The sequence below is a fragment of the Parasteatoda tepidariorum genome, chromosome 8, assembly GCF_043381705.1.
Source record: "Parasteatoda tepidariorum isolate YZ-2023 chromosome 8, CAS_Ptep_4.0, whole genome shotgun sequence".
Classification (NCBI taxonomy): Eukaryota; Metazoa; Arthropoda; class Arachnida; order Araneae; family Theridiidae; genus Parasteatoda; species Parasteatoda tepidariorum.
In genome coordinates, this window is record NC_092211.1 from 17,024,924 (window position 1) to 17,097,012 (window position 72,089).

General features: G+C 30.6%; 2 protein-coding genes and 2 long non-coding RNA genes across 4 annotated transcripts; all 4 read right to left on the bottom strand.

Annotated features, from left to right (window-relative positions):
• Window positions 1-8,790: 8,790 nt before the first annotated feature.
• On the bottom strand, window positions 8,791-11,198 carry LOC122270543 (uncharacterized). Its single transcript, XM_043048230.2, has 2 exons — window positions 10,820-11,198; window positions 8,791-9,394 (listed from the first exon to the last, which is right to left on the bottom strand). Exons 1-2 carry the CDS (start codon window positions 11,036-11,038, stop codon window positions 9,305-9,307), a joined length of 309 nt encoding a protein of 102 aa, XP_042904164.1. The 5' UTR covers window positions 11,039-11,198; the 3' UTR covers window positions 8,791-9,304.
• Window positions 11,199-19,049: 7,851 nt separating this feature from the next.
• Window positions 19,050-21,471, bottom strand: LOC139426223 (uncharacterized). Its single transcript, XM_071184232.1, has one exon. It carries the CDS (start codon window positions 21,072-21,074, stop codon window positions 19,293-19,295), a length of 1,782 nt encoding a protein of 593 aa, XP_071040333.1. The 5' UTR covers window positions 21,075-21,471; the 3' UTR covers window positions 19,050-19,292.
• Window positions 21,472-43,162: 21,691 nt separating this feature from the next.
• Window positions 43,163-49,381, bottom strand: LOC107453884 (uncharacterized). The gene is made up of 3 exons (XR_011637470.1): window positions 49,226-49,381; window positions 46,188-46,347; window positions 43,163-43,494 (listed from the first exon to the last, which is right to left on the bottom strand). It is a non-coding gene; the product is annotated as an uncharacterized lncRNA (long non-coding RNA).
• A 6,415-nt stretch (window positions 49,382-55,796) lies between these two features.
• Window positions 55,797-66,093, bottom strand: LOC139426312 (uncharacterized). Its single transcript, XR_011637550.1, has 3 exons — window positions 65,966-66,093; window positions 57,903-58,092; window positions 55,797-56,441 (listed from the first exon to the last, which is right to left on the bottom strand). It is a non-coding gene; the product is annotated as an uncharacterized lncRNA (long non-coding RNA).
• Window positions 66,094-72,089: the final 5,996 nt, after the last annotated feature.

Sequence of the window (72,089 nt, forward strand, 5' to 3'; positions counted from 1 at the left end):
TCATTTTTTAACTTTTATTTTTTCATAACAATTTAACTGTTTCCATTAAAATTTAGGATCTTTTTTTTCCAAAGTACCTAATTAATAGCCGTGTAGTGAACAAAAGATAAACGTACCAACCTAAAAAGCTTTCGATCTAATGATCAGATCTTCACATTCACTCAATCTTAAAGGTTTTTTTTTATATATCCGTCGTTGGACAGCTGACCCAATTTCGGGTTTACGACCACTAATGTTCAACTCCGTAACCTTGCAATTTTGAGCCAATCCAGAAGACGGGAAAACTCCTGGATCAGTAGCCCCAGAGGTATTGATTTGTTACGGGAACATAGAGGACTTTGCGACTCGATAGATTTAACGCGCATCAGTCACCATTTACTACACGGGGAGTCTTTGGCCGTCCTGGGATCGAATCCACGAACTCTTGGACATGGGCCCAGTGCCCTACCAACCAGACTATTCCAGCTCTATCTTAAAGGCTTTCAGAAAGGGTACCAAATATTCTTTTAAATATGGATTATTAAAACCCTTAAATATTAGGCAGATACTTTATTTATGTCCCACTAGAGCTGCACACAGGGCTATTGGTAACTGTCCGGGAAACATCCCTGAGGATGTTCCGAAGACCTGCCATCGCAATTTTGATCCTCTGCAAAAGGGATTACTTCCCTGCCTTGGTTGCCCGACGACCTGAGCTCGAAGTCGAGCACTTTACGGTAGAACAGTTTTACGAGGATCGATACCTCTCACCCTCTATCCCTAAGCAGGCTGATCAGGCTGCCCCTCTCCTGGCCAAAATATTGGACTATATTTCCCAGATTGAGAGTACTTCCTATATTTTGGGAGGTCAAAAATCTGAATTCGTCGGAGAAAAGTATTTTTATTCAGAGGAAGTACGTTTTTTTGTCTGATTTCCTAACTTAAAATGAAGTCTACACTGATTAATTAGCATATTTGAAATTCCTGTTAAAACCGTTAAGATAGACTCATAAATGATCCAATCATTAGATCGAAAGTTATTCAAGGGGGACCTTTTTCTTATTTTGCCCACTGTACAAACTAAGTTAGGAAAAAAACAGTATTAATAAAAAAAAACTGTTAATTCTTTTAAAGCTAAATTGTAAGTTGTAATTATTTTGTTGTTTCTTTCATCTCTAATGAAACCCCATGAGTGTCTTTAAAATAACTGCTTGCTAAATAGTTATATTTTAAAACAGATTCATCATCATCAATGGCTCGAAAGTCCAGGGTGGGCCTTGGCCTTTTTAAGAAGCTTTTTCCAGGCTAACCTCTTTCCTGGTAGCGTTTTCCTTTTTCTAGTTTTTAAGACCAAAAGGTATTTTTCTAGGCCATCTATCCATCTAAAATTTGACCTGAAACTTTTTCGTGTGCGAACTAGTCTGGCATTAAAATCTCTCTTTGTGGTACGGTCTCCAACCATTCTGATAACATGGCCTGCCCATTTTATTCTTTGTCGTTTATTAAAGTTAATAATCTTAAATAAAATAAATTATTTCATCTAAATTTATTTATACTTTTAGATCTGATGCATAGGAAAAAGGACGTAATTTTTTTTTCTGAGATGCGTTTGAGGAATTTCTGTATCACTGTGATACATTTGAAAAACTGTTACATAATTTATTGTTTATTTTGAAATCGGTTTTGTTCTTTTCATCTCTGTCTAAAATATTTAATTGGTGCAATTGCCATGAGCGAAATATACTATGATAGAGTAAATATCAGCTGTGTTCTTGTGGGAATAGTACAAAATCTTAAATTATTAGCGAAATATGTATTTGATAGTTAAGAGTTAATGCTTAGAAATATATCACTTTATTTAAAGGCAAATATTTGCTAATCACTTGGTGCGTCAGAAATGTTGGAGCAACATTCAAATAATGGATTTCAAAGTTTGAGTTTGTTTTATTTACTTTGAGAAATTGAAATCGACGAGTAAATAGTTTATACCAGTCGTATTGATATTACAAAAATGACGTTTAAGCTTGTTTATTTCTGTTTGTGTACGTTAAAAACTAGAAGCTTGTTCTGCGAATTTCAGGCCGTTACGATACGGAAACGAGATTAAAACTATTTAAAATGGGAAATGGTAGATATTTGATTCTCTCCACTTTAGTCGACGCGAACCAGCTAACTCCCAGCGCCAATCGAAATGTCAAATCTTCGTAACCATTGTAAACACTATCCGGCGAGTCTGGTGTCCTTAGAAGTAATGGCAGGATAGCATATAATCCACTTTATTTTTAATATGGTACATTGATTTTATTTTTATTACCTTAATTTCTTTGTAACATATTTCGTTTTGTATGTTTTGTTTACTTTCTAATAATATCAATACCAAACCAAATTGAACATTAAAAAATTTCAACATGATATACAGTACAGTTTACTTTGCTGTGCTGTCAAGCTAAATTAACTTCATTTCTTATTGTAAAGGCAATACGTTTTCAAGTATAAATAATTTTGCAGCAATTCGATTAATTTTTTTGAAGAATTATTTTTGGTATAGTTTTATTTATTGCATTGGAATATAATGAGTAACGCTCGAATAAATTACATTGGAACATAGAGTAAAATAGTTTTCTCTTGGAAGTCGAGAAAATCAATTGATTCTACTTCGGGAGGTAAAAGGAAAATAAAAGAAAGGTTATTAGTTTCCATTTAAATAACTTTTTTTTTCATATAATATCATATTTTTCCATTTAATTAATTTTTTCATATCTTTTTCCGAGAATACCAATTTCAAAGACGATAAAGGTTTATGATGGAAAGTTAGGTACATAAAAGTTACTATTCGCAAAAAGAGAAACACCTTTTGTAAAATGTTGCTTGTTTTTGCTTGGAACTTAATTACAATGGGGATTTTATAAAAGGACTTGCAAATATATGGCGCATTAAGTGTAGCATAAAAATTTTAAACACCAAGCAAAAAATAAGTAAATAAATAAATGAACAAATTACGAAAAATAAATAAACACAATACGTAGATTTAAACAGAGCGATTAAGAAATTTTTTTATCGATTTTGACTTCAATAGTTCCTATCTTTCTCTTCTTCCTTCCTTCTCGCTCCCGTGAAAATGACGGGGTGAGGTTTCGCCCTCTATTTCTCGCTCCCGTGATATTTACGGGCTGGAGTGTTCAGTAGTAACGCGCCAATAAGAATAAAACTAATTCATTTCTTTTGCCCCAAAAACATTTTATTTATCATTTTACACACCAGACGGCAGTACTAGGATATTTTAAAGGTAATTGTAGATAGTTTGTTTATTTCAAACTAGATGTCAGCACTAATCAAATACGCAATACGAATACAAAAACCAAGAAAATAGGCACTTTTATGACCATTTTCTTGAAAATTAACCGATCGTTAAGGGGTTAAACAAAACATGATCTTGATAGAGAAAGAAACACTGATGCCCAGTAGCTCACGGACGAAGAGTGGGACTTCTGTCCGTTAAGCTAAACTGATCCCAAACAAGAAGTTCTTTGGTGTGTCTAAAATGTTTTTCACCTATTTTCTTTTAAAGTGTCTTTGTTTTTGTACCTTTTATTATGTTTTTAACTATTAGATGACTCTTATTCCCTCGTATTATTCCTTTTCATGAAGTCAAAGCAATTATAACAAATCATAGCGAGCAACGCAGACAAATCAAATCAAACGTAAAGCATCATAAACTGTCTCACAATGCATTAATGAGGACAGATAAAATTAAATGTCAGCTTAACGTAAGTTTCATACCATTGACCTCATTATAATAATAAGAATCTTCTTCTGTACTTATAGAACTTGAATTTTTCTTTCGATGACGTATTTAATCTGTTCAACACTGCTTCTCTTTCGATAGAGTTTTTTTGTAATCAAAAGATGGAGATTCGACAAAATCAGGAAAGTTTGGTCCAAATGAATTAAGCAAGAAATCTGTTTATGTTTTGGGTCTAAATTTCCAAATTTTGACCGAATTTCGCCATACTTCTGGAAATAATGAAGTGACTCAAAAAAATTTTGCACGCAATAATAGAAAATTTTTATCAAAGGATAATTCCGTGTATAAAAAAGCTTATTATTTCCCTTTATTCAATAAAAACTAATGCAAAAAAACCTTCAAAACTCAATTTAATTTTTGGACCTCATTAGAATACAGAAAATATAATAACAATTTATTAAATGGTAACCTTAACAAGAATTGGAACTTCGAGAGAGCCGAAGTTTTAGAACAAGAATATTAACACCGATGAAATCTTATGGAATGTTAAATCATAAAAAACAAATTTTGAAGAGAATCCTGGGAAGAGTTCTTGAAAAGAACAAAATACTTCTTTAAAACTTCTTTAAAACAGTGAGATGCGCAAAAAGTAAAATAAACTGTATGGCTCAAACCTTTAACTTCAATCAAATTGATCCTAAACTATTAACACCATATTTTTAGATTGCGGCTACTCCTATATTTTGAAGGTCAAGAACCGACAAAAAAATGCTTTTCTCTTTCTGAGAAAATAGGTTTTTATGTTTGATTTGAATTTTTAAAATAACATCTGAACAGATGAATTATCATATTTAAGGTCAATCCTTCGAACCTTTAAAATAGTTAGTGTTATTGACGTATGCCTGTTTAGGCAGATGGGGTGTGATTGTTCTTGTTTTCCAGTGGCGCCATCTATGGCCAAGAATTTGACTTCTGCCACACCATACGTCACACCCGTTTATAGGGCGGACCCATTCATTCATCCATAGATCGTAATTTTGACCTGAATCAGAGAACGACCGACCTCCAATCCAGTACCCCCAGAGTTGATTTGTTATGGGAATATGGAGGACTTTTGCGACTCGACAGATTTAACGAGCATCAGTTACTTTACTACACGGGGAGTCTTCGGCTGACAGGGTTCGAACCCACGAACTCTCGGAGATGCTCATTTTTTTGTACTGTACTGAGGGAAATGAAAGAATTCAACAAACCAGATAATTATTGTCATTACAATCATATTATAAGATGAATTTTTTATAAATAGCGAAGACTTTAAGTGATTTCTTGAAATAACGCTGGGAGGCAGAAAAACTTACAATTTTTCGGGGAGAAAAACACTTTGTTGGACAGATTCAGATGTCTCTAAAAATATAGGGTCAGTTACGATATGCACTATCAATGGTTTAGTCAAGCGAGAGGTCTATTGCTTGACCCCGTACACGGTAAAAAAATTCTGGGTCAAATAACGGTAAAAAAATTCGAAACTCAGGGTGCAGATACTTTTGAACTTAAAATTCATTTTTACCGTGGTTTGTTACGGAACAAAAAATCTAATATACTGTAATTTTTGCTGTAATACACTGAAGAGCCAAAAAAAAACTAGTATACCTGCCTAATATCGTGTAGGCCCCTCGCAAGCACGCAGAAGTGCCACAACACGACGTGGCATGGATTCGATCAATGTGTGAAGTAGTGCTGGAGATAATGGACACCATGAATCCTGCAGGGCTGTCCATAAACCAGCGGGGGTGAGAGGGGGTGGGGATATCTTCTGAACATCAAGGTTGCAGGGCATCCCAATTATGTTCAATAATGTTCATGTCTGGGAGTGGATCCAAGAGCACTCTTCTGAATTTAGACACTTCCGCTGGCCACCAAAATCCCCAGACAAGAACATTATTGAACATATTTGGGATGCTTTGCAACCTTGATGTTCAGAAGATATCCCCACCCCCTCTCAACCCCGCTGGTTTATGGACAGTCCTGGAGGATTAATTGTGTCAATTATCTCCAGCACTACTTTACACATTGATCGAATCCATGCCACGTCGTGTTGCGGCACTTCTGCGTGCTCACGGGGGACCTACACGATATTAGGCAGGTATACCAGTTTTTTTGGCTCTTCAGTGTATTTACCATAAAAATACTGAATCACTCACGCTAAATAACTATCATTGTAAATATTACGTTCTAAAAATTTAGTTTGAGAATTAAATTTACAGATGATGCATCCAAATTTGTCAGTACTTTATATTGTAATTTGATGGGGAATTTTTACATCATAACGTTACTTTTGGGCACTTCTCAAAAGTTTTGAACAATAACGCTAACAGAACTTTCGTTTTCAAATGAGCTGACCCAGGTTTGAATTCCAGTGTTGGCCAGTCAATTCGAAATCTGCATCCGGTTTGCACAGGCATGAAATAGCTTCAGTATTAAACGGATCATGAATTAAATCACCTTGCCGTCAGGCTAACCGTAAGAAGTTTTCGTGGTTTGCCTCTAAACGTAACACAAATATGAGATAGTCCCATAAAAAAGTCCTATATGAAAGCTAATTTGTCCAATACAGGATTTCCTTTGTCTTCTGGTTTAGGTTCAAAATTACCAGTTGAACATTGATAGTCGTAAACTCAGAATCGGGTCGGCCGTTTAACACAAGTTATAAAATAAACTAAAAATTTTTGTTCCATAAATATTTCACAAAGATTTAAGATAAATATCAAATATTTCCCCTCTCGAATACACCGATGACTTGGCGCGTTTTATCTTTATCGCCAGAAGTTGGAGTTAGCAATCGAGAATTAGTCAGCAAAACTCTGTTGTTAATGAATTGTCGCGATTTAATAGAATAGGTTTGTTGCTCGTTGTTAAAATAGGTATGTAATGTGTTTAAATGTGTAATAAGGATAATTAAATTTCATTTTTTAAATTTCTATGAACTTTATTTAGTGATTTCAACATGTAAAATTTCTATTACCATACGTTCTGTTAAAACTCAATTCATTTCGTTTTTATGTAACCTTTATTACTAATCGTATGTTTAATTTACAAGCTGATTTTCTGAAGATTAATACACATAGCATTCTAAATAAATGATTCTTATTTTATATTGTATCGAATAATTATGCATTTATTCTCTCCTATGAGTGTCTTAATTTACTGTAATTATTAATTTAATTCTTCTAAATGCAAAAAGTATTGGCTGCTACTTTTCTCCAAGTAGTGTATTGCAACATTCTTGAGGTCGTGGAAAACTCAGTTTAACACCATTTTTTTGTGAAGTAGTTGCCACCATTTTTTGGCGTTAATATGCACGAAAATATTTTACAGAGTATAAAATTAGTTAAACTAAAATAAAATTCATTAAAAAAATTCTTTTTTTATTCATAATTTTTTTAAAATTAAATTTTCAAAAAAAATTTGATTCGTAATAATTAAATCTTACTGCATTTTTAGCATAATTTTAAATGACAAAAGACAAATTATAGACTAAATTGGTCAAATGGGTGTAATAAATAAAGAATAAAAAAAAAGATTTTCTTTTAAATTTTATGCTTGTAATTTAAAAATGTAAAAATATGTTCATAAAAGATAAAAATTTTAAACATTATAGCAAAACTTGTGGAAGCACAAAAAATTTTGAATTTGAAATCTATCGCTCTTTTCCTTAAACAAAAAATGCCTCTGCATACATTACTGGATAATGAGTGCCTTCATTATTAAATTGAATGAATCTCATTCAATTTAGAAGCAGAAAATGCATCGAAGAATATAGTTTACATGTTCAGATAGTACAATGTTATATTTATAAGTAAGCATGTGACAAAAGAAGTACTTTTTATGCATTAATGCTCTTGACACTTTGAGCTATTTGCTTTTTTAACTGGTGTATACTCGTGCCCCTTTAACTCGTGGCTTTACTCTGAATTATTCGATTAAGTTTTGAAAAAAAAAACATTTCTTCACTTACCTGTCTGGAAGAAATTTAATTATCTCCTCAAACCACCCCCATGTCCCTCCAAAAGAAGAGGGAAGTGTTCAGGGGAGAGGAGAGAATTTCTTTAGATATTATCTATCATAACACAACAAAACTTTCTGAGAAAGAGTTTAGGGAATTAAATTTTCCCGAATGAAAAGTCTAATTTTACCGGACTATTAAACAGTTTGGTTGAATTCATGAAATTTCATATAAAGAAAATAATCCGTTTTCGCTGTGAGCGTTTGACTTATTTAAACGAATTGAATCATGTGCAATGATATTATATTCCTCTTTTTTTAATTTTGAGCGAGATTATCCTTAAATATTTTTGTACTGGAATAAAACTTATGTAAGGGTCATTATCAAAATTTGGTGCCAGTTTGAAAATTTATTTGCGCTTAATAGTATACAAATTTAAATTATTAAAAAATAATCCTATTAATAATGTCATGTCTGCTGTCCTAGTTGCAATGTCATTACCAGATAATGTAACAGTCATGTCATTTTAACCAAAATTCAGGAAACTAAATTCTATTTAATTCCTTCTAAAAAATTAATGTGGTAAATTATCCTGCTGAATATGTTAACACTTATTTCACGTAGTAACAGTAAAAGAACACTTATCACTAAAAAACAGATATAATAAAAGTGTAATACATAATACATATGTATCATATGTATAATGTATACAACGATTTCAATTATGCTGATTAAAAAAATCTGGTGAAAGACATGGCATCAGATTGAGGACTGCGTTTAAATGAGTTCATCCTCAAAATGCTAATATCCTTAAAAGGTTACAGCCGTCGTTAAAAGTACAGCCGTCTTGTAACATTTTAAGGATATAACTTTCAGAATTTAACACAAGTATAAAATATTAAGGTGAATGTTTTGAACCTTAAAAGTGTTTTTAAACAAAGTGTTATGATTTTAGATTACATAAAGCACTACCTAAAGCAGATCAATAATAAAACATTGTTTTTTTTTTTGTTTTTTTTTATTTAATTTTTTTTAATTTTTTTTTATCATTATTATACACATATCACATTAATAAATAGTTGTTCAAAATCTGAGAGTTTTTTACGCAAATGTTGGGAGAGTTTTCATGTTCAAATAAAGAGTCCACCCTTTTAGGGGCTCATATCACACAATAGTCAGTAATCCTTCAATATCTCTCAGTTTTTATGTCACAATCGCGAAAGTTTTCAGTATTGAAGAAAAAGAGTCCACCTTTTTAGGGTCTCATATCACACAAATAGAGTCCACCCTTTTAGGGGCTCATATCACACAGTAGTCACCAGTCCTTCAATATCTTTACATTTTTATGACATAGCCGGGAAAGTTTTCAGTTTCAAAAATAGAGTCCACCCTTTTAGGGGCTCATATCACACAATAGTCCTTAAATATCTCTCAGTTCTTATGTCATAATCGGGAAAGTTTTCAGTTTCAAAAAAAAAAGAGTCCACCCTTATCGGGGCTCATATCACACACAAATTTTACTTCACATTTTTCATGCTTTTGTTTAAAATCTCCAAAAAGTTCAAATTACGGACAATTTAGTCCTGACAATTATTTGGATCCTTTTTGATCTTAGAATTGCCAGTATCACTAGGATCGCAGGAAAATGCTGCATCCAGATTTTCTGGCTGTAAGAAAGTAAAAAATAAAATAAATTAGCTGTTCAATGTATTAACAGATCATATATTAAGAATATTGAAGAGGAATTTTTATAAAATACAAGGTTAAGAATAAGATTATGAAAATTGTAAAGAAAAGTAATATAATAGTATATCGCATATTCATATACTCTGCCAGTAGTTAGTTGTCCCAAAAAGTTTAACTCAGTTAGTCATTCTGCGTAAGTTTAAAAAAAAAATAGAAAATTCAAATAGAAGTCTATCTACATTACTTGAAAAAATTAAAATTAACTTAATTATAAATTTTCAAATTGCAGAAAAATATAAAAACAAAAGAAAATATTAAAATATCCATTTTTTTATTTTAAGTTTTCCTGTAGATTTTTTTTACCTATGGGGTATACAGAATGGAAATAGTCTCTTAATCATTGCTTTAAAAACTTTATTCTTAATAATATGGAAATAATACATAGTTGTTAAATTTCAATTAATTTTTCTGAAAATAATTCTGCCACTGAGCAATTTTAAAAGGATTTTGTGGTAATCCCCCAAAGATCAGGCTAACAATATTTATGCTATTTCCACAACTCGATTTCATACTTCTAGGTTTACTATTGCAAGGAGTGTAACAAAACCTCCAATTTTGCAAGGCTAAATCATTAAACTTTTTTTAACGAAATAAACTCGTGCGTAACCAAAACTCGTAAAATTTTTACATTTCAAGCTTTAAAACTCAAATCAACGTTGAATTGTTATAAGAATTACTTTGATGTTGATGGCGTATAAAGGAAATCTGGCATTTTCTCCTTTTTACGATGTAGATTTGTTTTAAAAATTGATGAACCTTATTGATTATGTTGAATTATAGTATATTATAAAGGAAATTCCTTCATTTATAAATAGTGATAATTTATAATAAAAAATACATATTTGTTTATTAAATTATTGAAAATTTCGAAGACTATAAGTTCTATTATTTGTACATACATTATATGTACTCACATTTTATGTATTTTTTAAAAAAAAAACTTACTTTTGTTTAGATTTATTTCCGAAAAAAACAGATATAGTTTGATAAATAAAAAAAATCAATTTTGCAGAAATATTTAGTTTTTTTAAATGCTATAAAGATATTTTTGGACTCTATGCACTACGCTTTTTGCATAGGGTCGCTAGCTATTTCTTCATCACTTGTTAGAATTTACATTTCATAAAAAAATACACTGTAAGATTTTAATCTACTTTAGTGCCACCACTGAAAATTAAGATTACGATTCCAGCTGGTTTAAAGACTATTTGTCACATGCATTCATATAAGTAGATTTAAAAAATGTAGATACTATTTATTTGCATTGATAAGAACAGAATCGAGAAATAAAATGAAAGTTCCACTGAATTATGCATAAATAATGCGTGTAAGTATCACTAAATTACCTGAGCCAAATTGAGATCCAGGTATTCTGAGCCGATTCGTCCTACGAATGGCTTGATCACATCATAGTTATCCAACACAACATCTTTAAAGAAAGATTTGTGGTTGAAGGGTTTTCCCTTCTTTTTTTCAATCACTCCATCTTCCTTCAAATAGCCATACTTTTTAACGCCAGATCTTTTGACGTTGACTCTAAAAAGAAAATTAATATGATATGGCATGAACTTTTGCTCTTCATTTCATCCCATGAAATATGTTTCAAGATATTGCTATGTGAAATTAAAATGATGCAGAAAGAGTGAAAATAATCTTAAGAAAACATTTAACTAGTGAGCCGAATTTTAAGTTTTCAACTAAAGTCACTAGTTAAAAGTTTTCACTCAGTAGTTTCAGAAATTCATTTTTTAAATGTTACTTCAAAGCATTTCGATTAGAGTTGNTATGGCATGAACTTTTGCTCTTCATTTCATCAGATGAAATATGTTTCAAGATATTGCTATGCGAAATTAAAATTATGCATAAAGAGTGAAAATAATCTTAAGAAAACATTTAACTAGTGAGCCGAATTTTAAGTTTTCAACTAAAGTCAGTAGTTAAAAGTTTTCACTCAGTAGTTTCAGAAATTCATTTTTTAAATGTTACTTCAAAGCATTTCGATTAGAGTTGCCTAGCGTCTTTTCTGTAATCTACTGCACTTTTGCTGATGTGTATCCTTTTAGTTCTGCTTTTCTCGCAAATATTTTTTTAGATTTCGATGGCATTTTTCTTTAAATTTTGATTCTTAAAGTGTTCATTACTGATATAGGATCTAAAAATACTAGGTGATCCTTCATTACACTCTCTTTAGCATGTATTTTTAGAATTGTTGTCGATAACTGAGTAAAAATACACAGACATAAGAAGACGAAAATTGAAGAAAAAGAAGAAAAAAACTTTACTGAAATTAAAGTCGGTATCAAGGAATGGGAGGTTAAAAACATCAAGTCAAGTCTAAGTGCCATCAAAAAGACTGATGAGGTGAATATGAATTATTAGAAACATCTTCAAGTTACCCTCGGTGATGAAACATGCTTTGATGTTTTTAGTCCCACTTTTTTCTCAATTTATTTCTGTTCTACTCTCCTTTTATTTCTTTTGAAATTAATTCATCTAACTCTTCCTAGTTCTTCTCTTTAATTCTCCCCCTATTCTTAATTTATTTTTAATACATATATTTTAATACATTTTATTCATTTTCCCTGCATATTTTTTGACTTTTAGAAAATATACAATAAGGGAAGTAATTATTAAACACTTTTTGTATTTTAAGGTTGTTGGATACTGAGCTTCTGAATTTTTACTTTGAGTATCTTAAATCAATAAAGGAATTTTAACTCTGATTTTTTTTTAAATCTTCGATTTTTGAGAATTTATTTAAAAGTCCAAATAAATCTTATTATAAAATTCTTACTTCATCATCATTATTGTAATTTAAACCCCAATTATTTCTCGGTGTATGTGGAACCATATTATGATTGGTTTCATATTTTAGTTGAATAATACAGTTTAACCTAGTAAGCACGAACTTAAGGTCGTCATCCCTTTACCCCCGGCATTCTGACCTGGTGATCTATCAAGAAGATTGCGTCTGGAATGTAACCAACCTATTATCTTCCTTAAATTTCATTCAAAGTGCCTTACTGAGGCACGAAAACAAATGGCACTACGATACTGGTACTGAATATAATGTTACAGAAGAATATTAGTACCGAATTTTATGTTCTTTCGCATATCAAGTAACATATCGCCGAATTGATGAAAGTTCAGTAATATATTATGAAACATTTTACTTAATCTCTAACTTTGATGCTAATAGTTCACAATCTGGGGCTTCTCTTATATTTGGCGATTTGAAAATAAACCAAGATATGAAAATAAAAGAAGAGTTACAATAACCTTAAAGTGACGTCCGTGAAATTAAAGACGGCAACAAATACAATGGTAACCAGAAAAGGATTTTCTGCGAAATTGGACGAAAATTGTCGCCAAATCAAGGAGCTCGTGATTTGACACTTAACCATCGTTATTTTATCACTATATTCAGGAAATATTAAAAATGTGATTAAAAATAAATTTATTTAATATGATTGTAAACTTAATTATTTCCGGGCTGTTAATCAGGCAATCGTCAAGCATAGTTTTTCAAATTTAAATTAAACCATGTTTTATTGCGTATAGTTGTAAAATAAATGTAACTCTATACCCTAATCACAGAATTTTAATTGTACCTATTATAAATTACATTTTAGTACCGATTATAGAGTAAGCATTGCTAACTATTATAGGTACTAAGGTAACTATAATAGGTACTACTCATAGAACTTGTAGAATTGCAAAAGTAACAATATTTATAAGATTGTAATTCATATTAAGATTGTAAAAAAGGATAATGTATGAAATAAGTTGACTTACATTTGCTTTCTTATCCACTTTTTCACACCAAAAGGCATTTTTAAATATCTCAAAGCGCTTAATCAAACCTCTTTTAATAGCAGTTCAATCAAGAATGATACTTTTTTTTGGAACATAACTATTGTAACAATTGATATTATTTATAAACATTGTTGAAACGGGCATCACCATTGTTAACAATTTCGTTTAGTTTTTTGAAAAGAAAATTTTTCATTGTTGACTTATTTTTATATTCAATTGTAGAGAGTGGGAACTAAAAAACCATTTAACTAAAGATATTTCTAAATGTTTTAAAAGGAAATTAAGCACTTTTTCAGGAATAGCAGTAATAATGATTTTGTAATATCCTTATAAATAGTATAAATAAATAATTTTGCAATATCCATATAAATTGAGTAATTTTTTAGAATTGAGAATTTTGAATTTAGAATAATTAAATTCGAATTGGGGATTTGAATTTAGAATTAGGAATTTGAATTGTGAATTTGAATTCAGAACTGTAAAATTTATTACTATTTTTAAAAAAATTAGGCATGCAAGTAAAGCTGCGTTGATTAATGCAGAAAAGAATATTTTTGAAATATTCCATTCACATTTACTGACATAGTTTGGAGCGTCAAACAGGTTTAGAAACAATTCGAGGGAAATGCAAATAAGGGAAGTTTTTCCACAAACTTTTTTTTTTCTAAAAATAAATAAAGTTGAACTGATTAAGGTCTTGGGAACTACAGAGATTTCCGAATAGCTAGAATGCAAGAATTCGGGCAGGAGTACTGTGCTTGAAACCAGTAACAGTCAAAAATTTAATTGCTCTCTTGATGGCGCATGCAAAATGAATCGCTTTTCTCACATCCATCAAAGATTCGATCAATTTCAGATTTAAAGAAACCAATATTTGGTTTCTTAGATGGCAAGCTTCAAAAACTGATGAAAACGTCAAAAACATCAAAAAATTATATGTGAATATCAAACATGCTTCTGAAGTTTTTGACAGTAAATTTAATAAATAGGTAATACAAGCTACTCAATAGGTAATAACATAATAATTAATAGGTAATATATACTATTCCATGGATATATGCTTTTGAAAAAAGCATATATTTAACAATCATTATTTTCAGTCAAAGTTTATAGTTATTGGAAGCAGAATTTTTTTTCTTTGACTATCTAGGCTCCACTATATCAAGTGATAATATTCCTTTTGAATAATTTAGATTTGAAAATGCGCACGTAAAGCAGAATAAAAGTTTTTGCACTAAAAGATTTTTAGTTTTATAATTAAAAAATGATTTAATTTTTTATAGTATTCTTATCAAACTATTTTGACCATGTTTCCCTAATTACGGCTACCCCTTATATCATGAGGATCAAATCCGTCGCAAAAAAGGATGTTTATTTAGAGAAAGTACGTTTTTGTGTCCGTTTTGTGCCGTTTTTGTGTCTGTGTGTGAACTTAAAAAGGTCTGCATTAGCAAAATAGCATTATACAGGTTACCTCCTCAAACCATTAAGATTGAGTCCTAGTACGTGAAAATCTATTCATTAGATCAAAAGTTTTTTTTTTTGCGCACTATACATCTGAAGGAAAACACAATATTTTCACTAAAAATAGTTTAGTAATATAATAGTTTAAGTTTTCCAGCTTAAGTTTTATAGCATTTATTAAAACGGGAGTTTTGGCTTTAAATGTAAATAAACATAGTCATATTTTTATCCCAATCCTTTCGATTTTTAATATGTGATTGAAAAATCCCGCTCTATTTTGTAACATTAGACAGTGAAATATTTTTATCCTAAATAAAGTATGAAATTAACAAATTTAATCAAAAAGAAATAAAAATGATAAAAACCCACTATTTTTAAATCAATTTGTTTCCTTCCATGTTTATATTTCGTATGATAGAAATGTAAAAACTCCATATGGAAACTAACTTTGCATGTAATACACACCAATCAGGCGTTTTTTTTTTTTAATATTTTTTATTTTTATATATTTTGAATCTAGATTGTTTAGATCCACTTTCTACAGACAGTTTTATTTCTCACATCATTATTTGGTCTAGACAGATGGTTGGTTTTGGTTTTTCCTGTTTGAGGGGAAGAATTCGACGAGAAAACAATTATTTGAAGGCAAAACAATTTCAGAATATTCAGGAAGTTCATTATTATTATTTAAAGATTCTGTATAATCAAGGGCTCTTTGAAGAATAAGGCAATTTTGACTCATCGGGCACGTACTTAAGGGACAAAATAAAATTCAGAACTTAGAGAATATATTTCATGACAGGTTATATTTTACAAACAAAGAAGAAAAAGGGACAATAGTTAGATTTTCTAAGAAGACTACCCAATGGTAGAAATTATTCCAGTTTTGTGATAACATTGGGTGCAGTTTTAATGGAAGAAGAATTATGGTGTAATGGTAGGGACTTTAGATTGTTATACATTGCTATTGTGAAGGAGGGAATGAGGCCAGAGATATGTCGAAACCACAAATAATAAACAACGTCTCCTTTCATAGACGTAGGGATGATTTATTCAAAATGGAGACATTTTGTAACTAACCTTTTGCTTACAGGCCTAGCATGATGAAGCCATCCTGGTCCACTTATTGTACCAGACGTAAACAAAGGGTTAATAATGGTCTGACTGAGGTTCTATTGGGCATCCAAATCTCCTCAATCTTAACGCTAAAAATTTCAAATATGTAGGGAAGAAATAATTCCTAACGGACACTTAGGAGTATGGAAAGAGATGTATATCGATATCAACTTATCGATATATACCGAAGAGCCATTACATTATGACCACCTTGCTAATAGCATGTAGGACCACCTTTAGCCCTCAAAACTGCTAGCACCCGCCGTGGCATTGATTCCACAAGGTGCTGATAGGTAGTCTGAGGTATGTGGTACCAAGCGCTCACCAACTGATCCTGCAATTCCCTCACATTGCGAGGGGGTAGCGTGGCAGCACGAATTTGGTTTTCCAAGTAGGACCACAAATGCTCTATTGGATTAAGGTCAGGTGAATTTGGGAGCCAAGACATGACTTGAAAGTCACTGGAATGTTCCTCGAACCAATCCATGACGATTCGACCCTTATGACATGGTGCATTATCCNATATATATATATATATATATATATATATATATATATATATATATATATATATATATATATATATATATATATATATATATATATATATATATATATATATATATATATATATATATATATATATATATATATATATATATATATATATATATATATATATATATATATATATATATATATATATATATATATATATATATATATATATATATATATATATATATATATATATATATATATATATATATATATATATATATATATATATATATATATATATATATATATATATATATATATATATATATATATATATATATATATATATATATATATATATATATATATATATATATATATATATATATATATATATATATATATATATATATATATATATATATATATATATATATATATATATATATATATATATATATATATATATATATATATATATATATATATATATATATATATATATATATATATATATATATATATATATATATATATATATATATATATATATATATATATATATATATATATATATATATATATATATATATATATATATATATATATATATATATATATATATATATATATATATATATATATATATATATATATATATATATATATATATATATATATATATATATATATATATATATATATATATATATATATATATATATATATATATATATATATATATATATATATATATATATATATATATATATATATATATATATATATATATATATATATATATATATATATATATATATATATATATATATATATATATATATATATATATATATATATATATATATATATATATATATATATATATATATATATATATATATATATATATATATATATATATATATATATATATATATATATATATATATATATATATATATATATATATATATATATATATATATATATATATATATATATATATATATATATATATATATATATATATATATATATATATATATATATATATATATATATATATATATATATATATATATATATATATATATATATATATATATATATATATATATATATATATATATATATATATATATATATATATATATATATATATATATATATATATATATATATATATATATATATATATATATATATATATATATATATATATATATATATATATATATATATATATATATATATATATATATATATATATATATATATATATATATATATATATATATATATATATATATATATATATATATATATATATATATATATATATATATATATATATATATATATATATATATATATATATATATATATATATATATATATATATATATATATATATATATATATATATATATATATATATATATATATATATATATATATATATATATATATATATATATATATATATATATATATATATATATATATATATATATATATATATATATATATATATATATATATATATATATATATATATATATATATATATATATATATATATATATATATATATATATATATATATATATATATATATATATATATATATATATATATATATATATATATATATATATATATATATATATATATATATATATATATATATATATATATATATATATATATATATATATATATATATATATATATATATATATATATATATATATATATATATATATATATATATATATATATATATATATATATATATATATATATATATATATATATATATATATATATATATATATATATATATATCAATTTATATATATATATATATATATATATATATATATATAAATTCTGTAATAACCTAAATTTCTTATAAATTCTGACAGTCAATGTTACATATCTTGGAATTAAATAGTGGATCAATTATGAAAGAAACAGTTTCAGTTAATTTTTTTTAATAAAATTCACTTAAACAGTATTGCATAACCTCAGAGAAGGTTAAAGTCGTCTTCAGACTATTGCATAACTCTTTCTCGTTTGAAAGTAATCGGATTAAGACATGCGAGAGGGATATAAAGACCGTGGGCAGATTACTTGACGCACCATAAGATTCTATGTAAAATCTTAATTATCAGGTGAAACAATACAACTTTACGTTCACATTCCTGTATCAAAATTGGTTAGGATTGTAATGCAATACGTTAAAAAAATACAAATAGAAAGTATTTAAAAAAGATACTGAATAAAAACCCATTACATGAATGTTTAAATATAAAAGTATTGCATGTAAACACGTGCAAAACATGTAATTATTTAAAAACTACAATGAGTCTAATAATGTGGTCTAATTATTAAAATATACTAATAAAATACCTGATGCAATAACTATTCCATATTTATATAATATATCATCTAATTAATTCAATCGTCGAATTTATGTAATATATCGTCTAGTTTATACACGATACGCGAACGTAAACGAGTGCAAACCGGTTTAAGTCAAGTAACGACAATGAAACTGTATAGTATCACCAGATAATTAAGATTTTACATAGAATCTTTTAGTGCGTCTAAATTGGCCTGGGACTGTATATTATATCTTCCTGGTGACTTTTTGAGGAAAAATAAATCACGTTAAATTGTTGATTTTTATTCAGGTACAACGATAATAAAAAAAATAAAGTTGTGACAATTAAATTAATTATTAAAGTTGTGACAAATAATATGAAGTGGATAATGTTTCATTGATATTAAACTACTAACACTGAAAAATGGAGTTACATATTTATCACAAAACAATTCATCTTTTGACAGTGATTGAGCAGTGAACATGATTTTATTTAAATTCGTTTTTGATCGCAAAAAAATGTTCAACTATCATGTAGTATCCTTCTCAACAACATTCTCCAGTAAATCAAGGAGAGCTGAAATCTGTGAATTCAATTCATCTTGGAAAGTGTGACTAGTCTTCTGATCCAGAATTAGTGACTTTAATTCTGTGACTGTATTTAGGGATAGAGGCGAGGACCACTTCACGATTTCTTTCACATGATTCCAGTCAGCATCTGTTAGTGATTGCTTTAAGATTAGATTCTTCTTAATTCCTTTCTCAGATAGTATAAGTTCATTTTTGTATCGTTTCACTTCATTGATATTATCAAAAGATGTATTCAAAAGTAGGGTGGCACTTTCAAGAAAACCTTTACTCAGTGCATACTCTATACAACTACGACAAATAAGTCGAAACTCTGCAGCATTTTCAAGAGAAGACAAGTTGTAGTTTATGAATTTTTCTAACATATCGCCTTCTCTTTTTGATACAATGAACGGCATGTCTATGAAACGCTTGAAAAAATAATTATCACACTCTCGCAAAAAGTCTGCTTTAAATTGCTGAATTTCCTCATCTGTCTGGAAATACCAATTCATAAACTGGTCCACAAACTCATAGTTGGACAAAAATATTAACGTCAAATAGATAACATGTGGAGATGATCTTGCTTTCTTAAATGTTTCAATTCCCACAGATTGATAAACCCATCTAAAGAAGGACTCAACTGCTTGGATGTTACCATCGCATATCCACTCAATACAAATATGCCAATCGCCAAATCTAATAAGCCACGATATAAGTCTATCTTTCTCTCTTTGCTCTATAAGATTGATTTTATATGGATAACATTCTGGTGGCAAGGTAGATTTTGATAATAAGGCGTGATGCGAATTCAGATTGCTTGAATGAATAGCACGCTTAAATTCAGGCCGACCAAACATAAAGCAGATAAATAGTTTGATCTCTTCTTTGGAAGCATCATTTAATATCCTAACAGTCATGCTTAGATTTTCTAATTCCAGCAAACGCAACAACACTACGAGGCTAAGTTTATTTTCCAGAAATGATCGTCTTAGTCTTAATGGACTGGCACTCCATATTTCTTTAAAAATCATCATTTCATTTCCCCTTTTACTCATATTAGAACTAATTTTCTCCATTATACGTAAATAGATGTTTTCTTGCAGATTATCTAATTGTTCAAAAATCGTAGACAAGAATATTCTTTGATATGGCCAACTTTCAAACAAAAACACTAATACGCGAGAATAATTCCGAAAAAATTCGGTCATTTGAGTTAAGCGATTGACGTGAGATAATAAAAAACATAAAACATCTATAGTTTCTGAAGAATCCTGATAATATATATGACTTAGACCTCTCATATGTTGAGTGGCTTGCAAAAGCCACTTACTCAAATGATCGTTTTTCTCCTGCTCCGACAATTTTTTCCAAAAATACTTCAGGGCAACTATGTTACCAATTCGAATCGAGCAAGCAATCATATTTACATCAATACTAAAGTTATCATCGTATGTGTTTTCATGATCTATGAGTCTAGTTAGAAAACTCCCTAAATTATTGTCGAGGACACATGTCCAATATGTTATCAAATTATCCCTGTGCGTTCTAAAGTTGTTCCTAAATTGATCTGGAATTTTCTCCCACAAAATTGAAGCATATTCCCCTAAACAGTGAGAGCAGGCTATCTCATACAAATCGCAAATATCTAAGCTTCCTAAGCATCCATTATCGAATAGTTCCTTAAGGGATTTCACTATGTCAACTGTACCCTCAACTGTCCAATAAATTGTACCACGCTTCATGTAATACTCGCAGAGGTTTCTTTGATATCCTGTCCATCTATAGTAACTACGAAGCGCTTTCGCCAACTGCCACCTAATGGGTCGAATAACGTATGAGATTTCGGTCTTCAACGATGAGGGCAAAGAGCTATTGTACAATTTGTTTAATATTCTTCTCTCCAACTCAGCCGTATATCTGTAGTAATATAAGGGATAAATTGTTATTTCATTCCTTATGTCAGGCGCCGTCAATAGCCCAATTGCAATCGACACTACTGCAATATGCTGCAGGGAAGGAGGGTCAGAAAAATGGTTTATGAAGTCAGCTCTTTCAGTCGATTCTGTTTTTGAAGTTTTGAGTGTCCAGACTCCATCTGTAAAACACAATTTTTAACTGTAGTTTTGAATTAAAGATTCGAATGAAAACAGTTTAAAGAACATAATGCATACGTAATTTATCATGAACCTAAGTCATACATTTAATCTATATCCAGGGCTGTCCAACTGGTGGCCCGCGGGCGGCACGTGGCTCGGCAGCACATATTGTGCTGCCCGCCAACTTCTTATTCAGGCTGATCAGCCTCAGTTTTCCCATTAAAATGTAAGCAAATTGTTTTATAATCCTTCTGTTCCATTGTTTTATAATTAATAATTCAACTATTAATTGCTATTGTATAAGAGGTAAGAGGTTATTGTTCAACTTTTTCAAACTGCGGCCCGCCAGGTGATCAGTGACCGGAATTCTGGCCCGTGGGTTCTTTGCAGTTGGACAGCCCAGATCTATATGTTACTGGTTAAGAAGAAATCAAGTGTTGTTTACAATACTTGGGCTTTGTCTAATGCAATTTAGTTACTATTTTATGATTTTTTTTCTTCTTTTTTTTTTGCTTTTAAACGCAAATATGTGTCTTTTTTTTAACTTGAGATATTTTTAACAAATCGGTTATTGAATACATTTTTGAATACCAATTAATAACTACTTCTTTGTGGTATCGCGCAGTGACAATTTCGTGTAGTTCAATCAACTGGTAGTTGCAGGTGGCTAGCATAAAATATTAGTAGTCGTATATTGATATAAGCAAGATATATGGTATCAATGACTCTATATTTTGTTTGAACTTGTAGTATGATGAAAGATTTTAGCTTTAATCTTTGTAGATCGCATAGAAAGTGATATGCATTAAGAAATCTTATTAATCGTATTTATTTATACTAAATGCTATTAATACATTTTAATAATTTAAAAAAAAAAGAATGTGAAGTCAATGAACTATGCACATTTGTGTTCAGAGGTAGGGGAGAGTCGGGTAGCCCCGCTCACTTAAGGAGTATTGCTTATATTTCTGTATAATAATGAGTAATAATCAATATTTTTGTATGTTTCGATTGTTTTACCATCTAATTAAATAATGCAAAAAGAATAAACCAAAAAAGAATAGTTTAGCTTAAAAAATAGATTTTTAAAAAAACATGTTTTTCAGCTCTTTTCAAAATGTGTCGGGTAGCTCCACCCAGTTACAAAAATTGCGTTTTTTTACTGTTTTTTCAGGTGTAAATGAAAGTGACCAATGTATTGACAATAGATAAACCTCATTTATCATTCTTATCACAAAATTATTTTATTTATTACATATTTATATACTTTTAGTGAATTCTATCATTTAATAACAATCATTTAATAACAACAATATTTATTGTTAAAAATGCATATAACATTCAAATTTGAAGAAATAAAATAATAATCTTTGCAACCGTACTTTTATCGAAGAAATAAAATTGAGTGGTGGTACCCGACATTCATGTGAGCGCGGCTACCCGAAATCCAATTTTTTTGTAAATTTGTAATTACTCGAACAATTTTTCAAAAACAAACTTCTTTCTTCGTGCAAGTTAAACTTAAAACTACATACTTTAATGCTGTATGTATAGAAAAAATTATTTTTTTAGTATTAAAATGAAGTTTAATGGAAACATTCAACCAATTTTTCTTAATTTCATGACTACTGTATTCAACATATTTTCAAAACTATTGTTTACCATGTTACAATCTGCATAAATACTTGAAACTTTGAAAATAATCTTTTTTTAATATGACAATTAATGTCCGATGGCCCATTGACTTGAAAAAATATTCTATACATATGAAATTGACTGTGAGTGGGGGTACCCGCTGGGCGGGACTACCCGACTCTCCCCTACATAATTTTTGTAAGAAATTCAAAGAAAATGTGTTTTAGTGTCTGATTTCGTCACTATAAATATAGACTGCACTAATTGATTAGCATTGTTATTTATATAATCTCGAAAGTAAAGTCTAGTTTCTAAATGCATGATACATTTATAAATTTCTGTTTCTTTTCTTTTTTTATTTTACTCTTCTTACTAGTGATTTTTCTAGTTCTTTTTTTATTAAAAAACTTATTATAGATGATTATTTCTTCTAATATTATTATTTTTAAGAACTCTAATTATGTAAAAAAAATGACGTAGCTAAATTGAAGTGATAAATTTTAAAAATTAAGTTTAAGTATTCAAATTTTTAAAGAAATTGAGCTTTAAGTTTTATATACAGTGTGCAATCTAAAAAAACTGCACACTGGACACCTCTTAATCTAAGGGTTATGAACAGATAATAAACCCGCTGTAAATAATAAACCCGCAAAACCCGGGATGCGGGAGGAGGAGTATGACCCAGAAATGATACACTATGATTGGAATGCCCAATTTGCGGCCCACGGCAGCACCAGAATATAATACGTAAGTTTTTTCTTTAAAGTAAAAAAAGTATTGGAAATTTTGAGTTGCCAAATTTAAGTCAATACAGTTTTTCGATCGCTTTTTTCGGTGGTTGTCACAACAAATTTCCGAAGAACGAAATTTTAAAAATCCCAATATTTTTATTTCGTCAAAATTATGATACGTGAATTTCAAATTTTAGTTATCGCTTTTAAAGATCTTTATTTATGTCCAGTTTATGGTTAATCTAAGTGACTTTTCGATTTTTTTTACGAGATTATTATCGGATTTTCAGGTGTTTTTTAAGAACCAGGTAAGTGACATGCTTAGTATTTGCTGTGACAACCACCGCTTTTTTCGGTGGTTGTCACAACAAATTTCCGAAGAACGAAATTTTAAAAATCCCAATATTTTTATTTCGTCAAAATTTTATGATACGTGAATTTCAAATTTTAGTAATCACTTTTAAAGATCTTTATTTATGTCCAGTTTATGGTTAACCTAAGTGACTTTTCGATCGTTTTTTACGAGATTATTATCGGATTTCCAAGTGTATTTTAAGAACCAGGTAAGTGACATGCTTAGTATTTGCTGTGACAACCACCGCTTTTTTCGGTGTTTGTAACAACAAATTACCGACGAACGAAATTTTGAAAATCCCAATATTTTTATTTCTTCAAAATTAGGATACGTGAATTTCAAATTTTAATTATCGCTTTTAAAGATCTTTATTTATGTCCAGTTTATGGTTAATCTAAGTGACTTTTCGATCGTTTTTTACGAGATTATTATCGGATTTCCATGTGTTTTTCAAGAACCAGGTAAGTGACATTATTAGGGATGCTTACGAATCAGAGAAAATAACAGGGTGGTTGTCTCAATATGGGTAAGTTAGATGCAGCAGATTTTTTTTTTGCTTACACTTAATCTACACATAATTTATTTTATTTTATAACCATCGTTGAACAACCGTCGCACATTTGGGACTAATATTCAACTCCGTAACTTAGTAATTTAGAGCCCAACACAAAACAAAAGAGCTCCAAACTAGTTATCTTAGAAACCCCTTTTATGCAACATACCCTCATTTGCGCTATATGGAGTAGAAAACCACAAAAACCTCTCATGGTTAGTCTGATGGCAAGAGAACTCTAACCCATGACTATCACTGAGGATATTTTACGTCAGCACTGTCGTAAGTGCGAGCTTGGTGTGGAATTCGTATAGATAAACTACATTTAACATCACTTGAAGTGAAATTTACTATTATCTAGTAAATTCCTCTGATATATATATATATATTAAATATATAGTACCCTTCCAAATTATTAGGGACACTTAAAATTTCTAAAAAATTGTAATTTTTCAAAGTGTCATAACTTTTTCAAAAATGAATCAATTTTCATAAAAATTACTGGATATCATGTTCAGGTCTTCTACTTTCACCTAAAAGTTACTAATTTAATTTATCTCAGTTTTTTGCAAAAATTTACACTTTCAAACAAAGCAATTTTTTTTTAAAAAAATGTCAAGTCTGACAAGTTGCTACTTCGTAACAAAATTTTTTACATAAAAATTATTACTTACACAAAGTACAAGTTATTAACTTTAAAACGCGCTAACGTAAATGACCTTACGATTTTTTTTGACCGAGATATGAGATTTTGAAAATGTTTCGCCATTTATAGTGAAAAGTGAGTTGTGGCAGTATTTTTGGTGAAAGAAACCTGGAATAGCCCAGATATTATTGCAAAAGCAAGAGCTTGTATTAAAAGTATGCCGCGAAGAATAAACGCAGTTATACAAGCAAAAGGACATGTTACAAAATATTAAGATTTTTTTATTATATTTGTTTTTATAAAAATGTTTTTGAATTTTATAATAAAGTTAAATTTCTTGAGTCGTTTTTTAAAATTTTATTGCAAATTTATAAATAATGTTCTTGGTTGTAATAATGTTTTAAATAAAAAAACTTAANTATTTACTAAAAAGATGTAATTTTTTTTTTAAAAAAAGTTGTTATATGGATCATGATGTTATATGACCATATGGAATTGAATGATTGCTTTGAATTCTTAGATTTTTGTGCATTTGCAATGTACCTAAGTTAGTAGCGAGCGAAGCTAGCTTGGTTTGCGAAGCGAACCATATAAGATTGCGTAGCAATTTTCGGGAGTTGGCGAGCATTAACGAGCAGGGGGCGCAGCCCACTAGTATATCACTTTTCACTATCATATATCACTTTTAATACTCATATTTTTTTACACAGTGTCGATATTAAAACTGCGTAGTTTTATTAATATCTATTAATATTTGGTGATTATTTAAACTGCACTGACATAATGAATAAAAAATAATAAAAATATTAAAGTATGTGCAATAAACTCTTTTCTTGATCGAATAGGACTGTAAGCAAGCCAAATATCTCACTCATATTGGATGCAAACTTTAAATGTCGATGTCTCGGTTAGATATTAAATTAGGTTGATTTTAATTATCTTTTTGCAAGGGACTATTATATTATATTATATTATTAACCCTTTTTGTCTTCGGGAACCTTACAAAAATTTAAAATTTTAATCTAAAATTCAAATTTATACCTTTTAACTATAATGTATGTGTTAAACAATATAATTTCTTTTAATCTTGTGGAAATATGAAAAAAATTAAGAAAAAAAATATTAAAAAAAGTGTCTTTTTTAGCGACTAATATGCTGACAAAAAAAATAGCAAATGCTTGGTTTTAAAGTGCATAAGATTTTATTCAAATACATTAAGTCTAATTTAGTAAAAAATATTCCAAAATGATGCTTTTAATAAATATTCAGCATCATTGTTAGACATAGAACTACACATTTGTGATTGAAAATTTATTCTTTAGTTATAAAAAAGAACTTGGTTAAAATCTGATGTATCATTATAGGCTACACCGTTTAAATGTAAATATATATTTAAAAAAAAGATTCCTCAAAAGTTTAGTAAAAACAATAAATAAAATAAATGAAGAAAGATGTACAAAAAATTTACATTCCAAATGAGTTATTTTCATTATTATGTGTCTTTTATTGGTTGCTTTAAAAAAAAATTCATCTTCAAAGCTTAAGGAGCTTTAAATGGTTTTTCTAAATAACATATGTTATATGTTTCTTCATAACATATGCCTTGAATATATGTTCAAGTACAAAAATATAAAATCATAAAATATTATTTCAGAAAAAACAGTATTTTAGAAAAATTAAAAGGGAATGATTTCCAGGTCCAGCTGACTGAAAAATACCACGTAACCATCAAGGAATGACTTTCTAGAAGCAAAAAATTCCTCTTCGACCATATTTCATATTTGTGTAAAATACTCTAAATACTACACAGTAAAATAAATAAATAAATAAATGAAAATCAGAAAGCTGTAAAATATGCAACAATCGTAGTTCTTAAGTAATAAATTCTAATATTTTCAAACTAAACATGTTTTGCAAAAAGATAAAATTTTTCTTAAAAGTAACAATGAATAAAAATAAATGATAAGCGAGAGCAGTTTGTGCAGAAATAATTACTTTTTTAAAAAAAGTGCCTAAAACTACATTTTCCTTTTTAAAAAAACTATTTTTATTTTCCTAAACTCGTCGCAATCGCTGATATGTTCAAACGCAGATTACAGAAATGTGAAATAATAAACTAGTATTTGCATTATAATTCTAATGAAATTGTACTTGTATATATATTATTTATTTCAAATTTTAAAATATCACTTATGACTCTGAAGTTCATATTTAATAATTAAATGCAATTATGTTTACTTTTTACTAAAAAATTAAAATATTATCGTAAAATCTATATGTATATTTCTCTTACACGGCGACAAAAAAAGCCTCATTACAACTCCCCGAATGGCAACGCTAGAAAATCGACTAATGATTGCCGCTAAAAATGTCACATGCCAAATCTAGCTGAGGTGGCTCAACATATAGCGCTTTTAAAAACGGAAACGGAAATAACCAGAGTGCATCAGCTGCGGCAATCTCATGCTATTAAGCTAGGCAGAAATGAGTAGCCTTTGTCGATAGATCTCTAATTTAGTATTTTGTTGAAAGCGCTTTTTTTCACGAATTTATTTGACGATTTTTGATTTATACCACGAATTTATTTGTTCCATTACTGTTATTCATTGAAAAATGAGTCTCAGTCGTGCTGTTACGCTTTAAGATTTTATACTATAGCACATTTCTAATGGATTTAACGAATTACATGTCATTTATTTGAATTCAAATTTATTTTAATGACTTAGTATTTACTAAAAAGATGTAATTTTTTTTTAAGAAAAAATTTTGTTATATGGATTTTAATGATTGTTTTGAATTCTTAGAACTTTGTGTATTTGCAATGTACCTAAGTTAGTAGCGAGCGAAGCGAGCTTGGTTTGCGACGCAAACCATATAAGATTGCGAAGCAATTTTCGGGGGTTAGCGAGCAGGGGGCGCAGCCTACAAGTATTTATTAACAATGCAATTAATGTAATTTGTATTTCTTACAATTTTTTGAAACTCAGTCGCAGTAGCTGATATATAACAATTTTGATGACATGTTAAAATAAATTCATAAATGCAGATTTGCAATGTATTCATAAACTATTAAAAAATGAATTGCCATTTACGATTGCAATTAGATAATCACTTATTTTACCAAAATTTGTTATAAAATAATTATATAATCTGCATTATACTTTTTTATAAAAATTTTTAGCTTCCGTTTCTTACTTTTTTTCTTAACCTGGTCTCAATAGTTATCATATGAAAATATGGATGACGCAGATGTATATAAATCAATAATTTCAGATTTATAGCCTATTCATAAATGACCTGTTTTCATAACAACATTCTACAGATTAACGAAACAACATTTTACAGATTAACGAAACAAAATTTGACAGATTAACGAAACAACATTTTACACTTTAACGAAGCAACATTTTTGCAGATTAACGAAACAACATTCTACAGATTAACGAAACAACATTCTACAGATTAACGAAACAACATTCTACAGGTTAACGAAACAACATTTTACAGATTAACGAAACACCATTTTACAGATTAACGAAAAAAAGTTCCTTCTCCCAAAGTTAATGAGGAAATCATTATCTAATTCGCATTAAAATTCAATACATTTTATTACTAACAATAAATCTTCACATTGATAATTATTTATTAGTATTTTATTTTATTATATTTCAGTTTACTACAGTCCCTGGCCAAATTATTCGAGGCACTATAAGAGTCTATGTAAAATCTTAATGATCACGTGATACTTTACAACTTTTTGAAACCGGTTTGCACTTGTTTACGTTTGTGTATTAATTGGTTTAATTAGACTATAGAATAAATTACGCGATATATATATATATANTTTTTTTTTGTGCAAAAAATTCCTATGTAACAAAATAATTTTGGCTAATGTTGAAATTCGTAATATTGGTATAATGAATTTTCGTTATTGTGTAGCGATTGCTTCGTTCCCTAAAGTGGGATTCAACTGCATTAGTATCTTTTGAGAGTTATCGTGAATTTATTAGTATTTTTTCAGCCTTTAAAATAGAGAGATTCTACAAAAATATAAGATTTTACAACTAGATTCGACAATGTTGATAATAAAAGTAAATTTATTAGAGTTTGATTGTTGATGCTCTTGTCACATGCACTGATTATTTTGCCGTAATTTAGATCTACGATTGTGCTAGTAATAATTTGATTTTGGATTTGGGACTCTTCTCTAGTGATGCTCTTGTCACATGCTTTGATTACTTTGCCATAATTTAGTTCTAAGAGTAGATGATAATTTTTGATTCATACTCCTCTACTGTCACTAACTGAATAAATTTTTTTATTAGTTATACCTACACAAATAAATGTTTTTTGTTGCCTTCAATTTTTTGTTGTTATTTATTATGTTTAATGCTACACGTTAATTACAATAAATTATCAATAGTTCTTTTATAGTTGTAACATGGCTTCAATTTTTGTTTTAGGTGTTTGGAAAAATCAGGATGAAATTAAGCAATTAGTTACAAAAAGTACTATATTTTCTCCTGATTCAAATCTGAAATTGAGAGCTAAAGAAGAGTTTGCTACATGGAAAAATTCTTATTCTCATTCAATAATTAATAGGCAAGTTTAGTTTATACTTCTTAAAGAAGGAAGGAAAAGGATTAAGGTGCAGCTTTAAGTCCAAACTAATTAAAAAAAGAAAGTGATCATAAATATATTCTAATTTTTAATGTACTGTATTTTATTGTAAATAAACAATTGAACATACAAAGTATTTATAATGATGTATATTTTTAATTCATATTTTTGATGAAATATTTTATTTATTTACTGATTTAATTTTGAAAGAAATTATTTTTATATACCTTATTTTAATAAAGCTCAATTTAAGAAGTGTAAATACATTTCTATGTTTGTTATTTAGTTAATTTTATGAATGTTGCAAATATTATTTTTACTCTTTATGTTCCAGTATTATACATTTTTAATTTGTGAAGTCTTGAATATTTATTGTTTTGAAATTCTTAACAGAGATGGTCAAACTCTTATTAATAATATTCTGGGAAATTCAGGAAATTTATAATTTGATCACTTTTGTAAACACACCACAAGTTATAGTCCATTTTACCTCAAGTTGGCACTGGGGAGAAAGGCAGGTAGACCGGATTACAGCCGTTGTCATGGAAACTGGGTTGCTCTTTAAGTCGGTTGGGGGATGAGGTTGCAAAAAAAGGAGAGAGTAGCCAGTATTGGCGTTTGAGAAAGCAAAACGACGATATTTTTTAAAAAAAAAAACCAAGAATTGTACTAAAATTTTGAAGAGATTGCAGAAAAGAATACGATTTTTTTATAGCATTTCTAATAATTATTTTAAGATACTAGTTGTAAGCTGATTTCTTAATTAGTATTTAAAAAAGCAGATATTCTTATTATGATTAACTAAACAAAATGATTAACTAAACGATGATTAACTAAACGATGATTAACTAAACGAAACTACTTTTAAACAACAGAAAAAAATATATATATAAAAAGATTATTTTTTGCTGAAATCTAAGTAAAAGAAAGAAATGCATAGATGCGCATAAATATGTTGTTTTAAATATTTATTTTTAGTTATATGCTTATTTTTTGTAAATTAATGTACATTAATTTATCCCTCATTGGTGTTTTGTGGGGGAAGAAAAAGTCAACATAGGCAAGAAATCATTGATCATGAAAACTATCATATTTATGTTTTTATAATATTTATTGTTCTTTTTTTTATAAATAAAATATTCAAATTTTTTTTTTCAGTAAAGTTTTTTTTTTTACTATAAAAAGAATTTTTTTCTGAAATATATTTGCCTCTAAGAGACAAGAGAACTCACCTAAAAAAATAATTCTCAAAAATGGTAAAAATTTGGGTCTTTAGTTTAATCCACATGGGGGGCGCGTACTGCTTGTTCGCCCCCCCCCCTGTTTTCAGCTGCCATATCCCACCCTCTTAGACTCAACAGGAACTCTTTGAATAACAGGATAACCACCTATCCTGGTGGTTATCATGTTATTCATTTAGTATTTTAACAGTTGACAGTTCCTTCTGCAAACTCTTCGTGGGGTCGCCCTGAAATAAATTCAATCCACAATTTCTCATCAGGAGAAATTCTACTTGGGTGGTTAGGCGCATTTTTTCAAAAGAAAATTCGTATCTTAAAATATCAGAACCTTCCTTTACTTTTCAGGATCTTTGCGGGTGAAAGGAGGCTTAAGAGAAAATCCGTATAATTAGTTATTTAAGTATAGTAGAATTAGTTAGTCTCGAAATATTGTGTCAGATACTGAAATATCTTAATATTTTCTATATAAGAGAAAGAATTTTTTGGCTTTGTATTTCAAAAATAATAATTAAAATACTGATTGGTTTAAATTAACCTTTCGATGTTTAAAAAAAATTAATGATACAAATTTTGTGTCTTTTTTTAAAGTATTTTAATTCCTATACATTTTATTTGTTAATAACTAACGGATTTGCACACTTATATTATGGAATTTGTATTTCAGATAATATTTAAAAGTCCCTTTAATTAAACAAACTAAAAATCTTAAATTTCCGCCATCACATCATTAAAGTTCCTATAAAGAGCGAATTGTACTTCAGAGCTACACATGGCGCAAAAGACACAAAATTTGAATTTTTACAAAGATTGAAAAAAGCGAAAACAATTTTTACTTATGTCGTAAAAAAATAATAATAAAATCACATGTTGAATTAGCTACACGGCAAATGTGCTCAACTGTCATCAGTTTAATTAGATTCACATGTCTATTTAGGCTTTTTTTCATATTTTTTTTTTATTCATTCTGTGGGGAAAAATTGTTTCATTAAATATTGTACATATGAGGTTAATATTTCGAAAATTAAATAGTCAAATGCAAAAAGAAAGCAAAATAAGAACTGCACAAGCAGGGCCGTTTTATCTATTAGGCACAGTAGGCAACTGCCTAGGGGCCCCGCCACGTTCAAGGGCCCTGTGCTACAGAGAAAAAAATTGACAATGTTTTTTAAACAGTAAAAATTTAATTCGAAATTTGAATGACGATTGTCTTGCTCTGTACATTACATCGACGCTATTTTAGTACATTTCTGAACGCATTCCAAATTAGATATTAATATTATGGTAGTTAGTTCATACATAACGCAGTAATATAATCGCAAGCAGGGCCGAATTAACCTATAGGCACACTAGGCACGTGCCTAGGGCCTACGAAATTCAGGGGCCTACGATTTCGGTTTCATAAAATGTCTTTGTTAAAGAGTAAGAGTAGAGATATTCTATTTTGGGAATTCAAGGCTGAAAACATACCATTGAATTATAATTAGATTTATATTTCAAAGGAGGAGTAATTTTCAGAATCTTGTCACTCTTTCACTTCCATATTCGGAAGCATTAAATGATTTTCTATAATGCGTAGAGTTACAAAGGTATGTACGACTGGGACCTAATTACACCAATATCTGTACTATGTAATGCGAGACAGATTGCTTTCGCATGTCTCTTGCTGAATAACATGTTCCAATAAACATCTGCCGGAACCATCCGGAGTCTTGTCCACTCCCCTTCCCTTGTGGAGGGCGGATGTAAACTGTTCTAACCACCAGCATAACTTTTAATAAACCTTTTGATTACTTATTATGGTTTTGACTGCATTTCTTAAGATGAATACACCAATGATAACAGGGATGTAGCCCTGTTATTATAAGCCAAGCAGGATCGCTGAGAAATCCCTTTGGAGGAAACTTACGCATTTCTATCTCAGAAACTAAGCTTAGCAGAGACTGGCTGTGACTGCTAGTTTTCCCCATCCCATCATCCACNCCAATTCCGCTTGGCCTTGAGAACTAATCCAGCGCCAAACTAAAACACCTTCTTCTTTGTACATTCGCTTTACTGAGAAGGTATTTATAAGTTAAATACATTTAATGGAAAAATTTTAATGCTTGTTTCAAGATAAACTTTTCTTACTATACAACATTTATTTATATTTGTACGCGCATTTAAACTGCAATTAATTCCAAAACAGGAAAGAACTACTTTTCAAAGGCGGAGTATTACATTTCCTACCCTTCCCTGCAGTGCCAACGGTAATACTTTTGAGAAATGAGCGCTGCCAATGAGGAGTGTCTTTTTATGGCAAATTCTCAGAAAATAAATTATTATTTGACTGCGTAATTTGTTTTTTAAGCTTAAATAAATAAATAAAAAATCATTGATAGCTATCCAAACTAGTTAATTAAAAAACTATTTGCAATATGTTGAATAAAACTACAATGCCTGACCAAATTATTCTACGTACTATAAGATTCTATGTAAAATCTTAATTATGAGGTGATACTATATAGTTTTATTGTTTTTACATGGCTGAAACCAGTTTTGACATGTTTATGTTCGTGTACAAATTGGTTAACATTGTAAATCAATAAGTTAAAAATGAATACAAATAGGATATAAAAAATCTCCCGCATAAAAACCCATTACATGTATGTTTAAATATAAAAGTATTGCATATAAACACGTGCAAAACAGGTAATTATTAAAAAACTACAGTGTGTCTAATAATTGGATCGAATTATGATAATATGCAAATATAATACCTGATATAATAAATATTCTATATTTATATAACATACCGTCTAAACTTATCTTATTTTATAATAAAATTAATTAGTACACGAACGTAAACAAGTGCAGACCAGTTTCAGTTGCGTAAAAGCAATCAAGCTGTTTAATATCACCCGATAATTAAGATTTTACATAGAGTCTTATAGTGCGTCTAATAATTTAGACAGGATCTGTAAGCAGTTTATAATTTGGCATTTGATTGCATATAAAAATTCAAGTAATATTTTGATTGAACCCAGATTTGATAGGAAAAGGCGAATAAAAAAAAGAAGAATGGAAGATAAAAGGACGAAAAAGTACAGAATGAAATATCCAATTATAATAAACAAGTGGGCTGCGCCCCCTGCTTGCTAACGCTCGTCAACCCCCGAAAATTGCTGCGCAATCATATATGGTTTGCTTCGCAAACCAAGCTCGCTTCGCTCGCTACTAGCTTAGATACATTGCAAATGCACAAAATTCTAAGAATTCAAAACAATCATTCAAATCCATATAAAAACGTTTTTTTTTTTAAACAAATTACATCATTTCAGTAAATACTAAGTCATTAAAATAAATTTTAATTCAAATACATGACATGTAATTGTTACCTATTAGAACCTATTACGTTACCTATTAGAAAGTTACATTAGAAAGTTACGAACGTTAGTTACCTATTACGTTACCTACGTTAAACCTATTAGAAATGTGCTATAGTATAATTCGTGATATAAATCAAAAATTGTCAAATAAATTCGTAATATATAAATTCGTGAAAAAAAAGCGCTTTCGACAAAATACTAAAATAGAGATCTATCGACAAAGACTACTCACTTCTGCCTAGCTTAATAGTATGAGATTGCCGCATCTGATGCTCTCTGGTTATTTCAGATTCCGTTTTTAAAAGCGCTATATGTTGAGCCACCTCAGCTAGATTTGGCGTGTGACATTTTTAGCCGCAATCATTGATCGATTTTCTAGCGTTGCCATTCGGGGAGTTGTAATGAGGCTTTTTTTGTCGCCGTGTAAGAGAAATAGTAACGTAAACAAATCAAAGCAAACGTTGCCACCGGCGGAAAAGAAATACAGCCAAAATTTGGTAGCCACGTAAGAGAATTATGTATATTAGATTTTTCTTTATTTTATATTTCAACATTATTAATTACAGTAATATGATAGTTATTGTTCCAATTCAATAATAAATGATAAATAACGGCTAATTCGAATCATCATGGATTGCTGCTCTATGAGAGTCAAACTTCTCTTGATGGTTAACCATCATAGTATTAAAGTAGCCTTTTTCCATCATCAAATGATGTAAGTTTGTTGGCATATTAAAAACCATGAGCACGTAATGGAAAATTTTGGATGATGGTGACCATCAAATGATGGTAGACCATCATGAGACGCACTGAAACCAACATAAACAATTAAAATTTTGTGATGGGACCAGCAGGAATTTTGACTAGAGTGTGGTAAGAACGACATTAAAAAAAAATAGTACGTGGAGTCCCTCCTCGCGGAAGAAGTTAAACTTCGCAACCTGCGACGTTAATTGTAGAAGAATCAGCAGTCGTAGAAGGATCACTAGTTCTATTCAATGACTCTTTTTCCTGCTCCACTTGCTTCCATGCTCTGTAATCACGGTAATATTGTGCATTTTTCCCTCGTGGACCTCTTGAACCAGTGGAAGTGCTTGTGGTTGCCTAATAGCCTCGCCCAGGAAAATGTATTTGTATTAATAATGTATGTGAATGCGTCATAATGTAATTTCAAAAGAGAAAACTTAACAATCAATTGATATTCACAGGAGACGTACCTTGACATAACCTTAAATCCGTTGCATTGTCCGTGGGATTGTTTTCACTCATTTTTTACAATTGTTATCCACTAAATTTGAAAATAAAAAATACTACCTTATTAAATAATATGTGTATCAAAACAAACTAAAAAAATATTTATAGAAAAACAATACTTTTATGCAGTGATTCTCAACCTGTGGGGCGCGACCCCCTAGGGGGGCGCGAGCACACTAGAGGGGTGGCGCGAGAATATTCTAGAGAAAATATTATTTAAAAAAAAATTGATTAACTGTATGAAAGGAAAGCGCACAAACGCATAGAAAACAAAATACATTTCGACATATTTAATAACTTATTAAAGTGAAACAACTTATTGAATCAAAACTTAAGGTAGTGAGCCAAAAATGGCTTTGCTTTGAGGATTTTTCCTAATTTTCTGGTTAAGTCTGTGTGCTGAAATTTTTTTTGTAGCATCTTACACCTATCTCTAATATATATCACGTATACTTTTAGTTGTAAAATAAAATTTCATTTATTTTATAGTACAATTTCAAAATTGTAGCTTCTGTGCCTATGGTTTCCCACAGGTTCCAAAGGTGAGCCATATATTGAAATCACTTTTTCACTTACTCAAATTATCCTTAGAAAAAACATTTAGACNACTAAAAAAATATTTATCGAAAAACAATACTTTTATGACTTTTAATATTTTTATGCTAGTGAGAACCAAAACAATACGGAAATGAATGAGGGAAAACTGGCTTTTACCACGTGATTTCCTGGCCAATAAAAATGTAGCGTTAAACGTTTAACGCAACCTTGTTGGAAGTCGCATATGAAGTATAACTTCAAAAATGGCTGTAATAAAGTAGTGATTCTGATATTTTAGGAAATATTTTAAGTCACGATCAAACACAAAAATTCGGTTTCTCTGATTAAACATTCTTTTTTTTAGCGGATTAGGGTGAACCAACCAGCGTAGGAACATTTCATATATATTGATTAAAAATAAGAATGTGAAAGTTTTTCTTTAGATTGATTGGTAACAATAGCTTAGTGCCAAACAATAGGAAGTCATCTAGCAATGTTTTGGATTACCTGGTCAAATAGACTTCTTTGAAAAAAATTTTGACTTTGTTATTATCTCTGTAACACCTTGTTTCTTTGAAAAAATTATAAGGTGAGTGTTTATATTTATATGTTTGAAGTGGAATTAATTGCATGTAATAGTTTTTTTTTCTCACTCTGAAATCAAAATATAGTTATTGAAGCTACGTTTTATTTTTTTAAGCATCATAGCATAATAAAGTACTGAGATAAGGGGGTGTTTATTCACTGGATCACCAAATGATGAAAAACCTGTGAAGGAACAAGTGTTCCTTTACTGATTTTTTTTCTATGTTAGTGAAAATAAAAGATAAACTTTAATTTTCTTGTACCTTTAGTGATGTTCCGCGTCAAAAGTATGTTAAAAATACGAAAAACAGCTTCTAACCAGTGAGTTAACAGGTATGTTCCTTTACTGGGCATAGATTTCCCAGTGAATGAACAGTATGTGCGAATATGTTGACACTTTAATTTTCAATTCATGATTACAAATAAAAGTTAACATTTTCCAAGTATTTATATGTTATAATTTCAAGAATAGGCTTGTTTTAAAATATTTATATGGCTTATAAATTCATAAAGAGTATTAAAAAATAACTGAAATTAAGTGTTCCTTTACTGGGTGTTCATTCACTGGTAAGAGCTGTTCCTTCACTTGGTTTTCTTACTACTTGTTATTTGAACCTCCAAAACTTTAAAATAATATTATGTAAATTCTCGACATTTTTTTTTACATAATTTGCAATTAGTAACAAATATGTTGACACTGTCATTTAACTAAAATTTCGAATTTTGAAATTAATATGATTTCTTAAAAGGCAAGCGAAGCTTAAGTGTTCCGTCATTGGTTAGTTTACCCTATAATTTTTGTCTATCAAAATATGGGAGATAACTGCAATCCAGAATATGGCCCAAATAGTTTAGGCAGAAAAATAGACTAAGTTAGTTATCCTTATTGTTAATCTCAATTTGTGCACAATTCAAATTTGTGAAAATATTTTTCATTAATATATAAAAAATATGGAAATTAATATTGATTTGAATCAACCGTTCTCAGAAGTTTATTTGTTAATTTGCATAAATTATTTCAAGCATGCATTTAAAAATTTGTTATCCAAATGCAATTTTTTAATCCTTTTCAGTCAGAAATTAAAGGTTTTCTCAAAAAATTATAAAGAAATATTTTCAAAAATTTTTTATTCTCCATAAAACTTATTAAGACTATAATAAACTATCTTGTTAAAAAAAAATTATTTCCCTCCTTAACCTTATTTTTCTTTTCAATTTAAAATCTCTTAAACGAAAATAGCTGATAAGATTTAAAGAAATTGTTTTATTATATTTCCTTTTGTCAAACTTTAAAAAAATTCAATGAATGTTTTTTTCTGGAAAAAAAAGTAATTTTTCGTTTAAGTATATTTTCCAAATTTTCGCTTCTAATATTTTGTTACCCCTCCCCCCCCCGTGTTTATTACTTTACAATAATTTTATGACTATGAATGTGATTTATTATATATGTCGCCAAGTATAAAAAAAAATTTTTAAAAAAAAGGAAAGCAAAGATGGTTGAAAGCCTATAGATACAGAGTATTATTTTAATCTTCAAAGTTACCGATATTTTCCAAACACTTTTGTTATTTAACCAGCATGCTTTCATTTTAATTCAATTTTATGACTAAGAATATGATTTATTAGATTGTCAACTATAAAATTTGTAGAAAAAGGCAAAGTTGATTGAAAGGCCTACAGATATAGGGCTTTATTTTAGTCCTCAAAGTGATCGATATTTTCTCTACTCTTTTGCTATGTAGTTGGCATGCCTTTCCAGCAAGTAGAATAAAACCACGGACGAGAGTCAAGTCTATCCTGGAAGGTTAGTTTTACATCATTTTAGTATTCAAATTATTTTCCTATCAAAAAGGTGTACAATTTTAAAAAGAAAAGCTAGTCAGTTTGGGTTTGGTCCAGTGAGTATGCGGGGTTATGAAGAAGCTCCTATTCCAATCTTGGAGTTTTGCCACAGTTATTTCTGCTGTACGTAGTTTGTCAAAGTCATAAGGCTGAAGACGATCTCATGATCATGCAGCATGCTTTAATTTTTTTTATTTTCTACGTCACGTCTAATTAATTGCAATATATTTCTATTATGACCCGTAGATTTGACTCCATAAAATGACTATAAATTACACCTGTGCCTGTCACAGTTACACTTTGTGTAATGTTACAAATACTCCTTTAATTAAATCCTTACTTTATGCTTTTTGAACCTATAATTACCCTTAAGACGCCTGGTGGCGGAGCGGTAGCGCTGCGCGCTGTCGTGCCACAGGTGCTGGGTTCGATCCTCTGACCGGGCAAGGTTGACTCAGCCTTTCATCCCTTCAGTGGGTCGATAAATGAGTACCAAGCATGCTTGGGAACCAGGGACTAATATAGGGAACTAAACACTGGGGGTTCCGCGTTCGGCTGACCACCTGACCAGAACGCGAATAGACAAAACATACCGTAGATTGCAAAGGGTTGGCGAAAATTTCTATTGGCGCTAAAGGAGCGTTCTCGCAAATCGCCAAACAGCTGTGTGCTTATGATTTTGTTTTGTTTTCGGTATCGCATAACATTCAACAAGTTAGATATGGGTGCGACATTTCAATTAAGCAGGTCTTCATTTGATTCTTCTGCATCAAATAAAATATAAAGCGTACTTTTTTGTTATAGCGCCGACATAATCGTTTGTATCTGTTGACTAAATTGTGTTTATTAGCGTTTTTTAAAAGGTCGTAATAGAACTAAGATAGAAAAATTACACATTATTACATATTCTGTAGTTTCATAACTTTCATTAAATGTATTTCGAGTAGTAAATTCTTTTCCTACTCATCCACTAATTCGAATTAATAATTTCACAATAACCTTTAATCCTTAATAATGAAATGATTATTAGAATAAAGTTTGTTTGCTTAAAAGATTAAAAAAAATTTTTTATTGTTTAGCAGAGACTTAGTTTCCAATTCTATATTCATTAATTAAACTTAATGGTTCTGCTCGATAACCATTTACAATTTTTTTAAAATTTTATNGCGTAGCAATTTTCGGGAGATGGCGAGCGTTAACGAGCAGGGGGCGCAGCCCACTAATTACCCTTTATCTTATAACGATTTGAGTTAATTCTATGCTAATTTTTTTTTTAACTAAGGGAATTTTTTTTCCAATTTAAACGCGAATTTATTTTCGTTTGGGAAAAAGTTTCACTTTTCTTTCGGAAAAGAATCATAACTTTCTATTCACCCTTCTTTGGTCATTTCAATTGTCATTGCACTTCCTGTCTAATATTAAGTTTTCTTTGGGGAGAAATACCCTCTTTCCTGGCCTTTGGTGTTTTGCTGTCCTTTGGGCGAGGATGTCGCTCAAAGTATTTTATGACTCTGTTTTTCTCAAAATCGTCAAAAGGAGGAATTTCTTCTTTTTTTTCCATCTATTTTTTACGGAGACTTACTAAGTCAATCTTAATCGTCCGCTTTGCAAACTTTCGCCTTATTGAATTTAAATTGGTTTGTGGCGTAACTACCACTACAAATATTTAATACCAAATTATTAGTATATAAAACATGTTAACTCGATTCTATCTTGAGGTACCTTTTGATAGATGAAGGTGGACATAGTCCATAAAGAAAATTCCCTTCATTGGTGACCCGGACTCGATAAGAACTTGCCAATTTTAATAGCTGAAGGTTGACACAGTCAAAAATTAAATCCCCACAATGGTGACCAGGACGTGATTTTATCTTGAGGTACCTGTTGATAGATGAAGGTTGACACAGTCAAAATTAAATCCCCACAGGTTATCACTTGTCTGGATTTTTCTCAGTCGATGAAATTTCGAAATATTAGTAGACACTGACTCTCTAACTTGCTTTCGATAGACTGAAAAATGTACTTCCTGTTACTTCTCTCCGAGTAGTGGACTTAGATCCATATCCTTATTTTATCGATAACTTTTTCTTTGACTTTAATGTTAAAAATTTTCAAAACTTTTATTTTCATAGTATGTCTTTTATTTTAACTTTTTTTTACCTTTAAATGTTTCATTAATATTAAAGATCTCTTCATATTAAATGATTCTTTGTATTTATCTTCTTATCACCATCTAAATTCATATTCCTCTTTGTTATGGCGGTGATCGTTTTAAACATTCTCTAACATCAAGAATTTTAGTTAATGTTTTTGATATTCAACGGTTGTGACTGAGATGCACCCCAGTCGCCAAAAATTGGAAATTGAAAGTGAGTAAATTATTCCCAAAGTCAGTTAGGAGTGTGGGGAGAGGAGTATTCGACCATGTCAACCGTCATCTATGAAAAGTTACCCCAACATAGAGTCGAGTTAACATGTCTTATATACTAGTGAATTGTAGTTGTAATTTTGTAGTGGTAGATACGCTACAGTACTCCCGGAGCATGGGAAAAGATCCAAGGTTGGTGATTTATCGGAAGATAACATCGCCAAAAATAAATTAAGCTAGTGTAGTCGGTATCGCGGTATCGGTCCTCGTTAAACAGCTCTTCCGTAAAGTGCTCGACTTCGCGCGCAGGTCGTCGGGCTACCAAAGCAGGGGAGAAATCTCCCCTGCAGAGTATCGATGGCACGTCTTTGGATCATTCTCCGGGATGTTTCCCTGACCTTTGTGCAGCTCTAGTGGGACGTAAATAGAATAGCTGCCTACTTTCATTACCCTTTTGAAGTGCAATTTTTTTTGTTCAAAATTTTAAAAAAATTTCCATTTTTATTTGGTGAATGTGAATTGAATTTGTTAATTTATAAAATATATTTGAAGAAAATACTGAAATTTTTTTTTTGAAGTCAACTAAAAATTTATATAAAAATTCACTTAACATTTGTCTACTGAATGGCGACTAACTTCGGCCAACTAATGGCTGCTGCCTTGCGCACATATTGAGTTTTAACAAGGAACACATAATAAATATGAATGGTAGATTATAATATACATACTTTAATATTCATAGTTTGATACATTTTCAGCTGTGTTACTGTGTAATCATCACCAATTTAAGTATTTAGTTTCGCTTTGCATTCTTAGTACAAGATATTTCTAATTTTTGCTTCAGGCAAGTAATATAAACATTGTTTCGGAGATTTTTTGCAATTTAGGTGATTTTTATAACAACTAACTGATTTGATCAAATCACTGAATAATCTTATGAAAAATTAGCTGCGATTTATATTATACTTCATATTATAATCAGCGTTGAACTTCCGACCCTATTCCGAGTTTACGACTATCAATTTTCAGCTCCGTATCTTTGCACTTTTGAGCCCTACCCAGAAGACAGAAGAACTTTTAGATCAAGCTGTGGGACAAACTTGACCTGGTTGAGGAATTTTTGATTGAACTAATCCGCATTTGCGTTACATGAAGAAAACCTCACATGGTAAGCCAGACGGCAAGGCGATTTTAATCCATCTACTATGGACGATATTTTACATCAGCGCTGTGGCCGATTCTAGCGGAATTCGCATAGACCAGCCATCGCTGGGATTAGAACCTGGGGGACCTCAGGTGAGGGGTCTAATATTATAGTAGATAATTAGACCTAAATGCAAAGCTTTTGAATGTAGGGTGATTGCATTCTTTCTTATTAGCCTATGACTTGATATTTATATACAATAAAACATATTACACCAGAAATTAAAATTAAAATTTTGTGTTAATTGAAATTGATCAAATGAGAGCGGTAATTTTATCTTGCTTCTTGTATATCATAGGATAGTAAAAGACAAAGTATTTTATAGTGTGCCAATAATAATTAATCCTTAAAACAATTTATTATGTGACCACATAACGAACCTAGATAAAATTTTATTGCTTGACCTGTCTAGAATAAATAAACTGATTTTCATAAATTAAAGGGAAAAAAAAATGACCAGAACTTGAAAAGTTACTGTTTAAGGAAACTGGCCCACATTATAGTGCACATTATAATTTACCAGATAATTATGTATTAAACTGATAATTAGGGTTTTACAGAATTTAGCATGTATAGGAAATGTGTCAGTTTGGAGTACAAGAAGTACCTTCAGTATAAATACCTCCAACATCAATACAAATTATTAGTTGAGCCATAAACTCAAAATTGAGTCTGCTGTTCAACGCCAGTTATAAAATAAAAAAACCTGTTTTGACAACGAATTTTTAAATTCCATAACTGAGGGGAAAAAACAAAAGTTTATTGCAAGCTAGATAAGATAAAATATACGTCAATCAATATATTTTAAAACACTTTATTTTGTTCTTTATTCTTAATCATTTATACAAATCTGTATGCAATAAAATATTTTATCGCACTTCTAAATGAGCTTAAAAACTGTGATATTAAAACTCGTTAAAAACAATTCACACAAGTTTTTCTATTTGCATAATTGGCAACGAAGTTCACATCTGGACAGCAACGTCATACGGAGGTGGATCCAGGCCTTCGTAAGAGGGTGGTCTTTCTAAATACCTGTTGAAAATCTCAATTGTTTCCATTACATCCTCTGCTGGTTCAGTAATTTCAATGCGAGGAATGGTTACAATTCTTTGACGATTTCTGGAAGGCTGTAACTGTAATTGAGTTATCGTTTTGAATTTCGTTGAAACTAATGGTGGCTATAAAATATTGTTACACATATCGAATCATTTTGTTGTACAAATATTTAATGGAAAATAATAAGTACACAAATATGATGAACACTAAATGGAAATTTACCTTAAAATTTATTTATTCGAATCGCAAACTTCTTTATCGATTGCTAAAGATAATTTCTTAAGCCACTGTCCGATGGCGTCACGAATCATTTTAAGAGGTAATTTGTTCCATTCACGCAATAAAGAAGCTCTGAGGGAGTCCAAATTTATGTGCTACTTAGCATAACTTCAGACTCTAGCATACTTCAAACACGATAGTTTAAAGATTTAGATCTGGTGAAAATGGGAGCAAATTTTTTTGCTTAATAAATTTCGTACAATCGACATAGAGCAAAGCCTGTGCTGTTTTAGCTAGGTGTGACGGTGCAAAATCTTGATGAAATAGCCAATCCTTTTTTGGATACCATCTGTGGCAATCAATGCTTAGCCAATACTTAATTTTTTTAATATTCAGTATTGATTTTTACCCCTTTATCGATGAATCTCCGAAGAAATTTTCCGTTATTTGACACTTCAGCCCAAACCATTTCAGAATTCTTGTTCCGAAAGCGTTGCGCTTTCAATTATGTCATCAAATGCTGCTGAATATACAACACTGTTTTTAACCTTATAACTTTGTTCTGTGCAAATTATTTCCTTATCAGAAAAGATGATTCTGACAACACTTTTGTTACAGAGCCTGTTCAGAAATTTCTTACATCTTCGCAACTTTTTTAATTTTTGTGCAGTTATCAAACCTTGAACTTCGGTTTTGCGGTAAGGGTGAAAACCCTGGTTTAATATAACTTGCATAGTTTTTAGACTCACGTTCTCTTATGCAGGCATTTTACTAGCAGAGCACTGTGGATTTCTTCGTATCTTTTCACGAATTCTTTTAATGCGTTTTTTTTTTACGAATTGAGCGTGGATGACCTGACCTGGGTCGATCTTTAAGCTATAAGTATTCAATTATTGATTTATAGCTCTATATATAAATGTTCTGTTAAACCCAAGAGATTTTAATGGCTTAAAGATTCGACCTGCGGAAAATCCGTAATCGAAAAGCTGTTTCAACTATCATCCTTTTCGATTCCATCTTTAAGTTTATTCTAAATGTTTTGCTTTCAGCAAAATTCGTCTGCAGTTTTTTATACAATTTTAAATTCGCTCTGTCTTAACAGAACAAAATCAGTTCAGTAGTTTTTGGGTAATAAAATTTTTTTGGTAATGTTTCACACTCTTATTTCTAAAGAAATATTCGACCTATTTTGTTCAAACTTGCAATTTTGCTCATTAAAATTAAAAATTTTAAAATAATGTAAAAATTTTTGCACCTAACGATTCAATAATATTTAAACTATTATTAAATAAAATGAAAATAAAATAATTTTTTTAACATGGAATTATAATTAGATGAAGAATTTTTATAATTGTGAGCAAAACGTTTTAGAACCGCTTAAAAACTTTCCAAGATGTAGCAAAAAACGCTGAAAATGAAATTGACCTTAAGTGACCTAAGCTTTTGATCTTTCTCCTGCCCTAACTATAGAGACCATATGCTCTAGACCAGGAGTTTCCAACTTGCATGTGGCCGGAGGCCACAATTAAAAACACCAGTCGAATGGCGGGCCACTACTTTATCAAAATTTTATATAGGACTCTTTTATGTTTGGAGGAACATTAAATATTACTGTCAGATTTCTATCAAAGTTTTTTTTTTTGAGATTAAAATCCAAAATAACAAGCATTACAAATAAAGCTTGTCACGTATCATTTCGAATCTTCTCTTAATCAGAAACTAAGTGACAAATTTTTTCCTTCTTTTAAATTTGATTCTGTGATAAATTAACGTTTTTTTCGTTTTATTAGGAATTATAGCAACAACAAAAAAATTCTCGAGCATCTGAAATTAATTTTTTTCCTTTCCGCTCATGCGATAGTCAATTCAAGAATTTAAATAAAATACTTTATTCATTTCCTCTTTTATGCGTTTTAAATTTTACAAATGTAAATAATTTCGTCCAAAATGAGTGGATTCAAAAAGTTAAATGAAAGAATTTCTTCGAGAAAATTTCTGATACTCACATGCCAAATTATATTCACAAAATGGAAAAAAAAGGAAAAAAAAAGATACACGATTATTTTTCTGTTTGTCTAAATATTTTCTTGGATGTAAGCCCTAAGAAATAAATTTTTTGCACCGTTGGTATGTTAAATTTCCGAGAAACGAAGAAATTAGATTTTTTTTTAAACGATAGAAAAATATTTTAAACCCATATAGATTTTTTATGAAAATTGTTCGAAAGAAAGCAACTAATATATTTTAATTCGCCTGCCACAAAAAAAATGCTTCTCGGGCAGCCAGTTGGCAACTACTGCTCTAGACTGCGGCTACCGAAATGTTTTGATGGTCAAAATTCCAAACCCATCGAAACAAAAGTACTTTTATTCAGTCAAAGTACGTTTTTGTGTCTTTTACCTTATCTTTCTTAATAGTTAGTTCTAATTAGGTAGTATGATTATGATTGGTGCTTAGTTCATCGAAATCCAATCATTAGCTCAAAAGTTATTCAAGGTGATATTTTGCGCACTGTATACTCTATTAAAAAAAAGATCCTTCTTACCGTTATTCTGGATGTCAGTGACGTTGATGAGTTTTGTTGTGCCATTTGTATTTTATACAGCAATATTCCTTTTTTGTAGTTTTTAAATACTCTAAGAAATGCATAGCAAACACTCAGAACCATCAACACGATGACAGCAATTCCTGACAACAAGTTCCACCTAAGTTCACGAAGAGAAATAATTTTGTAACAATCAGGGACCAATCAAGACAAATTCAGGTCCAAGGCCCACCAAATTCTCCGGGCCCCTTACAAAATATATTGAAATTAAATTACTGAAGTTTACAGAATATTTTGAGTAATTAATCCTAACAATAAAAAAGAATCTATTTTACTGCATGATTCAAGATAAACATTCTAAGAAAATTTGAAAGCAGACAATTGAAGATTATTTTTCTAAGATGAAGTTTACGTATCGATAAATTAAAGCAAAATATAAAACAACAAAACAATGTTATGTCAAAATAGTTTGGTGACCACAACCAATTGAAATAAGTGATTTTTGCTAAAAGTCACTTATTAGCTGAATTATTTTTTTTATTGTAAGTTGTAATTATTTTTTATTTAGTACTTAAACCAACACAAAACTATCCCTCCTTCCATTACACTTTTCACTAGTTTTTGAGGCCCCAGAGAAATTGTGTGCCCTAGGCCCATGCCTATTGGGCCTAGGCGATAATCAAGCCCGGGTAACAATTAAAAACGCTCAAATAGCAAATTGAAAAAAAAAGGGAATTAAACAATTAGAGCAAAAAGTTGGAACTAGACCTAAAAAGTTGAAACTAGACCTAAAAAGTTGAAACTAGACCTAAAAAGTTGAAACTTGACCTAAAAAGTTGAAACTGGACCTAAAAAGTTGGAACTGGACCTAAAAAGTTGGAACTGGACCTAAAAAGTTGGAACTGGACCTAAAAAGTTGGATCTAGACCTAAAAAGTTGGATCTAGACCTAAAAAGTTGGAACTAGACCTAAAAAGTTGGAACTAGATGAGTGTCGAAGAAAGAATTATGTAGTAAGTTATAATCAACAAGAATCTAATACAGTATTACGGATCAGGAAGTTCCACATATTTCATAATTAGTAAAACAAAGCTGAACTTGAGAGACGAAAGCGACTAACTAAAGTTAAAATTTTGCATCGTCGTTAACAAGATCACAAACTATTTCAAGCGAAGAGAGGAAGAAAAAAAATAGTTTCAATGAAGCCCGTATTTCTTATGAAAGCAAATCTCTTTAAACGATAATAAACAATCGAGAATTATGAACGATTGTTTCTAAAAGTTTTTATGACAGTGATTTGGAAGTATTATTAAAAACAAAGTAGATCTGAAAGATATAATGAATAGGTTACACAAAGCCCGAAGCAGCTTCGGAATTTTCAATGAACTCTGGAAAAATAAAAATATTTCGACTTAAACGGAACTTAGAATTTTTATGCAAATGCAAAATCCGTCCACTCTATGAACCGGAAACATGACATTGATGTCATGTTTTACGTAACACGAAGCAATAAAGATAAAGAGGAAACTTCAAGTATTTATTCATAACTGGTCTAGAAGATTTGTATGTATCTAGTGGTGTCATAAAATTTGTAATACAAATTCTTACAACTGCTAGGCAGAAACAAATTTAACCATAAATTAGGCCATCCGTAACTTTGAATATTTTCAATGCGACAGTCAAAATTGGATTTTTTTTATCAGGAAATTTTGAAATTCAGTCTGGGGAAATCTGAGTGCCCCTACTTCTATGCTACGTAGGAAGTAGTATGGAGAAGGCAACAATGCATATCAGTTTATAATGCGATACGATAAGGTCATATTTTTGTTAGTCTTAAATTTTATTTTCAAAGGATCTGACAAGTGTACATTTAATCAATATAAGCTTATACGTCCTTTATAAACGTGTACATATAGAGAAAAGATAAAATAAATCAAAAATACCGTTTTGAAAGAAATCCGTATTTTTTTGGAACGAAACTAATTTCTCGATATAGGTAAGATCAAGCACTTGTAAAAAAGAAAACAAATTTGATCCTCAGAGTTATTCTTTACTTTTAAAAGTGCTCAGTGAAGGGTTTAAGAAACGTAAGTGAAGAGGGATCGATCATTCTTCATATACCTGAGAAACTAAGAGCATAACAGTTTTTGATTGGGACCCTCAAGGTAAAAGAAAAGGAATAAGGCCTAAAGCAATTTGTTAAAGGATTGAATTTTGAAAGTCACTAAATCGAATGAATACTATGCAAGAAAAATTACACCAATTCAATAGAAACAGCCAGCTGATCAATATTAAAAAACCAAAGGTAAAGATAACTTTAAAAGCAAAAATATTAGAAAACATCTCCATATAAAAATTAATTTAAAAATATCTGGAACTGTTATTTAGATTATTTTCTCCGGAAATTGGAAGCGGCAGGAAAAAATTGTTGTAAAAAAATTTAAAAAAAGCGGTTACTTAAGTTTTTTTTTCTTTTAAGTTCGTATAAACCCACTTTTAGATTTGGTATCATTTTTGTTTGTGATCTTAAACATATTAAAACAAAAAATTAAGTAAAATGATAAAATTAAAAATAACTTTTTTATGCATTTTAAATTCAACGATATCGAATTCAGGCCAATTTTTGAATCGCACATAATTAAATTTCATAATTATGTATTCATATTTCAGAACAAAAGCCTATATAATACTGTTTGTTTTGATCTAAAATAAGTTTTTAAAACCTAAAATATTATTGCAGATATAATGTCCTAGAAGTATTCAAGTTAATCAAAACATGTCAAACAATTTTCATTAGAAAAAAAAGTATAATAGATTTAATAGTTTATGATTTCCTTCAGCGATTCTGTTTAAAATGCTAATGACTAATATTCAACTCAGTGTTTACAATGTAAACCTTTGAAGTTAAAGCAAGAAGAGGTTCGAAGTTTTAAGTCCTCTGGGTAATTAAAAATATGTCTCAAAACTAGCTAATCATTAATAACCTATTCTGAAACTTCATTAATGAGAAAAGATCAATAATATTTTTTTATTACTTACATTTTGGAACCCTTTTGATTTCTTTCAAATTACGCTGTGTGAAACGCTAATAACTATTTCGTAAAAAAATATTTCAGGTTCAAACAACGCTCAAAATCTCCAGTGGTTAGAATTCGATTAACTGCCGACCAGGTGGCCAAGTGGTTAGCGTGCGTGACTGCGAAGCCGATGGTTGCGGATTCGAATCCTGCTCAGGGCATGGATGTTTCTTTCTCTTTGTGTTCTATGTCCCTTCTCCTTTGTGTGATTGTGTGAATGTGACCCGTCCCGCAGTGGACTGATCGTTAAGACACGGTTCCCAGCAGATCACCGAAGTCAAGCATCACTGACTGCGGTCCGTGTGCGAGTGGGTAACCACTTGGATAAGTCTGCGTAGGGACCGAGGGCGTGCGGTATTGGTCCTCGTTAAACTGTGCTACCGTAAAGTGCTCGACTTCGCGCGCAGGTCGTCGGGTTACCGAAGCGGGGGGGGCATCCCCTCCGCAGAGAATCAAAATTGTGATGGCATGTCTTCGGATCATCCTCCGGGAGACCGTCGCCAATAGCCCATTGTGCAGCTCTAGTGCGACGTAAATTAACAACAACAACAACAATGTGATCCGCCCTATAAACGGGTTTGTGGTTGTGTGACGTGAGTGACGCTGCTCCTCCGCCGTGGCTTCGCCACAGGTGACCACTGGATAACGAGAAGAGAGTAGCAGTTTTGGCATTCCTGAGGCTAATGGGACAATCTATTCCAAGTGCACGCCATTAAAAAAGAGAAAAAAGAATTCGATTGACTTGCTACGGAGGAAAGCGTGACGAGCTTTTTTGCAAATATGAATTTGTTTATCCTGTTTAGCAACCTAATTTCGCTCTATTTGAAGATGTTTGTATTCATATGCGCTTATGGACCTCCCAGGTCGAATATTATCGCCAAAATGCTTGGTAGCGTAGTTGAAGCGGGTTCGAATCCCGCCGTAACCGTGGATCCATAGTTGCGATGCTCTTCGCTAAATTGTACTGTCTGCTCTTTAATTTAGCCATGAGTTACAAGCCGTAATTTGTTACGAGCACACAGTTTGCATATCTGTGTAACAATATTTGTTTAAGGGTTTACTAGTCGTAATTTCTAATGAGCACACCAGCGATGATAGATCTAAGATATCTTTTAAAGATATCTTAAAATTGAACTATATAACATCATTATTGTATAGTATCATTATCGTCCCACAGTGGACTGATCGTTAAGACCATCGAAGTCAAGCATCACTGACTACGGTCAGTGTGCGGGTGGGTGACCACTTAAGTCAGTCTGCGTAGGGACCGAGGGTGCGCGGTATTGGTCCTCGTTAAACTGTTCTAGCGTAAAGTGCTCTACTTCGCGTGCTGGTCGTTGGGCTACTGAAGCATGGGTGCCATCCCCTCTGCAGAGGATCAAAATTGTGATTGCTTGTCTTCGGATCATCCTCAGGGATGTTTCCCATACCGTCGCCAATAGCCCATTGTGCAGCTCTAGTGCAACGTAAATTAACTACAACAACTACAACAACAGTATCATTATCAATTTCATGAGTTCAAATGAACTGAGACTAGCTTTACGTTGGAGCAGATGGTGGATTAGAGAGTATGAACCCAGGCTGTCGCAGAGAGGAGCATTGGTTCTTCCCAAAAATGAATGATAAATAGATCTGGATAGCCTGGCTGGTAAGGCGTTAAACCCATTTCCGAGAGATCGTGGATTTGAATCCCTCCAGCCGAAGACTTATGTTTCTTAAAGGGTGACTGATGCACGCTAAATCTGCTGGGGTCACAGAGACCTCCATGTTCCCATAAGAAATCAAAACTTCTGAAGGTACTGTGTTGGAGATTGATCGTTTTCTTGGTTCAGGTCAAAATAACGATTTGCGGATGGATATAGGAAGTGCGAATGAATTCTCTCTGTAAAACAGGATGTGACATAGATTTTTCTTGGCCTTATATGGCACCTCTGAATAGTTTCAATTTTAAGAACCTCGTTAATGGAAATATAGAGCTATAAGCTTACGTAAAGAGCTCGTCTAACTATTCTACAAATTAATGATAAATATTTAGGAATAGGTATTTTCTATTTACGTCCTACTAGATCTGCACAATAGGCTATTGGCGACGGTTAGGGAAATATCTCTGAGAATGATCAGGTGGCAAACATTGCACCCGTCACATCCCATTTTACAGGGAGGGCCTATTCACGCACGATCCATCTCTCCGCATTTCGTAATTTTAACCTGATCCAGAGTACGATCAATATCCGATCCAGCACATACAGAGGTATTGCTTATTTATGAGAATTTAGTGAATTTTATGACCCCAACAGATTTAGTGTGCAACAGTGACCAATTTGTACACGGGGAGTCTTCGGCAGGTGGGGATCGAACTCACAATCTGTCAGATAGGGGCCCAGACAGGCTGATAAATCTTCATGCTTACAGAGATTTAGCATTATGTTTACATTGGGGTCTCCGTGGCGGATCGGTATCACTCACCTAAAGCTGTGTGCAACGTAGAAGTAGCGGGTTTGAATCCAGCTGTTACCCTTTGTCCTGTCCTTCTCTGTATTGTGCTATCTGTCCCTCTACTTGACAAAGGCTTATGAGCCTTAATTAATCACACAAGACCCTGCAAATTTATCTTGTTGTTGTTGTTGTAGATCATTTACGTCGCACTAGAGCTGCACAATGGGCTATTGGCGACGGTCTGGAAACATCTCTGAGGATGATCCGAAGACATGCCATCACAATTCTGATCCTCCGCAGAGGGAATGGCACCCCCGTTTCGGTAGCTTGACGACCTGCATGCGAAGTCGAGCACTTTACGTAGAACAGTTTAACGAGGAACAATACCGCACACCCTCGGTCCCTACGCAGGCTGATCCAAGTGGTCACCCACCAGCACACTGACCGCAGCTAGTGGTGCTTGACTTCGGTGATCTGCTGGGAACCGTGTCTTAATGATCAGTCCACTGCGGGACAAATTTATCTTGTACCAACAAATAAATAAAATAAGTTTTGCATTGTTAACTCCAGTTTGATGGAAGTAAGTTTATTCAAAAAATCTTAACGGTGTTTTTGTATCTAGTTTATTTTGATTAGTTGCTTTTATTTTTTCACTCGTAAACCCTGAATTTTTTTTAAAAAAAATATCAGGGAGCAAACTGATGAACTTGAGTTTCAAAATTGTCAGTTTATCTCAGATTATATTCAGTAAAATGGCAGGAAAGGGCATTTTTGCTTGCAAACTCATAAATGCGATAAAATATATATTTTTTTAAAATTTAATTAATTAAACTTATTTTTTTAAGTTCTCACGAATGATAAATTTTTAGTTTTTATAATTTTTTTTATCCTGCTACAGGTTATTTTTCATCGTATATTTTCACATTTTGGTCATGAAACAAAAATTAACTGGAAATATTTATGTACCATAAAGCTGTCCAAAAAGGTACTTGAATCGAATTTCTAACATTTCATTGCAATTAAAGAAGCCGGTCAATGAGGGTATATTAAATTATGTTTTATTTACCCTTTAGTCATATAGTCAATTGCTATGTATAAACAATTGATATATATATATATATATATATCGACAATTTCTTTGTAAAGACATACAAACGCAAAAAAAATATATATAACTCTTAATACATTATATTTTTAAGGATAAAATTACACCAAATGTTTGACGCTGGATTCGAGAAAGATGAAGCGCAGTAGTGTTTTATTGTAAACTTCGATTTGATGCACGAAGTTTAGAATCACTGGCTGCTGTCAGTGTACGGGTGAATGACCATTTTGATCAGCCTGCGATGGAACCAAAGGTCTGTGGTATCGGTCCTTGTTAAACTCTTTCATGAAACAATGTTTGACTTGGGTCGCAGGTTGTCGGGCTGCCGAAGCGGGGGTGCCATTTCCTCCTGAATCAAAATTGTGGTTGCATGTCCTCGGATCGGCTTCAGGAGAATTTCCCAGACCGTCGCAAATAGCCCACTGAGAAGCTCTAGTGCGACGTAAATAAGCTACAACAACTCAATTGCAACTCAATTTTGCAAGTAGGTTATTTTAAATGCAAAAATTTCAGACTACTGGTCACTTTTTATTTTGATTTGCCACATTTATGATATTCGCCTGTCTTTCTGCAAATGATTTCAGGATGTGAACTCTTGGAATAATATTGCAAGTTGAGCTCAGATTTAAGGTATCAGATTGGGTAAAAATTTTATATTTTCGACGAAAATTGCGATTTTTTAAAATTTATATATATTTTTTATATTTTTATAACCGTCGTTGAGCTGCCGGCACTATTTCTTGGGTTTACAACTACTAATGTTTAACTCCGTAGCCTTGTAATTTATAACCCAATCCAGAAGACAAGGTAATTCCTGGATCAAATACTGGGAAAAAATTCGCTTTCGTGAAGGATTTTTTGATGAAACTATCTCGCATGTACGTTAAATGGAGATAAAAACCACCAGAGCCTCCAGCCACGGGAAGGGGACTATAACCCATGATCAGTCTACCACTGAGGGTATTTCACATCAGCACTGTGGTAGGTGCAAACAGATGTGTAATTCGTATCAACCAGCCATCGCTAGGATTCGAACCCCGTTCACCTCATTGGAAGGCGAATGCTTTATCCCCTGAGATATCCCGGCTCTTATTTCTATATTTGAACTTTAGTTCATTAGCTTACCGAACCATTTAAATTTTTGCTCTGAGAATTTTAGAAATGAAGTTTTAGTTTTTTTTCCCCGTACACTTACAGACGAAACTGAAACCCGAAGCAAACTCTCAAAAACAAAACTATATTAAAAAATAAACAATCCTTTTTATTTGAATAAATTATATTTTTAGGACAAATATAATTAATTTTCAGAAATTAGCTTTTGAATAATTAATCACTTTTTGTTTTCAGAATTTTTTTGCATTTAAGGTTCATTTTCTGAAAATCTCTATTTTTGAAAAAATTTCTTTACGCTAACACACATTACTAAAAAACGCTTATCATAGAACTCTTTGAAACGTTGCCCGTAGTTTTTGTGTAAATTTAGTCATGTTTCGACTTATAGGCTAATGTCTAAGTGAAAATTTATTATTTTTATCAAGTTTTTAGGTTCGAATGTTTGGAACTTTTCTTTAAAAATACAATAAAATAGAACTACATATATTGAACAATATATGTCGTCAATATCTCAACAATATATGAACATCCATATCACTTCTCATTGACATTGATTATGCAATGTTTGTTTCTATTTAGTTCCTTGCTAAATAACGCTGTTTTCTGGATTTCCAATTTAATGTTCTCCCTATTTGTTAAAACTCTAATTTGAACCTTTTTGAAAATGTTTACTTTTGTGATTGAACTTTTGATTGATACATTTCCTACGTTGATTGTTTCTAAAAATGGAATCTCTCCGAGATCTGATCATACATTTATCCTTTTTGCTCCTGAGACTGTTTTCCGAAAATAATTGAGAACTGATCTTATTCAAACTACTTGAATCATGTACAATATTATTATATTCCTTTTTCTTTAATTTTGAACGGGCTTTTATTTTGTACTGAAATGAAATTTCTATTAGGGTCATTATCAAAATTTGAGCTTGCTTTTAATAGTATGCAAATTTAAATTATGAAAAAAATAATTTTGTTAATAATGTCATGTCTGTTATCCAATTTGCCATATCTGTTATTAAAATTGTAGTGTCGTTATCAGATAATGTAAGAGACAAGCCAATTTAACCAAAATTCAGGAAACTGTATAATTCTAATTGATTTTAACTAGAAAATTATCGAGGTACATCATATAGTTTAACACGCTTTAGAAATATTTTATATATTTTTCGTTTGGTGTCCTAATAGTAAAAAGGTAAAAGCATGTATAAAAAAGTGTACTACATAATACATATCTACCATAAGTATCATACAGAAATTTCAGCCATGTAGTACAAAAAATATTAAAAATTTATGCTAACAGACATGACATCAGTTTGACGCCAGTGTAGAAATGGGTTAATCCACAAAATAATAATAACCTTAAAATGTTTGCAATTGGGTATACTATAGCCTGCGTCACAGGTTGTGTTATTCCTACTAAATTTAACCCATGAACGGCATTTTCTGCGAGCCTAACTTCAAGCCAAGCTGCTCTCCAGATTTTATTGCATTGTAAAGAAAAGTAATTGATATTCGATTTTTGATTAATAATTGATTTATGTGGATAGTGGCATTTATGTGGTTAGTGGCATAGAATTTAGCATTGCGTCATGGTAAATGTTATTCCTACTAAGTGGAAGTAGTTGTGTTTTTTTTATATTATACCCAATTGTTTTTATAGAATTTTAAAGATATCATTTTGAGAATTCAACTCAAGTATTAAATACAAGAGTAAACTTTTATTACCTTAAAAGATTGTCGAAGGAAAGCATTAGGTTTTTATGCTATGTGAAGCAATACATAAAGCAGATCAATAATGAAACATTGTTTTTTGTTTTTTTTTTTATTTTATTTATTTTTTTTTCTATTTTTTTTACCATTATTATACTTATATCACATTATAATCAATACTCATTCAATATCTTTGAGTTTTTATGACATAGTCGGGAAAGTTCTCAGTTTCTAAAAAAGAGTCTACCCTTTCAGGGGCTCATATCACACATTAGTCAATATTCGTTCAATATTTTTGAAATTTTATGTCATAGTCGGGAAAGTTTTCATTTTCAAAAAAAGAGTCCACCCTGTTAGGGGCTCTTGTCACACAAAAAGAGTTCACCCTTTTAGGGGCTCATATCACACAAAAAAGTCCACCCTTTTAGGGGCTCATATCACTCAAAGAGTTCACCCTTTCAGGGGCTCATATCACACACAAAGAGTCCACCCTTTCAGGGGCTCATATCACACAAAAAGAGTTCGCCTTTTTGGGACTCATTTCACACTATAATCGCCAGTCCTTCAATAACTTTAAGTTTTTCTGGCACAGTCGGGAAAGTTTTCCATTTCAAGGAAAGAGTCCATTCACTAAGGGGCTCATGTCACTCAAAAATTATGCGTCAAATTCGTCACATTTCTGTTGAAAATGTCCAGAAAGTTGTGACGTTCAAAGTATGGACAATTTAGTCCTTACAATTAGTTGGATCATTTCTGATCTCGGAATCGCCAGTGTCATTAGGATCACCGGAGAAGGCTGCATCCAGATTTTCTGGCTGTAGAAAAGTAAATAATATATTAAAATTGTTGAACATCAATTCACAGATCATATATTACTAATATAATGAAAAAATGGCTTAAATGAAAAAGTTCTTAAGCAAAGATATTGAAAACAAGAAACGAAATGTAACAGCATATCACATTCTCGTATTTTCTGAATATAGCCTAATTGTCACAAAAATATAAAGCTAAGTACATCTGCGTCAATTTAGAAAGAAATAAAATTCAGTTTGAAGTAGATCTACGTTAATTAAAAAATTTAAATTCAGTTAATAATAGACTTTTAAAATGCAAAAAATATGTAAGCAAATTTAAAAAAAGTAAAATTTTAAAAACTCAATAGCTTTTGTTTGTATATTTCCAAGAGACTCTCTTTACCTATTGGTCTATTTATAGAATAGAAATAGGCACTTTATCATTGCTTTAAAAACTTGATTTTTAGTGCTAAGGGAATTATAAATAGTTAAAAAATTTCAACTAATTTTTCTGAAAATCATTTTGCTAGTGAGGAATTTTGAAAAAAATTTGTGTTGACCCTCCCCCATAGGTTAGGCTAGCAATATTTATACTATTTCCTCTAAAAAAATCTATATTGAACTTTTAAATGAGGAATTAATAAAAGGTTGGCTGAAATGAAATTAATTTCTGTATAAGCCTTGTAGAAGAATAAATGTTGACATACCCCAAATAAAATTCTAAATTGTAATAGGAGAATATATTTAAAGTATACTACTTCACTATACTAAAAAGACCATTTTGAACGCATGATTTTGATGCATTTGAAAATCAATTTGGTTTATTTGATAATTTTTTTGAATTTTTCATTTTTTCTTGCAAATAGAATTTTTAACTTTAGATATGTAGTGAAATGTAGTCCAGGTAGTTTAGCTAGATACTGACGAAAAAAGTTTGGTAACTATCTTATCTCTTGAGATTTGAAAAATACTTTTTTCTGAATTAAAATGAAAGATTAATGATTAGAAGAGCTACAACTTTTCCTATTTCTTAAAAATTTGGCATCATAATCTCAAAATTAAGACCCCTTCTACTCTATCAATATTGAGCACAACACTGTTTTTGCTTACCTTTTTACAAAGAAAAAAAAAACAAAATCGAACTCTTATTGGGTCAGTGTTATGAGGATCTTTCAATTTATTTATATCGATCTGGTATCATTGCTATTTAAAAGTGAAAAAAAAACTGAAGCTGCTAACTTTGAAATCAAACAAACCTCACTATCCTTATTACCATGTTTCTACACTAGCCCTACGAAGACTTATGTTTTTTAATGATACGATTCTAGCTGGCTTAAAGATGGTTAGTTACATGCACGCATATAAGTAGAATACAAAATTTTTGCCGTTATTTAATTGAATTTATAAAAATGGAATAGAGAAATAAAAATAAATTACATATAAAATAAGCATTAAGGATGCAAGCAAGCAATATTAAATTACCTGAGCCAAATTGAGATCCAGATATTCTGATCCAATTCTTCCCACGAAGGGTTTAATCACATCATAGTTGTCCAACACAACATCTTTAAAAAAAGATTTGTGGTTGAAGGGCTTTCCCTTCTTTTTCTCAATCACATCATCTTCCACCAAATAGCCATACTTTTTAACGCCAGATCTTTTGACGTTGACTCTAAAAGAAAAATTAAAATAACAGAACATGGGCCCTAATCATCCATTTTATCCAATAAAACTATGATTTCACGCTTTACTGTCTTAAATAAATGTTATGGAGAAATTAAAAAAATAATCATAAAAAATCATTTTAACTACAGAGCCAAGTCTTATGGGTAATGCAAACCTCAACATTTTCAAATGCTTTTTCAATCAAAATACCTTTTCAAATACCCTTCTTTCTTAAATTTTGCTTTAAAGCTTACGAATAATTCTTCAGATTTTAAAACATTTATTTAGTTTTTCGATTTGATAGTTTTTTGATAATTTTTTTTTTTAGTTTTTCTAATTTTCGATTCTTAAAGTGGGAATTTGTCATTCCATTACTGATATAGGATCTAAAAATACTGTGTTATCCCTCATCACTCTCTCCTTACTATATATTTTTAAAATCGTTGTCAGAAACAAAGTAAAAATATACATACATTAGAGGTCTAAAATTGAAGTAAAAAGAAAAGCATTTCGGAAATCTGAAAATTACTATCAAGGGAAATGTACCTAAAAAATCAAAATATGTTTGATTGCCATTGGAAACAGCTATGAAGGGAACATTAATTAATAGAAGCCTCTTCAAGCGTTGATGAAACATATTTTCTAAGTTATTAGTCCCCACCCTATTTTTAATGGTGATTCATTATATTAAGGTAAATTTTAGGTTTTTTCTCGTACATTTTTGTACTTCATTTTCAGTGAGGACTCTGAAAATGTACATTGAGGGCAGTCATAACGGAACACCTTTTGTATTCAAAGGTTATCGGGTGCTGAGATTCGGAATCATTATTTTGCAAATTTTGAGTTGAAGGAAGGAATTTTCAATGTGATTCGTTTATACTTTATTCTTTCGATTTAAGAGAAATTATTTGAAGGGCCATCTAAATTTTATTACTAACTTTTCCTGCGTGTTTATTATTGTAAATTTAGCATATAAATTATCATTTTTAAAATGTAAATATTGAAGCATTTTCTTTCTGTATTTGCCGCAATAATTAAAGCAGGCTGTAATCGGGTGCTTGCAACTCGAGAAAAATTTTAATGATTATGCCTAACCATGTGATTAAAATCAGATTTAATTGGATATTCCAAGTGGCGTCACGCTTGTGTGTTCATCTCGATTGGCTTCTGAATTCATAAATAGCACGACTACCACTTTATTTGCAGGTATCCAACTACAACGAATGCAAATGAAATAATAACGTACATTGGAGGCAAGAGGGCAAAAAGAGTGAGTATGTCTAAAAGAATCCTATTTAAAACTAAGCATTATGCTGAAAGATACTACAGAAAACGCAGTTAGCTGCGACTGAAAGAGACTATACAATTTAGTACAAATGAATAATTAAGTATAGAAATAAAAGAGACACCAATTATTTCGTGAACTAAATGGAACCCTGTTATTGTTGGTTTCAAATTTTAGTTGAATAATCCAGTTTAAATTGGTAAGTACAATCTTAAAGTCGTCATCCGTATGACCCCGGCAATATGTCACATACTTAAAGCAGATTACGACTGGAATATAACCAGCCTATTATCTTCTTTAGACTTGATTTAGAGTGCCTTATGCCCTGGTTTCTTCAGACAAACGCCTTCTCTGGACGTCAGCGGGAAGTTGACGCACCGCTGCCTCCAACGAAATACTGTTTTGTTTAGCTCAGCGTGAGCAGTTGGTCCAACGCAGACATTATTTCGCATTGCACATGCGTAAATACCCTAAACAAGTATTTATTTTGAATTTGTATTGATTTTGTTACTGTCGACCAGTGCTTCAGAGAACAAATAATGACTTTGTTCAAGAAAAAACACATTATAGCTTAGCTAAATGAAGAAGAGGAAGAAGAAGCTATGCTTAATGTTAAAATCGAAATCTTGATTGATTTCAATGCTCTGTTGGATGTTGTCCGCCATTACTTTTGTCGTTAACGTTACGTTGTAATGCAACTGCAGCTGATTCGGACGTCAGTCGTCGTTCAAACTGAGCGTTCGATGACGTATGCTGTCTAACTCACAAATTTCCTAATCAGGGGTTAGCCCTCGCTTCAAGCTGACGTTTTGTAACACCGACCTGTCCTAAGAAACCAGGCCTTCACTGAGGCACTAAAACATCTTTCACTTCGATACTGGTACTGAATATAATGCTATAGACAGAGCTTAGCACTAAATGTTACGTTCTTTTGCTCATCAAGTGAAGATATCGCTGAATTCGTGAGAATTCAGTAACATACACTGAAACATTTTACTAAACATGTTTGTATATATAGCATCGATGCTAGCTGGTATATATAAATCAAAATTTATAGTCGATATGGTAATAGTTTACTAACCTCGGCGGCCTCACTTGTATTTCGTGATAACGGTAAATAAAACTTGCAGTAATCCGAAGGTGACGTGAGTAAAAATAAAGACAGCAAAGATAACTTGGTAACCAAAAAAGGAGTTTCGATAAAATTTAACGAAAATTGATCTCTAGTGTAAAATCGGGGGTATTAATCTTGATTTGGCGATAATTTTAGTTCAATTTTGCTGAAATCTCATTTCTTGTTACCAAATATACTTCGCTGCATCTGCTTCTAATGACGTCACCTTCGAGTTACCGCAGTTTTTGTTAACCGTTATGGGATTGGTTCCTGTTTTTTTTTACATTTATATATATCCGTTTGTTTGCAAATCGCAAAAAAATGAGAGGTTCCCCCGATAGTAAACTATTCCTAAAAATTGTCACCAAATCAAATAGCCTCTTGATTATACACATTAGTTATTGTTATTTTATCGCCACATTTAAGAAAATCAGGTACTGCGATTAAAAATAAATTTCAGTAAAATGATTGTAACCTAATTATTTTTGGAGAGTTAATCAGACAATCGTCAAAAGTATTTTTTCTAAAAAAAGCATACTTAAATATAACCATTTTTTATACTTTATTTATAGTAGCAAAATATAGGTAACTCTAAATCCAAATCACAGATATAATATTGTAGAACAAAATTATTATAATAGGTACTAAACACTCATTAAGCGTACAGTTTAACTTTTTTTATTATATTTATTAACTTTTCATTATTAACTTATTTGACTCTAATTCAAATTAATATCCTAATAAATGATTAATTAAGTAATAATTTGACTTACATTTGCTTTCTTATCCACTTTTTTACACCAAAAGGCATTTTGAAATATCTCAAAGCACTTAATCAAACCTCTTTTTATAGCAGTTCAATCAAGAATGATACTTTTTTTGGAACATCGCTATTTTAACAATTGATATAAATTGTTAGCATTGTTACAACTTGAGAAAATCATCATTGTTAACAGTTTCGTGTCGTTATTTTAAAAAATGCTTTATTGTTGTCTTATTTTTTATTTTTAATTGTTGTGATAGGCAACTGAAAAATAGATTTAACTAATGGAAATTGAGCAACCAACAATATAAAAAATAACTTTGTAAAATTTTAACGAACTTGGTAATTTCTCACAATTATGTGGCTTGAATTGAAAATTTAAATTTAGAATTGTAAAAAAAATCATTTATTTATTTTTAATGTATATATATATTTAATATTTTTAATAAATTTACATTTATTTTTTAATAAACTAATAATTTTAATACTTTTTAACATGTATTTTAATATATGCCAATAAAATTTTGTTGATTTATGGAGAAAGGAATATTTTGAAATATTCCATTGACTTTAACTGACATAGTTTAGAGCGTCAAATAGTTAAAGAAAAAATTGGAGGCGAATAATAGGAATTCACCTACAAAAAGTTATTCTGAAAAAGAAAAAACAGAATAGTGCTGCTTTAAGTCTTGGGAATAAAAGGGTTTTCCGAGTAGCTAGAGTGCTCACATTTGAGCTGGAGTTCAGTACCTGAAGCCAGTAACAGTCGAAAATTTATTTGCTATTTTAATGATGCATGCAATTGTACCGCGATTTTTCATCTAATCTAAGATTAGATCCCACTCACACTTAAAGAAACCAATTTTCGGATTGGGGGCATGACAAACGTCAAAAACTTATGAAAACATGTAGAACTATGAAAAATTAAACGTGAATATTAAATAACACCTTTTGAAGTTTTTGATGGTGTTAAAACAGATATTTAACAGTCATTATTTGAAGTCAGAAATTATAGGGGAGATTGGAGTCAAATGTAACAGGATACGATTGTAACAGAGCAAAAATTTCGAGTGTCAGGCTCCAGATTTGGCTCCTAGGTGGCGCACAAGGTGTACTTAATAAATTTACATGTACACCCCTACTGGCAACCATTTTTATGTACTTTTGAAGGAGTTACTACGTAAGTACTTTTTTTGGTATTAGAATATTATATTGTAACAAAGTAATTTTGTTTAAACAAATAAAAATTATTAACCGAATATGTAAGTGGACACCTTAATTAACATTTAAAAAAAAGATTAGTTTTGTTAATTAACTAGCATTGTTTTTAACAAATGAAGCTGAAATGGCGTCTTGGGGACGATTGTAACAATAAGTAAAGGGACGATTGTAACAGCTGAAAATAAATAATCTTATGTTTACAAACCATTACTTAACTCTTTAAGAACCACCAATAGTTTCCTATATCATTTATATTATGTTGCATGTGCATTATTTTATTTGTCACCTTTCACAGCATAAATTAAAATTTTTAACCCCTTAAAGTTAAAAGTTTAACCCTTTAGGTCTCTGCTCATTATTATTTTTACTCCTAAAATATCACTACTATTTTGATCAATAAAAAAATATATCACAACTATGATAATATGTATAATTAACTATGTTTTAGTTGAATTTATGAACTGTTACAATTGACCCCGTAAGTGGGGACAATTGTAACAAGTGCACGACTGTCAAAAATTGTTAATAACTAATATAATAACATTTAAAATAAGGTATTTATTTCCTTTTCTAGTAGAGGATAGTCTACTTTACTCGTCTGTCAATTAATACTAATAATATTGGATTTTTTGTTTGTTAAAAATTGTTAAGTAAAAATTTTACAATTGACGCCAGTCTCCCCTGGCTATGAACAACAGAATTTTTTTTCCCTTAGCCCATTAGTTAGAACTGAAAATTTAAAATTTCAGTTAGTAAGCAATATCCGGTCGACTCTAATAAGTTAGTAGCCACTTTCTCCTCAAACCTAATGAGTCCATTTTTTGTTGTATGCCTGCTTAGGCAGTAGGGGTGCGAGTGTTCCTGTTTTTCAGTGGCGCCATCTATGGCCAGGAATTCGACTTCTGCCACACCATTCACACAACCACAAACCCGTTTATAGGGCGGGTCACATTTACATACAAAAGAGATAGGACATAGAACACACAGAGAGAGATAGAAACATCCATGCCTTGCCCGGGATTCGAACCTAGGATCTTTCTGATGCAAGGACAGTTCTCTGCCTCCTACACAGGCCGGTAGGTAATGAGTCCATTACCAAGACCGATAGGTTCTATTCATTTAATAGCTACTTTTGACCCTTTTTTTGCTGCTTAGATTGAATTATATTTTTTAAAAGATTCACGTTATACAAATAATCTAGGGCTATAAAATTTTATTCATCAATAAAAATAACATAAATATGTGGCAATATTTAGTTAAACATACTGAATTGACTTCTTCGTACAAGAAAATTTGATGCACAGTACAGAAATATTTTTTTTTAAAGAAAAAAAGATGGGAATAGGAGTCTGCGGTTATTTATTTTATTTAAGTAGCCACTTCTGTTCGAGTGGTTCTTTTCAGGTCAACCCATTAGACTTTGTCAAATGACAATATTATTTGTAAACTTTTCAAAATTATTGCATTTGATAAAATTCAAGGCAGAATAAATGAGTTTTCACTAAAGGTAAATAATTTTTTTTTCCAAAACGGATCGGAGGCGCCGAAAGATAGTCAGATATTTCTCCCATTCCCTTCTATTCTTCAACTGTGGGTGAAACATCTCACACTATTATGTACAGTTTGGAAAATAAATAAATAAATAGATAATGGATTAAATTTTTAAAAAAATGATTACCCGGAATAACTTTTGATTTAATTATCGGATTTCGACGTTCTAGGACTCAATCATAATGGTTTGGAGGAGATACCTTAACTATTACTAACCCTCTATTATTTTATTTAATAATAGTCGAAAAAATTTTTAATTGTAAAGTATACAATTTTTTACATCATTTTAAAGTATGTTATTTTAAACGGAAAAATACAAAATGTTGTTAAAGAAATTGGTTTAATAGTTCCTGAAAAATCGAGTTTTAAACAAAAAAACTTTTGGAAATTCGATTTGTTAGGAACATTTCATCGATTTCGCTCCAATTTTATGCCACTTAAAATTATGTCTTCTGCCACTTAAAATTATGTATTTTATTTTATTGCATACTTTACCATTCAAAATTTTTCGACTGTTATAAAATAAATTGTTTAAAATATTAAACACTTACGGAAATTTATTTTTGCATGAAATCGCCTTTTGATAAACGTTTTTTTTACATTTGCGGGCAAAAATTGTTCAACTCGCTTAAGAAAACTTCAAACATGACGAAATACGAGAAAAATAAATGTAACGTTAAGGGATCGAAAATTTGGAAGAATGGGGACCATATTTTGGAGATTACGGTGATTTTAGAGGTCAGACATCCAAAGCCGTCAAAAAAAAATTGTATGTTATTCAGAGAAAGTACGCTCTTGAGTCTGATTCTCAGCTTCAAATATCATCTTCATTAATTAATTAGCATATTTGATGTTACTCTCTAGAATCTTTAAGATTGAGTCCTTTAAGGAGATGATCCGATAATTAAGTCAAAAATTATTCAGGTAGTCCATTTTTTTTTGATGCATTGTAGCATTAGATAAGAATTTTCTCGTCATAAATAAGAAAATAAAAAAATTAATCATAAAAAAGTATCGAAAAGAAAAACTTACTATTTTACTTTCTACTTGTTTTTTTCAAAATTTATATTTTATATGGTAGAAGTGTAAGCACTTTATGTGTACCTACTTTTGCATTTAATACACCGCAACTGAGTATTTATACACAAACATTTTTTTCAAATTAATTTGTATCTTGTTTGTTTATATTCACTTCCAACAAAACGGTTTATTCCATCGAATCTCACATCAATAATTGATTTTGGCAGGTGATGGCTGATGATTTTTCCTGTTTGGCGAAATTAATTCGACAGGAAAATAAATACTTGATGAGAAAACAGTTTCATAATTATCGAGGAGCCCATTATCTTCTTAAAATTCACTTTCCTTTCCAAAACTATCAGAGAGGTAAAGATATTTAGGCAATCCCATTATAACCACATTCAATGCTTGTGTCTTCACACTCACTGTGTTGAAAGAGAAAGAAAGAGATAAGAGAAGTAGTCGATAGAGATAGAGAAGAGATAAGAGATTAGTCTATACTCCCCACCTAAGCTTCCACAGAGGAATTGAGGACCAGGGAGATCATTATCACATACTTGTAATTAATATTCTTTTTGAATCAGCTTTTGTCAGGTATTTAAGGAGGCTTAATTCTAAAGATTTTCAGCAATTGTCGACGAAAAGTCATGGTGGCTCAGGGGAGAGCGCTCGCTTTCTTATGATCTGACCCTGGTACAAATCCAAGCTATTGTTACGGTGGTTTTGAGACACTAACTGCGACTATCTATTTTAACCAGTGATCGTTTATTTTATGCATATATTGTCGAATTCATTTACATACTTTAACTATTTAAAATACTTAAATTAATAATGCTTTAATCTAATACAAATTTAAATAACAAATTAAATTAACTAAAAGGCCTTGATTAGTAACAAATAAACTAATTAGCATGGAGAGAACTTACCCATACTGATGTTCATAGTGGAAATTGGTGAACCTCTAATGACTCGGTTCTACTCTTTCTACTACTGCTTTTGTTGAAAATGTGACGCTTATCGTCACTTAATTCAGAATCGCAATAAAACATTTAAAATAGATTTATCGTAAATTGCAAAATAATGGATTAGATTGAAAATACTGTGGAAACTTCCATTAGTACATAGAACTTAAGCAAATACAAATAAACACTCTTGGTTAAAGTTAAGAAATACGTGTCGGAAAGGGTTAATCACAAGTTTATAGTCCAAGTTTGATCTCTTATGTGACCTTTCCAGAATTTAGCAATAGTTTTATCGAGCAAAAAGTTTAGTATAAAAGATTAAAAAAAAGACAACAAAAAGAGAGTAGTAGAAAGAGTAGAACCGAGTCATTAGAGGTTCACCAATTTCCACTATGAACATCAGTATGGGTAAGTTCTCTCCATGCCAATTAGTTTATTTGCTACTAATCAAAGACTTTTAATTAATTTAATTTGTTATTTAAATTTGTATTTGATTAAAGCATTATTAATTTAAGTATTTTAAATAGTTAAAGTATGTAAATGAATTCGACAACAAAACGATCACGAGTTAAATTTATAAGTAGTAGTTTGTGTCTTTAAACCACCGTAACACTATGGATTATCTAAGCGAATAACGCACTCGGCTCGTACCGACACCAGTGCAGATGTAAAATATTCTTTGGAGTTGCCTTGCTGTCATGCTAACAGTGGGAGGTTTTTGCAGTTTTCCTCTCCATGCAACACAAATGCGGGAAAAGTCCTCCACAAAGACAAGTTTCTCTCAATAGTTAATCCATGAGCTCCCTTGTCTTCCGGATTGTGTTCAAAATTGCAAGCCTACGTAGTTGAACATTATTAGTCGTAAACCCAAAAATTGGGTCGGCTGTTCAACGACGATTATGAAATAACCCATTGTGCAACTCTACTGTGATGTAAATAAAACACCTACCCCTATCTATCAACAGAGTGACGAAACATTTAATTTTAACATTTTATTTTATTAAGTTTGATTTCTTTTAATATTTTACCTTAAGTAATTTTAATATAATTAATAACTCTTGCCTTCCATATTGGGTTCAAAATTACAAGACTAAGGAGATGAGCGTCGAAACTCAAATATTGAGTCGAAAACTCAAATATTGAGCCGGTTGTTCTACGACGGTTATAAAATAAAATAAAATTAAAGACAAAAATAGCTTAATTAACTGTGTAAAAAAAAGAGAATAGAAACAAAATTATCTTAGTATGCCTAGTTTCATTATAAGATTTGAATGCCATATAAAGACTTTTGATTATCATATAAATTAAAATAAAATAATCATAGTTAATTTTTAGTGATGGATTAATAAAATTTTTAGTAAGATATGAAGGAAAAATAAAGAGTATTTGCTCCCATAGCGGGACTTTTGGCAATTAAAGCATTAGAGCAATAAATCTTATCATTTCAAATTTCATAGAATTCTCTGATTTAATATTTATACAAAATAAGCTCACCAAATTTTTTTTAATTACATTAGTTCTGAATTTTTATTTAAAAGTGAATCATATTTATAATATCAGGGCAATTAATCATATCAATTAGAATTTTATAGAATTTGTTGGGCAAGTACATTTTCAAAATGAGAATGCAAATCATTTTCTATTCTGTAAGTTGTGACATTTTCATACAGAACTGAAATATCAGAGCAATTAATCATATCCTATGTAGAATTCGTTGTCTAAATACATTTACAAAAGGTATATAATGATGATTTTCCATTTCATAAGGTTTGAATTCTTACATAAACTGAATTATATCTAAAATATCAGAGCAATTAATCACATATCATCTAGAATTTTGTAGGAAAATATTTTTTAAAAAAAATAAATTGGGGTTAGGCACATACTAGAAAAGGAAAATTAATTCATTGAAAATTTACCAAAAAGCTTGGAACAAGATACATTCGTCAACTTAAAATGCATAAGAATATGTCATAATTTTGATATAATTTAAATTTCCTTACAGTTCATTTAATTTTTTGCTTCTGAATTCTCTCCTTACGAAAAATAAGATTATCGATATAAATTTTCCCTTACTTTGCAATTCAAATCACTTCGCAGACGAACATATACAATTTATTTTGGTAACAAACGATATATGTGTTGATTTTCCACATGAATACACGCAGAAACCATTTATTTTATGCAATTTTCTTCTCGGAACATAAATAAAATCAATCGTGAGGTGTTTATGAAAATATTCTATAGCTATTCGCTTTTAGGGAAATGAATCATAAAATGGAGAAATTTATTTACGTTATTTATCGAAATGATTTATTGGAACTATTACGCAGAATTGATTCTTCAGTGAATGTTTATATTTACATTGTAACATGCTTGAATAAGCGCCTTAGCAAATTAGGAAAGAAAAGCTTCTGCATTTTCGATGTAGATTAAGAATATCTAATACATTTAGCATTGCATCAATAAATATCAAAATAAGAAATGAACATAGTTTGTGTTTTACCGCTAAAATTTGGAAATTAATTGATCAACAAATTATCTAGTAATAACCAAATTAACTAGGGTGATCTGCTGAAGTATCAAAAAGTGCTTTGTTTCTAAATTACTTAGGTAATTTGCAAATCCTTAAAGTAACTACGAAGTGCTTATGAAAATGAAAATTAGGTCTATGATAGAGTAGCAGCAACACTTCGTTCGCTTAAATTAACAGAATGTGATTTATTTATTTTTTGATATAAAAAAATGACTGCATTCATACAATCACCACTTTTGCTGATGGAATCAATAATCAATCACTTTAAAAACAGTAATACCAAGAATCAAATGGTTTACAATTTTATTAAAATGAAGGAAATTAACGCATCTGCATTTATTATTATTTTTTTTTAAATATCTGAAGTATCAAATCAATAAATACATTCAAACAATTAACAAATTGGTTGGTATCAAGCGATGCAAATTTTATCAAGACAACTTTAACGATGGAGAAACCGCCAATGTGCACGCTACTTAGGAAAGTAGTGGAAAACTCTTGAATACTCATTTTAACGGAGCAAATAAGTCAATCTACAGATTAGCTGGATTCTGTGTACATTAGCGACTAACAAGCTTCAGAGGCAACAAATGGATTAAAAAAATCACAAAAGTTATTGTTTTAAATGTAACCAATGATTGAAGGATCTGTTTAGAGAATTAAGTTATGAGAATTATTAAGTAGGCACTCACATTTTATGTGACCAATCAGGAGATTTCAGACCCAACTGAGGGATTGGTAATCTTCTCTGACTCAAAAGCGGCCTTAGAGGCAATCAACAACGGTGAAACCAACGTCACCTCTGCTATAAATGTCCTACTTGAAGGCTTGCACGGCAATGGGAAATCCTGCTTACTGCAATGGATACCGGCGCACCTGAATATTGAGGGAAACGGGTGTGCGGATTCCTTGGCTAAGGAAGGCAGAGGTGCTGACCAACCTTGCATCATCATCACGCTTGCGGACGCAAATGCAGTTGCAAGACACAGATTTCTGCCCATTCCTTCAGGAAACCCCTCATTACTGACATTGATTGTTCCAGAATCTTAACATCAACAATTACAAGACTAAGAACAAACCACTTTAAAGGGATGAAAATTCTTTCCGGCAAAATAAGAACTCATACTCCCTGCAAGAACTGCACCGATATCCAACTTACCCCGGATCACATTCTCGAGTGCCCAGCCCTTACCCCATATGTTTTACAACTGGGTATGGTGCCACTAGCTTCAGAACTTCGTGAGATCCTCTACAGTAATGCTGCATTGGAGCTTGCGGATGCAGTTTTGAAGGTACACGAGGCCATTTAATTGTCCATGGACACGATTAAAAAAAATATGAGAATTGATCGAAAAGTGTATTCCACCTTTGAATCTTTTGGAAAATGATCAGACATACTTTATTCGTAAACCTTTTTTGTCTAGTTAACTTTAAAAAAACTTCAGTCTATCTTTACTCCAGAAATAGCTGCAATCACTTTCTTTCCTTCCAGACGCGGATACGTACCTAGGTTAGTAAAACCCTTACCCGTATAATCCGCGTCTGGCCACTATTCCAGCCAATCTCAACCCCAGGAACGTGCTTGATCACTGGCAATTATTAAAATTTCAAAAGAAAGGGGATTACAATTTTGTTTTTCATATATACAGAAATATTCAATTGAATATAGTTTAAACAAGTAACAACTTATAGTTGCAACCACTACATATCATGACGACTATGGAATGACGACTATGGAAATGGAAACTTTTTGAAGACTAATTTGTGCTAAAAAAAACTCCACATGGTTTGCAGCAGTATGGATTACCAACTTGGCAACCAACTCTTCGGCTACTCTTAGCGCTGAATCCCAGATAAAAGCATTTTCATTAATGCTGGGATGAATAACCGAAATAAACCCATCAATGGACGTACGCCGTATTATTACAGACAAACGCCAGACATGATACCATTTCCATGTCAAGTGCATTGCATATTACCAATTTGCATTCGACAACGATACATTAGTTTATCATTCACAATTAATAAATCAGGTACTATGAAATACCTGAGTAGATCACCTACATTATTGACATTTTGAACACTAACGCTACATTTCAGACGCGTTAAGACCTATGGCCCTCATCTTTGAGGCCTCTATAACGCTATTTTTCAATCACACCTTGTTTCCCGTGCCTGACTTTTTTTGCGTCAAAGCATTGCTTACAGCTGTCGCCACCAGCACGTTCTCCAGATCCTTGAACATTTGACAACGTAATTATTAGTTATAGAGCGATGGACTCATTGCCACTGAGACTTCTTACAACAGCTGGCCTTGTCTAGAGGCCATATTGCATGAGGTCTCCTTAAATGCCACACAATCTTTGCTTTAAAACCTTGTCCAGGAGAATAAATATTGTTATTTCTGCTACATATTACAACTTTTGGCATTGGTTTTTATGATCTATGCGCATCAATTTCCTAGAAATACACTTGCACTTTTCATCATAATGTTCGTGCTAATTTGCAATTTACACTTCTACCTAATGCTATTCTGCAATTGGCATTCTTACCTAGAACAGAAATTTTAATGCCCAGCAGTGAGCTTTTCCCGTTTTAAAGCCAAGTTCGTTCTTTTCAACAAAATAGTATTTATAGTTTAAAATCTTTCTTCGAGTTTAAGACGCTCCAATGTTGCTTTTCTTCTATTTTTCTTAAAGTAAAAGATTCGGACATTATCGAAGTATTTTTTGAGCGAAAATATGTTCTCATTCTAACGAAAAAGAATGACAGTCTAGCCTATAGATATATCAATGAAGTCGGAAAAGTTATGGATTTCTTGAGAAGGCAATTGACCAATAAATCGCACTCACTGGTAAGTATTTATCTTGCTGCCTATTACCGAAAATGACAGCTTATTGAGTGTTCTTGCCTCTATCTCCTTGTCACATTTCCAATAAATCAAAGCAATTTTCTCATCACATCTCAGAATCTCGATAAATTATCGTATTTTCCTTCACACTATCTATATAAAACGTAGGCGAGACATCTTCGCTTTGGATTTTAATTATGCAGAAGTAAATGTCCTAAAGGAATAGTACCTTAGTAGTGGTACAATTACGATACGTTTTATAAGTAATACTTTATACTTTAGCAAATTAGCAACACTTGACGACCTAATGTATGCAATGCCTCACTGGGATAATAAGTTTAATTATTCATTGCTTAATTGCTCATTTTATTTAATTGTCTTAGAGAAAGAAATCGTGGAACAGCTTATGAATTTATATTAATGGTAATCTGTAAAGAAATTAAAGTAATCCAATCATGATTCAACAATTCGTTAAAATGAAGCAAAAAGCTTTTTAACTTTCTAAGTATAAATATCGATATATTGATTTTTTTATTTACTTGTTTTACTTGTTTGTTCACACATATACACCGAAGAGTCATTACATTATGACCACCCTGCTAAAAACATGCAGGACCACCTTTAGTCCTCAAAACTGCTAGCACCCGACGTGGTATTGATTCCACAAGGTGCTGATAGGTAGTCTGAGATATCTGGTGCCA

Bases quoted from the DNA above. Each gene is read 5' to 3' on its own strand.
- LOC139426223 (XM_071184232.1), bottom strand. From the start codon at position 21,074: ATGAAGCGTGGTACAATTTATTGGACAGTTGAGGGTACAGTTGACATA.
- LOC122270543 (XM_043048230.2), bottom strand. From the start codon at position 11,038: ATGCCATATCATATTAATTTTCTTTTTAGAGTCAACGTCAAAAGATCT. The intron at 9,395-10,819 runs GTAATTTAGTGA...ACTTTCTTACAG, and splicing joins TGGATCTCAATTTGGCTCAG to CCAGAAAATCTGGATGCAGC.